Genomic DNA, 72,089 nt, shown 5'->3' with positions numbered 1-72,089 from the left:
GGTTTGTTCACTGCTTTATATGTATGAGAATCACGTGAGCTGCTCGAAGTCAGGTCTTGAATCTGTTATGTGGGTCTACGGTTATTTCCTTGGTCAGTTTCCTACACCTGTCCACTGCATTGAAACCTACTTCCCCTAGCTCAAGAAAGCCTTATAACCTAGAAGGCTTTAAGTTTACCATCTACATCATTACAATTTATTCAGTTGGCAACAAACTCTACGTGATCGTGAGTGGAGACGGAGAAGCTACTGCGACCAGACGGTTTCGATGGCTCTCAAGATACGACCCCTTCCGAGTGGATTCACTGGTTCTGCACTTCCAGCGATTGCCTGGAGTCTGTAAGTGGCGACCCTGCTCCTGACAAACTGAAGCTGCTCATGAACTACGTTTCTCCATCAGTTCATTTTCATATAATATCTGATTGCAGCTTACTCTGAAGTTGTCTAAGCGGATATTTTAAAAGCATGGTGGTGGTTTATGCATTAAGAATTGCGAGTAGATGTATTTTAAAAGCATGGTGGTGGTTTATGCATTAAGAATTGCGAGTAGATTTATTTATATTTTGTTCAGGTAATATACGGGTTCAAGCGTAACCTTCAAGTTTATATTCAAGTAACTCTAACCTTCAAGTATATGTTCAGGTCTAACCTTCAAGTGTATGTAAAGTCTAACCTTCAAGTATATGATGGTGCTGCCGCAGTGGGGTCCTGAGGGCGGCAGAGAGGAAGTGGCTGTTGTCTGGGTGATCTGAACGCCATCAAACTGCACACTGAGTCTACACTGTTGGTAACGGAATACATATATTATGTACTGGTTGTAACAAATAAAATAATAAAATTGCATCTGTCTGACAGTCTATCTGAAACAGTTTAAATGGACAACTGTAAAGGAGATGAAACAAATTAAGCTGAGAATGCTTATGGACCGTAGCGTTATTGCAGTGTCTCACTTGGCAAAGTGCCAGTATAATTTAGGGTGGTTTTGAGGATTGGTGAAACAATGAAAGAGCAATCAGATAGATTTATTTGTTGAAAATGAAAAAGCATACATGTAGATTTAGTTCTGCAGTGATATCAATAATATTTACTGGGGTACAAAGACCGTGGGTGTAGATAAAATTATGGAAATGCGGGTAGGGATCACCTGACAGGCATTTCCGCTTGCGACAGACAGTTAGGCATTGTATGAACACAGTGACAGGCATTTCCGCTTGCGACAGACAGTTAAGCATTGTATGAACACAGTGACAGGCATTTCCGCTTGCGACAGACAGTTAGGCACTGTATGAACACAGTATCTGGGACACGAATAGCGTTTTATGTATGTTATGGTTGTGGATGAAATGGATATGAGTAGTATGTGTATGACTGGAAGGGCTGGAGGGTCCCAGTGTATTACAGATATGAGGAGCCAAGGCAGGAGTGTGTGGGTGGGATGGGCGGTGGTGTGTGATGTGAGTATATCAGGTATTTGGAGAGGTGGCTTCTGCAGGGAAGTCTTCCTTGAATGTCAGGATACTCCAGGTGGGGGTATTTGGTTGCAAGCTTCAATGACGTAAAAGACAGCTGTTTGCGGAGCCGACAACTGACTTCAGAATCTAGGCTACTGCAAGGGACCTGAATGATGAGCAGAGTTAGGCAATACTTGAAATTGAGCCAGGACCTAAGACTGTCCTTGATCCAGCAGCGTTCAGCAGATGGCCTGACAGATGAACTAACTCAGCAGAAGCTTAACCCTGTGATGGAACGGAACATTATTTGTGGTCTTATCAAGAGGTTCTTTGGGATGAGGCTGAGCTGATAATTACTGCCTCAGAAGTTTGGCGATCCCTGGGCTGCTACAGACACAACTAGTTATGAGTGATACTTTGAAGTGAGGCTCGGGCAAGACGATAATCCAAGCCAGACATGGAAGGTTGGAGGACAGATGGTGCCTAGCCCTGTTCCCACGCACTCTGCCTGCACCCGAGTCGCTGCAGATGTCCTTTTGTTTTGTTTTTTTACAGGATGAGGTAGATCCGTCATCCTTGGGGTCAGAGGAATCGAAATGAGGGCTGATTCATGCTGAGTTTGAATCTCCGTGGAAAATAGTTCTGGAACAGCCCCCTGATTTCCTCCTGGTCCATGGATTAGATGGAATTTTTTGCGTCCCTCTTCTGCATCCTCACAGTCAGAAAAAATGTTCCATGTTTTCTGCTCTGTGATTTCTGAATTTTCTAGCTCGGTTTAAAGTTCTCCATTCAGACTGCTAAAAGCCATTTCAGACTAACAAATACAGTAGTCTGATTGGAGCAACACGTGTGGTAGACACATAACTTATAAATAAAAAGTTAATTCAGTGGAGATCACATGACAAAGCACAACGCGTCACAGTGTAATGTAAAGCTGGTGACTGAGAAGTGCAAAGACGCAAGTTCAAAACCGAGCTGTTGCAGGGAATGAAAAGAAACCATGAACCAATGGCAGAAGAGATATTATTCAGGCCTTCAGAGGGAGAGAGAGAGAGGGGGGGGGGAGAATGAGGAATGTGAGAAGCAGAGCTGTTTATAAAGGATTTTAGCCAATTTCTTCACAAGTCTCCATATCAGCTAATTATTATCATGAGTAATTTTCTGCTGTCGTATTTTTCACTTTAATATTCACCCGAATTTAGTTACCGAGAGAAAATAACGGTATAAATACAGAAAATGGGGATAAATAAGCAGTACGACACAGTTTAGCCTCAAGAAAGTCTACGAAAACACCCCAGACTGAGGGCAATATTCTCTAAGCATAACAGGAAACCATGCATCTTTTCCCCTACCAGTTGTTTTTCTGTGTTTGGCAGGGTAATATTCTCGTCTGACGGTGAAACAAAATATGACACAATGACCCAGTTAGAGAGGCGTAGAGAAAATAATAATGACAATATATAGACATAATGTAACTCTGACCATCATCTTGGCAAAGCATATCTAAAATAATAAATTAGTCTACTGCAGAGAGACATGGAGCACATTTTTAAATTTGCAGACATTAGTTACACCATAGGAAGAGGGTGATCACTGGTAAATGATTAACAGAATAAGTCACAGGAGCATGAGTGTTAAAGAGTGAGTCACAGAAGCCTGAGTGTTAAAGAGTGAGTCACAGAAGCCTGAGTGTTTAATAAAGCAAGTCACAGAAGCGTTAGGATGCTGCTGCCGTGTAGTAGTCATACCCGGCTCTGTGTGTCGATGTACTGCCCCCCTCTCTCATATACCCCTCCACCCCATCCCTCCATCTCATCCTCGGCCTCCCCCTCCCTCTTCCCCCCTCCACCTCACTCACATACACTCTCTTCGTCAGTCTTTCACCCTCCATCCTCTCCACATGGCCAAACCACCTCAGTGTGTTCCTCATAACGCCTCCTATCACATCCACATCAACACCACAACGCTCCTTTATATCCTCATTCGTCAGCCTGTCTCTCCATGTGACTCCACAGGCTCCTCTTAAATAACCAATTTCCACTGCTCTCACTCTTCACTTGTGTCCTTCCAACAACGTCCAAGCTTCACTTCCATACGTTAGAGTTGGTATCACAATACTGTCATGTAGTAACTTTTTCACTTCCATGCTCACTTCCCTGTTTCTTATCACTGCTTTCAAAGAACCAGCAACCTTTCTTCCCTGCTGTACCCTTTCAAGCACTTCACCCTCCAAACCTCCATCCTTACTCATCACACTACCCAAGTACTTAAACGTACTCACATTTTCCAATTCCTCACCATCCAACCTCGCTGTACATTCACTAACTTCACCTCTCTCAAAGACCATCACTTTACTCTTCCCTACATTCACCTTTAGATTCCGTTTCTTACACACTCTCTCAAACTCATCCACCAAGCGTTGCAGCTCCCCTTCGTCTTCACTCAACAACACAGTATCATCTGCAAACAACAGTACAGGGAGTTTCCAAACACTATCCTCTCTCACCAGGGCCACTCCAACATCCATTACCCTACCTTGTACCTCTTTTATTACCCCATCCATGTACAGATTGAGCAACTATGGAGACATGACACATCCCTGTTTCAAACCAACTTTCAAAGAGAAAAATTCACTTAGTTCACCATCCACACGCACTGCAGCCTTTGCACCATCGTACATACTCTTCACAGCATTCAACAACTTCCCATCTACTCCATATATTCTTAACACTTTCCACAATCCTTCTCTATCCACCTTGTCATATGCTTTCTCCAAATCCATGAAAGCCGCATACAACTTCTTTTCCTTCTCTAGAAACTTTTCCACTAAAGATCTAAGAATGAATATCTGCTCTACACAACCTCATCCCTTCCTAAAGCCTCCCTGTTCTTCTGCAACTAATTTCTCTGTTCTTTCTCTAACTCTGTCTATAAGTATCCTACCATACACTTTTCCTATTATACTAAGAAGACAAATGCCCCTATGCTTACCACACACTTCTTTTTCCCCTTTTCCTTTGTACAAGGGAATAATTATACCTGACTTCCAATCCTCCGGAACTCTACCTTCCTCCCAGGCCAATCTGCACATCTTCCACATCCATTCTACTACTATCTCTCCCCCATGCTTCAGCATTTCACCACACACTCCATCAATTCCTGGGGCTTTCCCCGATTTAACTTTCTTCTTTGCTTCCACAACTTCTATCCTACTGATTTCTTCCTGTCTTCTTACCTCCCTCCTTCTCCCAGCTATTCCCCAGCCACTTATACTCGCATTACTTCCATCCTCTACGTTCAACAATTCCTTAAAGTGTTCTCTCCGTCTGCTCACTTTTTCTCCCTTCTCCACTAGTGATCTACCATTTTTATCTTTCACTCCCCTGCTAACTTCACTTCCACCCTGTCTTACTCTTTTCACCTCTCTCCAGAACATTTTCTTACAGTCCCTCCACTTTACACTCAAATTCCTTCCAAATTCCTCATCCACTCTCTTACTCTCTCTTACTAATCTTTTCACCTCTCTCTTTCTTTCCACATATAACTCTCTCTTCCGCCTCTCAACTTTTTCCACGGCCCTATTTCTCATCCATTCATTGTATGCTTTCTTCTTTTGTGCCACAGCCTGTTTCACCTCTTCAGTCCACCACACTGTTCCTTGCACCCCCCTCCGTCTTCTCTTCCTTCCACACACCACATCACATGCTGCACATATTTCTTCTGTAAATATCTTACACACACCTTCCACGTCTCCCATCTGCTCCAATTCATATTGCCCAATCGTTCCTCCACTTCTCTCTTATACTCTGCCTTTTTCTCATCCTCTTGTAACCTTCCCACTCTCCTTGCAACTACTCCTTCCTCTCGTCTTTCCCTTCTTCTATTCCTCCATCTTACTTGAATTCTAATTCTGGCCACCACCAAGTAGTGGTCAGAAAGTCCACTCCCCCAACCTCTATAAACTCTTGCATCCTTTACACATCTTAGCATCCTTTCATCCACACACACATAATCAATCATTGCCTTCCTTTCATTCAGTTCACCACCCACCCTTCTCATCACTCGCCATGTATACCTGTGGATCATTTTATGCCTGAAGAGGGTATTGGCTATCACCAACCCCCTCCCAGCACAAATGTCCACTAACGCACTCCCATTCTCATCTATCTCAGCAGGCACATCCCACTCACCAACTATTCCATCCACCTTCACATTCCCAACTTTACCATTCATATCACCAATCAAAAACACTCTCTCATTCCTTCCAGACTTTTCCATGCACACTTCTGTTTGTCCAGAACTCTTCTCTCACTCTAGCACGATCTTGCGTTGGTGCATACACACACACAATCGCCCACATTTCTATTCCAACTTTCAACTTTACCCACACAATCTTTGACCCAACTGATCCATACTGTCTTATGCTTCTCTTCCATCTTTTACTCATAACTATACTTACTCCTTCCTTTGCCCTCTCATTCTCACCTACTCCTGCACATATACCCCATCCATATTCCCATTCTCTCACACTTTCTCCTCCCCATTTTGTTTCAGTTATTCCACATACATCCACTTTCGCACCCTCTAGCACCTGGACAATCTCTCTCTCTTTCACCTCATCATTCGCTCCCCTTACATTCCAAGTTCCAATTACCATGTCCTTTGTCCGGTCCTTGGTCGTCATCGTTTGGTCAGTCCTTGTCCGAGGCTTACTGTTTGTTTTTTTTAGTTAGTTGTTTTCCCGGGAGGGGCACTAACCCTCCGCCAACCCTTTTAGTCGCCTTTTACGACAAGCAGGGATACTGGGGGAGTATTCTTGAAAAAAAAACCCTACCCCCAGGGTTGTTTTGCTCCTCACACCTTAACACAATTACCTTAAGCACCTGATTCTCACAACGCACTCGCCCACACTATAACATTACTCACATCAAGCACTTTATTCTCACAACACACTCTTGTCCACTAAACCGTAAGACACCCACGTCAAGCACTTTATTCTCAATGCACTCTCCCCCACTATAATGTAACACTTTCCTCAAGCACCTCATCTCAACGCACTCTCCCCAGCTATAATGTAGCACTCATTTCAAGCACCTCATCTCACAACGCACTCTTCCTCACAATAATGTGACATACTCATTTCAAGCACCTCATCTCACAACGCACTTTTCCTCACTATAATGTAACATACTTCAAGCACTTCATCCCACAACGCACTCTTCTCACTATAATGTAACATAGTTCAGGCACCTCATCTCACAACGCACTCTTCCTCACTATAATGTGACCCATTCACTACAAGCACCTCATCTCACAAAACACTTCTCCGTCAAATTGTAACACACCTACCTCAAGCACTTTATTCTCACAGCACACTCTTCTTCACTATAATGTAACACACTCACCCCGAGCACCTCATCTCAATGCACTCTCCCCAACTATGACGTAAAACACGTTCTCAAGCAGCTCATTCTCACAATGCACTCTGCCACCAACATAGTGTAACCTTTCATGCCACAAAATATTTATTCTCCTCATTCACGTTACTCTCACAACACTTCAGCCTCACTGTAGAGCCACCTCGCCTAACTTAACATGCTCACTTCAACCCTTCTATCTGATGATGTATTTATATTTATATTTTTGCTGTTTACAGACTTTTTACTCAGCTATGATACTCTTTCCAGTAAGAGAGGTTAGAGTATTACTAAACTAACTCCATAAGAAATAGTTATCCTTCCTGAGTTCGTTTGTGTAGCATCATCTGAATCAAGAGGTTAAGCACATCACTCACAACACAGGCATACGTTCACCATGACCCTCAAAAGATAACTTGGAACGCCAGGGTGAAGTGACAGGATTTCAGTATTTCATCAGGTTCGCGTTCAGTTGTACAAACGACCATAATTATCATCGTCAACAACAGCTATACGCGTAGTTCGTATACCATTAATAAGTTGAGATTTTCTTCCTCTTGCAGCTTATTTCTGTAATTCAAGGGAGAATAAGATAATATTTTGGCAATGCAGCGTTTCCGTCACACTTTTTTCGTAACTACCACCATACTGCGTTCCAATGTTAAGCTTGTTACAGCTCAGCATCCAAGACGGAGAGGGGACAGTTTTAGCTCGATAGTAGACAAAGCATACATCCTTATTCTGGCTTGCGTTCCTGTGACTTACACTGTGCTGCCGCCACCAAGCTCAGCAGAATTGACGCGATAAGACATGGTTGCTTGTGTGTCCACGTATTCATCCTCAAGGCAGCCATTGTTGTTGCTGAAAAAGAAAAAAAAGTGTATGCAATGATACTTAGCATGAAGGCCACAGAGACAATATTTCTGAGTAATAATGCGCTATCCTTTTCTCTGGTTATTGTTTCGTGCATCTTATAATCAATTACACTACTGCACGTAATGTAAATACTTACTCGACTTATGACATTGGTGGATGTTTTAAGGAAAAAGATTTTTTTTTTTTTTTTTCATGAAACTACAGTGCTTGGGAAAGTTAGCACATGACACATAGCTATGCAGAAGCATCGCATCATGTTACACTGACATTTCATTAGCGCTGGTATTTCACAGTGGTAATTATATCTCACCAGCATTAAATTTGAATCCCTTACAGCGATGACGTATAATCTTAGTTTATTCCCACTAACTCCTAACAGTAACATTCAGTTAAGGTGAGACTTATCGAAATGGAAGGGTTAGATAATAGCCTCATCCCTGCCATGGTCGGTGCAACCCAAGTATTCTGATCCAGCTAACGGCACACGATTCACTTCAGCTGAGAGTACCGAGTGAGCCACAGTGTTTTAAAAAAAATGAAGTGGCATCTACCCAAGCTTGAAAATAAATTGTTTTGTGGTAGCAAGAATAAACAATACATAATCGAAGTAGTAGTAGTAGTAGTAGTAGTAACAATAATACGTACTCTAAAACGAAAGACGTCGTCGTTCTTGCACCACTAACTCAGTCCTAACACACTGGTGAACCAAACAATACTGAAAGGAAGTAGTAGTATACGAGTATATTGCCCAGTTATCAGCACCGCCTTTATCAGTCTATCTTAATCTGTTCTATCGTCACCCACTCCCTGAAACTCCCGACTCTGAATGATATCGATTGGTAACGACACGACGGCGCCGAGTGGTTTAGAATCATTAACACATCCGGTTTGGCCCTATGAGAGTAATGACATCTCGTTGCTTTATAAGTTTATAGTCTTGCCTTTTCTATGCTATTTTATTAATCCTAGGAGACATTTGTTGATGGAAGGGCTCAATTTAACCTTCATTAATTCCTACAGACATTACTTTTACCTCTTGTTTCCACAGTTTCCACCAGATGGTTGTATTCAGTTTAGGACACAACTGTGGTAGTGAAAGGGTTAATGAAGGCTATATCCAGCGCCAGCGGTGGAAAAAGTCTGCCATTCTATGCAGTATTGTCTGGAGATTGTAAGAATACATTGTAAATTACGTCACAGGATATCAGGGATAATCATTTCAGTATGATCACGTCTCCTTCGATTATATTCTTGCAATCTTCAGACGATTTTAATAAGCTTGGGGATGACTCTTCCCAATGGTGGAGTCGGATACAACTTTCATTAACTTGTGCAGTGCTAGCGTTCCTTTTTTAATTAAACAAAACTGTCTGGTGGTGAACTGATTGCAACAAAAAATACATCATGGGACTGAATGGGTCAAGGGACCATAGGCAATTTTTTCTCAGCTAGCACCACTACCCTTTTTCCAACAGCATCCCTCCCTCCATATATATATTCTATCTATATACCTAGGCTGCTTCCCCCAAGGATAGGGAGGTAGCCGAGACAGGACGACACCCCCCCCCATTTACTCATCCATTCAAACACATTCATTCGCATCTTAGCCCCAGCAGGGCCCGACAGAAGAGCAGGTTTACCCCTGCCACATCATAACAGACCCATCCCCTTACCTGCACCTGACCTGACTAGCTGATCAGACCAAATGCGGGAGAATATCCCCTCAGGGCTGCGTCATCACTTATTCATTCACAATTTCTCTCCATTTATTTCTGTCATGCACAGCCACTCTTCCTTGTTCAACAGACATCCCTCTCGCACCCAGCGCTCTTTTCACACTGTCCATCCATCCTATTCGTGGTCTTCCTCTCAGCCTTACACCTCTCACATCAGATCTAGTTATCTTTTTCACCAATTGCTCATTATCCATTCTCTCCATATGCCCAAACCATCGCAACACCCTCTGCTCAACTGTACCAGCCATCTTCCGAACAACTCCAGTTCTTCTTCACACTTCATCATTTCGCACTCGATCCATACGAGTCACTCCACAGATTCTCCTCAGACACCTCATCTCCATTACATTCAAACTTTTCCTCTCTGCTACACCCGTATTCCAAGTTTCAGCCCCATATAATGCAGTCGGTACCACAACACCCTCATACAGCCTTCTCTTTACATCCATTCTAAGCGAACGACATCTAAACACTTTTTTCATTCCTCGCAGCACCTTTCCTACTTCATTTATTCTAAACTTCACTTCTGCATCTATTCTTCCATCCACAGCAACATGTGACCCTAGATATTTAAAACACTCTACCTCCTCAAGCAGCTCACCATTCAAAACTATATTCATCTCGCCACCATCTACCAACCTTGTACACTTCATCATTTTACTCTTATTCTCAACTTTCAATTTCCTCCTTTCACACACCCTTCCAAACTCCTCTACCAACTGTCTCAATCTCTCCTCTGAATCAGCCACCAGTGCAATATCATCTGCAAACAGCAGCTGCTTCAGATTCCACTCTCCACCATCAACATTCACCAGACTCAGACCTCCACCTAAAACTCTTGCATTCACCTCCCTTACAACACCATCCATGTAAATATTAAACAACCAAGGCGACATCACACATCCCTGTCGCAGCCCCACTCTCACAGGAAACCAATCACTCACAGCATTTCCCACTCTTACACACGCTCTACTATTTACATAAAAACTTTTCACCCCTTTTAGTAACCTACCATCAAGTCCATACAATCTTAAAACAGTCCACAAAGCCTCCCTATCAATTCTATCATACGCTTTCTCTAAATCCATGAATGCCCAAAACACATCCTTGCCTTTTGCTAAATACTTTTCACACACTTGTCTCACAGTAAACACCTGATCCACGCATCCCCTCCCTTTCCTAAAGCCACACTGCTCATCACCAATCACTCCCTCTGTACCCTCTCTAACTCTCATAATTAACACTCTACCATAAACCTTACCTACAACACTCAACAGACTTATACCCCTAAAGCTAGTGCATTCATACTTATTGCCCCTGCCTTTATACTACGGGACCACACAAGCACTTGCCCAGTCAACTGGCACCATACCTTTCACAAACCACACATTCAACAATCGTACTAACCAGTCAACAATAGTCACTCCACCACCCTTCAGGCATTCCACAGCACACCCATCCATACCTGCAGCTTTCCCTGTTTTCATCTCCTTTACTGCCTTCTCCACTTCCTCCTTCGTGATCAAAGAATCATTCAACTCTCCCAACACATTTATTCCTTGCACCCATCCATCTGCCACAATCTCAGCCACCCTTTCCTCCTCTACATTTAACAATCTTTCAAAATACTCTGCCCATCTCTTCCTTACTGCATCCATCTCAATTAACATCCTTCCATCCTCTGCTTTTACTCGTTCTTCCTTCCCAGACTCTCCCTTTTACACCCTTTTCATCTACTTCCAAAACATTTTCTTATTCTGTTGAAAATTCTCTGTCAGCCGCCTACCCCATCTCTCATCTGCTGCCACTTTAGCATCAGGCACAGCCCTTCTCACCCTAGTTCTCTTTTCCTTATACCTTTCATATGACATCTCATCCTTCCTCTGCAGCCACACTTCATATGCACGTCTCTCCTCAGCCACAGCCATACTTACTTCCTCGCATCACCATTCACTGCCTTTTCTTACACCACCACCCACACGTCTCGCACCACACACCTCTTCTGCATGCCCCACCACAGCACTCTTAAACATCTGCCATTCCTCCTCCACACTGCCATTTTCCTGATCTTTCACTGCGTTCCACTCATCTTTCAATTTCTCCTGATACTCTATCTTTTTCTCTCTTTTATCCAACTCACTCACTTTCAAAACCTCCCTGCCACACCTAACCCTCCTAGCTCTCACCCATCTCTTACCTACTCTTAACTTTCCCTCCACCAGGTAGTGGTCAGACATACTTCCACCCTCCCCTCTCAGAACTCTCATATCCAACAATCTTCCTATTACATTCCTAGACACAACCACATAGTCCATCAAAGCTCTATCAACAACCCTTCCACCCTCCTGTCTCACCCATGTATACTTATAAATATCTTTCTTCTCAAACAGCGTATTTCCAATCACCATCTCTCGCTCAACACACATCCCTATCATTCGTTCCCTGTTTTCATTTCTTCCAGGCACACCGTGCATACCAACTACACCTTCAACTGCTACATTTCCCACCCTAGCATTCAGATCTCCCATCATTACCACATTCACATTCGCTCCAAAACTCTGCAGACACTCATCAACATCATTCTAGAAAGACTCCCTCTCTTCTTCATCCCTTTCACTACCAGGCCCATATGCACTCACAAACACCCACAACTCAGGTTCAAATTTCGCTTTCACCCGCATCAGTCTCGATGACACCACCTTCCATTCAATCACAAACTGCTGTACTTCCGGACTCACTAACAAGGCCACACCTTCTCTTGCCCTTCCTCTATCAACACCTGACAATCTTCCATTCACACTTCCAAACATAGACTCACCCTTCCATTTCATCTTCGTTTCACTCAAAGCTAACACATCCAACTTTCTTCTCACAAACATTCTCCCAATCTCCTCCCTCTTAGTCTCAATCGTACTGCATCCACGCATATTCATAGACTCAATCTTCAGGGTGCAGGGATAACTCCATCCCCCATCCCTTTCTCTGGCCTGTCTCTTTTTAGGAACTAAAAACAGAGGAGGGGGTCCCTAGTCCCCTCACCCCGTCCCTTGTAGTCGCCTTTTACGAAACGCAGGGAATACGGTGGCAGTATTCTTCCTAACACAACCTGGTCGCAGAATAGTAGTACCACCCCATAGTGCGGCCAGATTGTGTCCCCCCCGCCACAGGGGGACACACACACACACACACACACACACACACACACATATATATATATATATATATATATATATATATATATATATATATATATATATATATATATATATATATATATATATATATATATATATATATATATATATATATATATATATATATATATATATATATATATATATATATACAGTATATATATGTATATATATATATATATATATATATATATATATATATATATATATATATATATATATATATATATATTATATATATATATATATATTTATATATATATTTATGAAACCAAAGATATTTTATTGTGCTGGAAGTATTAAATCATGATAGGAAAGAGGATACTTGTGTACTGCGTGTAAGCAAAGACCTGATCGAAGAGTGAAGAGCGGTAGTGGTCCAGTGGTTAGAGGTCGTCTGGCGTAAGTTCGATCCTCGGCTGCCCGGAGAACATTTTTGGTGAATTAAATATGGCCATAACAGACTGTACTTATCCAGCACAAGACTCACTGACATGATATGTAAACACTCCTGGTAATATAAGGCACCTGTAGTGAGTGAACCGTAGCATGTATTTAGTGAGCCCCAGCATGTATTTAAAGTGGACACGGGGTATTAATGCAGAAGTGGTGATATGTGAAGGTATGTGTGATATAGGAAGACTGCTAGACCTAAGGAAACAAACTATTAAGCCCAAACCAAGAGATGAACGCATAGAAAAACAGAAAATAAAAACTCTGGCCGTACTTCATTGACACTTGTTTTTACCTCCATGCCACTGTTTCGTCACGTTATGTAAGGGCAGAGGAGGTGGCAGTGATATTCTTGCATACTAACGCCTTCAGCTCAAGGGCGTCATTATTACAACAACGACTTGTCAAGCGACAGCGTGTGGTATGTTTTGATCGGCGTGTTTGTCGGTCTTTCTGCCTGTCTGTCTGTCTTAAGGAAATTATTTTAACAGTTTAGTGAATTTTAACCAAACGTGGTGTAACAGTTGAGGGACAGCCCATGAGGAACCTTACTGTTTTCAGAGCAATAGCTCGAAAGTGAGGGTCACGTGGCTAGGTCAAGTTTTGACTCAGCAAAATCAGCTTAAGCAGTTTTAACCAAAATTTTTAGTCCTATTTTAAGCAAACTTGGTGCAATGGTTGAGGGTTGGCCGGGGAGTAACCGCATTGTGTTTCAGAACAATAGGTCAAAGGTCGAGGTAACAGGACAAGGTCAACTTATGAGTTCTCACCCTATTTAGCCCAAACTTTCTTGTCAACTTATGATGACATGCAGTTTGGGTTTATCCCAGACAGAGGAACCACTGACCCAGTATTCAATGTCTGACAGCTTCAGGATATACGAGTATAGGAAGGAAAGTGCAGCTGTACTTGCTTGTGCTGATTAGGTAAAGGCATTTGAGAGAGTTCTTAAGGAGGTGGTAACGTGGGAAATGGGCTAGATGAGTGGATGGTTAGAGTGGTTCCGGCGATAGGCCAGGGTGCTCGCACCCAGGTAGAGTGAACGGAGGTTTGAGTGGTGAGTGTTCTGTATATGTTGGCATGCATCAGTTGTCAGTTTTAAGCTCTTTAATTTTTATCATGGTGCTTGAAGCTCTAGCACATGACTTTAGAACTGGACTTACATGGGAGTTGTATGCTGATGACTTGGAGTGGCGGGGGAAAGATCTAGGCCGTGAGGAGTTGGAGTGGAGTAAAATGGTTTGAGAGTAAACGCGGATAAAACAAAAGTGATGATAACTAGGCCTGATGACGTTACCATTAAAGAAGAGGGAGTGTGGCCATGTGTAGTCTGCCACAAGGGTGTGAGAAGTAACTCCATCCTTGTGCAGTGTTTGTGAAGAGTGGGTGCATAAGGTAAGCTGCGAAAATAATGCTAATTTCGTGTGTGTGGTGTGTCGGGGAGAGCAAGATGAGACAGAGAGGCGGAAAAGGTTTGACGTCGCAGGAGAGTCTCCTGAGAGTGTGGAGAAATTTTGATATTTGGAGGACATAATGTATGTCCTGGAGGTAGGGCTGGAACAAGCTCTGTGGCTTGAGTAAGGAGTGGTTGGCAGTAGTTAAGAAACTACTGCCTCTCGTGACATTGAGAGGGCTTTCCCTTCGTGCTAAGGGGTACTTACATGCAACATGTTTTCGTAATGTAATGCTGTAGGGAAGTGAGGCCTGGATAGTAACAAAGAGGGTATTCGTAGGCTTGACCGTAGAGATGATAATGCTTAGCTGGATGTGTAGTGTCCTTAAATGACAGGCCTGGAGGTTAAGGATCGTCAATGAAGAGTCAAGAGGATGGATGGGACTTCAGTGTACGAGCATTAGTGCTGCAATGAAAGAAGGGGCAGACTGAGATTATTTGGGCATAGAAAGAGGATGGAGGATGACACCTGGGTGTGGAGGGTAAGAGGTGTGAACGTTGTGGGTAGGGATGCTAGAGGCAGACCGAAAAAGACCTAGGACGAAGTCACAGGGTGTGACCAAGTGGATAAGGGACTGAACAGAGGGTCGCTAGAGACTGGGCAGCGTGGAGAGCAGCCATTAGGCAACCAAGGCCGAAGCACGCATGCATGGTAAAGCCTTCATAAATGAACTGAAACACTGAAACATATGGGCTAAACTTTAACCTTTCCCTCTGGCCTTCACCTTTGACTTTTTGTTTTCAAAATCTAAGCTCTTTATCCTTACCCTTCCCTAAACTCGTCCACCAAGTTTGGTCTAAACGGAGCAAAACTGTTTATACTGATCTTGCATGTGACCTTCACCTTCGACATATTGTCCTCAACAACAATGGGTTAACCTCTTGACTAACCATTTACCATCCCACCAAGGCCAGTTAAAATTTGGTCCTGCACACACACACACACACACACACACACACACACACACACACACACACACACACACACACACACACGAGACATAAAACTACCCTGCCGTCCTTTCATCCCTCACGTTTGTAATATTAATAACAATACGTAATACAGTATTGGATTGACATGAAGGATGATCCAGTTGTGGGTTGTTTATTAATACCCTTGTAGTCTCTGTATCATGATGTATATTGGCCAGTCAAAGCAACAGTTCAAAATCCGATGATAAGGCTTGAATTAATGGCTGGTGACTACACGAGGATCGGTAATGCAGACATTCAGGTATTGATAATTCCAAATCTTCCTGAAGAACACGATACACAGCAGTTGCCTTAACCCATGCAGTATGATTTTGACTTTCGTAGATCCTTCATCTTACCTCTAGACGATTTTTTACTCACTTAAGACAGACTTTTATCAGTGGTGGGGATAATGAAGGCTCTATCTCTTTTTTTTTTTTTTTTTAAATGCAAGGAAGAAGGAACCAAAGGCCAGGAGCCAGCAAACTGTTCCCGCCAAGAAAAAAAAAAAAAAACACAAGATAACAGGGAGCCAAATTCCAGATCCGTACAATTTCGAGATGCCTGGACACACTGGCACCTCCTTGTCGAATAATATCTTCTAAGCTGAGCGAAATCGTCTGATGGAAGCAATAATAAAGCAAAAAAGGGCGTCACCGTTGTGAAAGGAATAAATCTTTGTCCTGAATTCTACTCCTTGGTGAACAGCGACATGGGGGAAACAAGCTTTGTCCAGGTGTCTGACCGGTCCACCAACCGAACCTTGGATCCTCCAGTTGTGCGACGGAGAAACCAATGCACCACCAGTTATCGATATCGGGGTTGTGTAGCGTCAGGGCAAGCGAGCAAGGACGTGTCAAAAATCCACACACAAAATTACGAACTACAGCTGCTCGTAACAATGATTCGTTTTGCACAGTGACAAGGAGGCTGTAGAATTGTCCCATCTCCCTATTTCTTCTTCCATAAACAAATATTAGTTACGGAAAATTCTCAGAGCCATTTATGTATTTATATAATTATTTACTGACTTACTTGTTTAGTTGGTCAAGAAAGAAGAACAAGGAGGGCAAACTGCAGACGCTTCCCATGCCTTTTGTCCTTCTTACAGTTCAAAAGCCGAGTCACAGGAGAGAACCGACAGTAAGTTTGTATATCTAGATCGTCATTTTGGGGGAAGCCGGTGGTCCATTGGTTAGCACGCCCACCTAGGAACCGAAAGAACCAGAGTTTGATTCTTGGACTGGACAGACTTGAGCAACGTTGTACCCCCTCCCCCTTGTCACTGTTCACCAGGCATTACAGTTGGAGACCTGATTATAAAATCGATAATGGGGGAATATTGTTTATTGCTTAATAATAACTAACCATCTGTCTTAATGACCCTTGTATAGTTAATAGGCATTTATCTAAGTCTTCTTCATGTCTTCTTACCACAAACTTCAGTAGCCCTTTAAGTAAGAACACACGTATATACAGTGGCCATGTCGTCGCCAGAAATTTGTGTTCAGTTCAGGGGAGATTTTTACGCACTGGGGAGGTCAGATATTGTTTTCATTAGCTCCGTCCTTATAAAAGATCTTCATTAAGCTTAGTTAACTAGTCTGGTGGTGACCTGGATAAAACAAAGCAAAAACAATCATCAAACTGAAAGAAGTAACGTGTCCAATACTAAAGCACATTTTAAACTTATTCAGCAATCTCCAAATCATCTTTCTAGGCATAACAGAGACTTTTCCAGTTGAAGGAGTCACTTGTAAGTACATTCCATTAACTTCCACAGGGTGTTCTGATCTTAATAAATTCGTGTGGCAGCAGCAAGATTACAACATTCGATCCAGTGACGCCTTTGAAAGCCTGTCTTTTTCTATCTTCAGAGGATATTATGCACACGAGGGGAAACCTTTGGAACAGGGGGTTTGGCTATAACATTAATCAACTCCTCCACTACTACAGATCCATCCACATTTAAACAAAACTTCTTGCAAAGGGAAGTATCAAATAAGAAAATTCGTCCTCGGGAAGAAAGGATAAATGACTATCGGGAAAGAGCCTTCAGAGAATGTACGAGTATAATTGGTCTAGGGGTTGAAACCTTGCCCTTGCCCTTTGACCTTGACCATTCACCATTCATTGCCTGACCTACAACAGTTCCACCAGATTTAGTCTAAATCAAATCAAAGTGTTCGACTTGACCTTGTTCTGCGTTCTTGACCTTTGGCCTATTATTCTCAAGAACAGCAGGTCAGTCCCTCGGCTGACTCTCGGCCCATCCGCCAAGTTTGGTCTAAATCAGATCCAAACAGTTTGAGCCATAGTGTTGACTCACACACACGCGGAGAGCGAGACAATCCACCTGCCATAATGCCACATATATGGATGTAAAAGTTAGAATTATAATACTGATACGGGTAGAATAAATAAATAAATAATAATAATAATAATGAAAGAAAAATATATAAGTGGCAAATGAGAAATACTGATAACTGTAGAAGAAGGTGTAGAAATAGACCACAGGGCAGTGTTGTTGGTGGGAAGAGACTTATCTATCTATTCTATCTATCTATTGCCAGACGCCTCAATCCCGTTCGGAGTGGCCACAAGCAAATCGCCTCCACGTCGCCGTATCCCCCACCATTTCACTGCCGTGCTCCCAACTCACACCCCTCTACCTCTCCACCCCATCCCTACATCTCATCCTCGGCCTCCCCCTCCCTCTCCCTCCTCCACCTCATTCACATACACTCTCTTCGTCAGTCTTTCACCCTCCATCCTCTCCACATACCCTTAAATAATGATCAGAAGTAAACAATGAAAGAAAAGGCACGAAAAAACACATGCACAACAAAGAAAAACAAATACAAAATATTACTGACGTGCTAGGGATTTTGACTGAACCAAAGTTATATACAAGCCCGTTTATTAATACTGAGAGCTCCAAGGACGAGCCCCAGTGTCTTGATAAATGATGATAGGATACGGCTGGCTTTTCTGTATCGTTGCTGGTTACACGTTGTTAAGTAGGATGCAGTCTCATCACATTTAATAACTACAGGTGTTCCATTAACGACTAGTTCGTTACCTGGACCTGGAAACACTTTAGGGACCTGAATGTAAATCAATTGGTTGCGTGTCTTATTCTAGGGTAATGTTTGGGTGCTCTCCTTCTCAGTCACGCTTGTATGTGTTTGTAATTGTCACTTGCTCACAAAATACTGCTCTCGCATGTTGAGTTATATCCCGACACTTGTTTCTTCAACTGAAAATCACTCCATCACCAATTAATCCTTCCTCTGTCCTCCTCTTCCTTTCCGACTTTATGATAAGCCCTACAACATTTTGGGTGCTTTCCTTCTCAGTCAGTCCATTAACGTAAGTCAGGGAATTTATAGCCCGGGTAAACCTTCGCCCAGCCAGTTTTAATAACACAGCCGATAATAATGATGCTGCAAGAACATGCTGGGACAAGCTTACCCAACATCTAATAAAACAATAGTAACCTGGTCTCCTGTCCATTTTGCATTACATAATGCCTCATTTGTTATTGTAACTGTCGCGTGAGTACCTCTCCCTCCTCTAGGACCATGTTGCCTTGTATTTATTTGGTCTTTAATTATGTCAGTCTTGTATATATGATATTTTCCAACACATTGCCTATTATATCAAGTAGCGAGATGGGACCGTAATTTATTATAATTATGTGATAGATCTTTGCCTGTTTTATGAACTAATATAATCGTAGTAGTTTTAAGTCGTTCAGATTAGTAACCTGCTGGTACTGTAGCATTAAATATATTTTTTTAATGCAAGGAAGAAGGAACCAAAGGCCAGGAGCTCGCAAACCGTTCCTTAAAAAAAAAAAAAAAGTACAAAAGACAGCTAAATTCAAGATCCGTTCATTTCGAGATTCCTGGACACAATGCGTCTGAAAGACTAGAGATCATAGGAAGTAGGAAATACAGACAGAGGGAGACAGTTCCAGAGTTGACCTCTTGCATAAATGAAGGACTGGAAGTAACGGTTATCTCTTGGATTAGAGAGTTGGACAGAAAAGGGATGAGAATTTGTTGCTAGACGGGTGCTACGCACCCGTCGTAGAGGTGGAAGAATGCACGCAGACAGTTCAGAGGAGCAGTGACCACCGAAGTAGCGATAGAAAAGAGATAAAAATGCAACAGTGCGGCGAAGAGACAGAGGTTGAAGGGAGCCAGTAAGAGGAGGAGGGTTAATGAGACGAAAAGCCTTTGACTCCACCTTGTTGAGAAGAGCTTTATGTGGGGAGCCTCCCCACATGTGAGAGTTGTACTCTACACAGGGGCGAATAAAACCCGTGTATAAAGTCAACAACTGTGCAGGGGTAAGGAAAGTACAGAGTCGGTTTACCACACTTAATCTCTTGGAAGCAGATTTTACAAGAGATGTAATATGATCTTTCCAAGATAAGTCCCGAGTAATTGAAACCCCACGCATGCTCAAGGATGATGCAGGATTAAGCTGGATATTATTAGACATCAGTGGGCACTCCTGTGGAAGATTGTGTTGAGTCTTTGATGCATTAAAAACAACAAGATTATTTTTACCCCAGTCAGAGATATGAGCCAAGTCAGACATTGGGTGTGCCATAGCCTCATCCCTTGTTTGTTGAAGTAACTGCTGAGATGGACGTTGCGAGAATCGAGTGGAAAGGTGAAGGGTGGAATCAGCAGCATACGAGTGGATAGGGTTAGATGTACAGCTTAGAAGGTCATTGATGAATAAAAGGAAGAGAGTTGGTGATAGGACAGAGCCCTGAGGACCACCACTGTTGATAGATCTAGGAGAAGAACGATGGCCGTCTACAACAGCCGCTTTAGAACGACCAGAAAGGAAGCTATAGATGAAGACACAGATAGAAGGATAGAAACCGTAAGAGGGCAGTTTGGAAATTAAAGATTTATGCCAGACTCGATCGAAAGCCTTTGAGATGTCACTTTCGCCAAAGTCCCGAAAGGAGGATGACCAGGAGTCTGAACAGTAGGTAAGAATATCGCCCGTGGAGAGTCCCTGACGGAACCCATACTGACGATCAGAAAGAAGGTTGTGATAGGAAAGATGCTTTATGTTCAGCGGTGCCTTTAAGATGTTGGATGGTAAACTGATTAGCATGTTTCTAGTTATGTTATAAAATCTGGGTGCGTTTTCTTTGTAACTCCTTAATAACAGACAATTCTCTCCTGAATTCTACCAATCTCTCTGTCACGAGAGAACTGATAATAAGTTTGTATATTTAAACCACCAATGGATCTTTGGTTAGTATGTCCAGTGAGGAGCTGAAAGAAACGGAGTATGATTCTAAAACTAGTCAGAGTCTTCGGCGTTTTAATTCCTCCATGTGCCTGTTCACCAAGCATTACAGTTGAGGGTTTGTATCTGCCACCGAGATTGGCGGGTCGTGCTGTCAGGGAAGATTGTGATTTAGTAATTGCTGTTTATCTGCCTTAACGACGCTTGTGGAGTCGGTAGGTGTTTATCTAATCTTTCTTCTTATCATGAATTTCATTAAGCCGTTCACTTCAAACACACCTTTTGAGGATGTTCGTGTTATCTCCAGACGGTTTTATTCAGCCCAGGAGAGACTACGAACTGGAAAATTTTGATGTTGCCTTCACTGACTCCACCACAACAAGAGATCTTCATTCGCTGAGTACAATAGCCCGGTGGTGGCCTGATGAAAAAAAATAATAATAATAATAAAAATCATTGGCATTAGAGGGGCATCATGTCAAGGTTATTCTTATTATCCTCAGATGATTTTACTCTGCTAAGGAGAGACCTTTAAATATGGAGGATTGAGTTATAGTTTCCATTAGTCTCTCCACTACTAGGGTGTTCTAAACTCCTCTGATAGGAGCAAGATTAATGTTTAACAGTGGTAGCTGAGTGGTCACCGTTGCTGACTGCGAAATTGCTAGTCTGATAGCGTCATGGTTCGCATCCTGGTGCGGGCAGGGCATCACTCGACTCAGGTTAAATCCTGTATTAATAAAAACTTCTAGAAGTACTCTTAAAATTACTACTAAAAGTGGTTGTAGCTGAGAGTAGCTTCTAAAAGTTCCTCCTAGGAGGACTCGTAGTAGTAATTTCGCTCCTACCATAAAGTGTTACCAACACAAGGAATCTCTGCTTAATATATTTTAAAAATTACCATTGCAAAGCCTTAGAGTATCAGTAAGTAGTTTAAAAAATGAATAAAACTAGTTTTTATATATAGAAACAGCATCTATTTGATCATATATTATGATTCTTTACGAATGTCGATAACATGGATAAAATGTAAACACATCGTGTGGTCAGCTGATCGTGCCTGCTACCATCGGGGCATCGTGTGCACATGGCACAGTGACCGTCAACAATGGCACAATTTCAAGATTCCACGGCTGCAGATAAGTTCAGGAGAAAGAGAAACTGGACGGAGGGAGTGTACGAGGGACCTTCACAAACCTCTTAATGTGTGGAGCAGTTAGAGCATAGAGTGTTTCCGTTATCACATTGCTCACTGATGGCTGTGATGGTCCAAAGTCATCACAAGTACACTGCTGCATTTTTCCAGTTGCAAGGTACCTAAATAGTATCAACACTTTCATCTCGGATGTGACAGGATGGTTTCGATGTGTGGGCCTTTCCAGTACATCTCTTACTAAATCAGTAATAAGCAGAATGCCCTCACGATCGAAACGGTACCTTCTTACAAGTTCTTGATCATCATATTCCATGAATGCATCCTTCCGAGCTCGAAAATTTCTGCGTGGTGGGTGGTGTCGGTCAGCCATGGTCTATGTTGTCTTGTCTCTTGGTGTTTGAGGGACGCAGCTACTGTGTTTACTGTCACTAAAACCCATACTAACTCCTAAAAGTCCTTGTGGAGGACTTTTATTTTTTAGCGATTTTACGAGTAAACTTAGGAGCTGAAAGTAACTTTTAGGAGTACTTCTAGAAGTTAGGAGCCAAATTTCACTTTGAGAGGAACTTTTTACTCCTAGGAGTTTTTATTAATACGGGCACAGAGTAACACTGAGGGGAGGTAACTGTGGTAACCTGGATGATGCAGTGGCCTTGTATCCCTGAATATTGGGTGAAAAAATCGCCACAGGCCTAAGTTACGAAGATTAGCACCGCGGCTAAACGCCCGATGGCGTCTGCCCCCGCCTTTACCTTTACCTTTAGTCTTAAAAAAGTGCAAAGCCCGCGAACTGTAATTGGTCTTGGAACTGAACCACTGATCTTGCTCTTTGACCTTGACCTTTGACTTGTCAAAATCGAATCGCTTCATCCATGTCTGATCCTCAACAGTTTCACCAGGTTTAGTGTAAATCGGATCAAAGAGGTCAAACATGGCCATCTCTGTGAATTTAATTGGACTTTCATTTGTTTTTTCCTCAAAACCGGTAGGCCAGTCCAGGGCTGACTCACAACATTCTCTTCAAATCTGATCAAACTATGATCCAAAATGTTTCAACTGTAATGCTCTCTCTCTCTCTCTCTCTCTCTCTCTCTCTCTCTCTCTCTCTCTCTCATACACACACACATACAGAGAGAGAGAGAGAGAGAGAGAGAGAGAGAGAGAGAGAGAATATACCTGCTGTACCCCATGCACGCTCGGGTCACTGCCGACATTAGCAATAAAACAGGAATACGGGCCAAATGGAGAACACACACACACACACACACACACACACACACACACACACACACACACCGATAAGTGGATCGACATTTGATCTTATCCTGTGACCTTTGCCTTTCACTGATTTTTCGCAGAATTCAGTGCATTCATCCTCACTCTACCCGTAGCCCTTTCACCAAGTTTATTCTAGGTCAGGTCAGCAGTCTTCAAGTTGGCCTTACGAAATAATCTTAATAGTTGACTTTGCCCTGTGACCATATCCTTTGACTGATTATTCTCAAAGTCAGATTCCTTTGCTCTTGCTTAACCCTGAACCATTCCACCTGGTTTGGTATAAACAGGAGAAAACTCTTTAAGTTGACCTTGCCATGCCACCTTCCACTTGACCTGTTGTCTTCAAATGCCTACCTTATCCCCTTGACTGACCCTCAACTCTTCCAGCAAGTTTGCTCAAGAGCAGAATCAAAACTGTTTCAGTGATTTAGCTCACACAGACTCACGCAAGCCAAATTTTGACTTTCATCACTGACTTTGAAGTTTGATTTATTATTTTCAAAACTCAATTCATTCATCCTTTCCTTACCTTTAATATCTCTTTCACCATGTTTATCTATATCAACTCAGCGGTTTAGTTGACTGTGCCGTGTGTCCTTCACTTTTGACCTGTTCACGCAGACCCTTGCTGAACCTCAACTCTCACGAAATTGGTGAAAATCACACAAAAATTGCTCGAATTTCACAGCTAACACACGCCAGCATGCAGCGTGCCGATCAAAATATAACACCCGCTCACTTGGTGCTCGCGGGTGTGAAAAAAAAAAAAAAAAAAAAAAAAAAGTGGCCAATTCGAAATGATGGTAGGTTTCAGAAACAAGCTTATAAAATGATTACAGAAGCGTTTTGTTGGTGAGATAAAAAGCACCTTAAGTAGAACAGCTTCCAAACACACGAGTTTGTGACCAGGAAAACCATGCCAGAGTTGTATGAGCTGGTAAGTCAGACAGCTTTTTCTTTAACCCTCTCATAATCGGAGCAGCCCTGGTATTTTATTCAACTAACACCAGGCCATTTTATTCAGCTGAGAGTGAGACGCATGGGAACCTGAGATTTTTCATTCCTTTTCCTTTAATCATGTCATGGTCGGGACAACTCTAGACTCCTATTCCAGCTACTGACAGACGACTTGACTGAGCTACGTTAGTCCTAGAGTTAATCAGGAGAGCAGAGGGAAATGTAGTTGGTGCAATGAATGTCTTGATATAAAACAGAGGACTGGGTGTGGAGGCTGCAAGAGGATGGCATGAAAGTGTGTTAGTACCCACATTAACGTATCAGTGTCAGACTTTGTAATGGTATGAATGCACGAAGTAGAAAGTAAAGGCAGTGGAAGTGGGACTATGCATGACAGAATGAGAAAGTAATAGTAGTGGATCTGGGACTATTGGGGAATGTGTGTGGAATGCATAGAAAGAAGGGGATGAGATATAACGCGATTCGCTAAAGATGTGGAGTAAGGAGCCTGTTGATAATAATGTAGAGGAGCGAGCTTAAATAGTATAGTCGCATGAAGAGAAGTTGTTGTCGTTGTTGTTGTCGCACCAGGCTCATCTGAAAAGTGAACCCAGTGACTGCAGGCTTAAGTTGTCACAGCCCAGTCCACCATCCTCCTTCCAGGGGATGGGGAGTTAGTTGAGGGGCTTGTGTATAACCGTGTAGTTGATACCTAGTTATATCAGTGCCACCACATGAAGGCGTCCCTCTCCAGAACCAAGAAATGAGAAGAATAGGGTCTATGTGAGTGAGTTCGGAGGTGTTTGGAAATATGGTAAGCCACGAAGAAGCTGGATAGATAAGATAAATGTGTGAGAAAACAAGATATGAAGGTCAGTGAAGGTAGAGTTTACAGGGATTTTGCTGGATGAAGTATTTACGGAGGAGTACAGTCGGCTTCGGGGACCATGTTACCCTTTGCCATCCCGCTCTCACTCATGTGGCAGCGGCGTACTAGTCGTGTGGGTGGGAGGCAGACAGCAGAGATTTTTCGTATTAAGTATTGTGATACAGTACATCGACATATTAACATGCAGTCGAATGATCCACCGGGGATATAATATAATGTGGAATCTCTGTAAGGTGATGTGGTGTTACCCACAGTAAGGGAGGGGAGAGGGGGGGAGGGAGAAAAGTCAGGAGAACAGGAATGCCGAAGTGAGAATGAAGCGGCAAAACAACTTGTGAACTGCAAGGTTACGAACACCTCACAGTTTACGATTACTAAGGCCTTGTGAGTTTTTAGGGCCTGGATGTCCCCATAACCTCCTACTCTTCTCCCCCTAGAGGCATGTAAGACAATGACGGAAGGGAGCTAGGACAGTATCACTATTACCCATTATAACCCAGTGGAAACGTGGGACAGCTTCATTCCCCTTCCCTTCCTCCCTTCGTCTCCCATTCACGGTGCTTCGATGCTTCACCACCTCCTCCTTTCACCTTCCCATTCTCCTGACACTCCCCCTCCCTTTTCTCCCTTCCCTTACCTCACCCCCTCCATCATCCTACCTCTTTCACCTCGCCACCACTTTCTTCATCAGAGGCAGCATTATAAGTAACACCACATACCCTCATACAGATTCCCTATTATATCCTCTGTATTTCATTCAATCGCATCTTAATATGTCGATTTGCTGTATCACACTATACGATAAATCTCTGCTGTCTGCCTCCTACCCACACGAGTATATAGTGCGTCGTTGCCACTGCCTCTCCCCTTACCGACCCGGCACCGATCACGGCCATGGAGCTGGACACCATCACCACCGTTGCCGAGATCCACGCCTTGCCGTCTGCAGCCGAGGGGGTGAGGGCTGCCGTCCCCATCTCGCCCAACCACCGCGACGTCGAGGGCCCTTCCCCCCCCGTTTTTCCACCTGCTGCTGAGGGAGTGGATCTCACAACTTCCACCACCGATCCGCCGCCTGCAAGCCTCTCACCTGCCCTTCTGCTGCCATCCTCTGCCGAGTCAGACGATGCTCGTGAGCTCCTCGCCGCCAGGTTCGAACGTGGCTTAACTCTAGCCCTCAGCCGGGTCCTTCAAGACTCACCTTTAGGCGTTCCACCTCGCCTTAGGGACTCGGGGGAGCTAGAGTTGTACGAGGATATCGATCACAACTCCGAGTATACCGACGTCTCCGACTCTGATGAGCAGCCTTGAGGTGCTTTTTTGCCCAGCCGTTCTTCACCACCGACCATCGCACCTTCCCCTGCCCCTGCCGCCTTCCCCTCGTCCTTCAGTCTGCTGTTCCCGCTCCCCCTCGTCTTTCAGCCTGCTGTTCCCGCTTTGCTCTGAATCGAGAGCTTAATTCCGACTTTTCCCTGACGGGCTCTCTGTTTGCCCGTGCCCCTACATGTGCGGGGCGAATATCAACAAACAAACAAACGTGAGCGAGAGCGGGGTGGCAGGGGGTAACACGACTCCTGGAGCAGATTGTATATGGCAAGAGTTTGACACACCTCTCATTTAACTCCTTTGTCAAGAGAATTACTCTGTCTGGCAGAGGTGTGTGTGTGTGTGTGTGTGTGTGTGTGTGTGTGTGTGTGTGTGTAATTCACCGGGTCGGTCAGGATCACTTGATGGTCGTGATCGTCAGCTTTTACCCTCCCGGAAGGGAGCTGAGAGCTCATATAGTCCGATCTAAGGGCAAGGCTGTGACCTTCACACACGCACACACCCGTCCCCTTGCTCAAGGGGGACAGTAACCACCCACTTCGTCAGTGAAACTTTTCGCAACCTGAGCGAGGCGCGAACTCCCGTCTACCAGATGGCAAGCGAGAACGTTACCACTGCACCAGAGAGCGGTGCGTGTGTGTGTGTGTGTGTGTGCGTGTGTATGTGTGTGTGTGTGTGTGTGTCTGTGTGTGTGTGTGTGTGTATGTATGTGTGTGTGTGTGTATGTATGTGTGTGTGTGTGTATGTGTGTGTGTGTGTGTGTATGTATGTGTCTGTGTGTGTGTGTGTGTGTATGTGTGTGTGTGTGTGTGTGTGTGTAATTCACCGGGTCGGTCAGGATCACGCGATGGTTTGTGATCATCGGCATTTTACCCTCCCGGAAGAGAGCTGAGAGCTCATATAGTCCGATCTAAGGGCAAAGCCTTGACCTTCACACACGCACACACCCATCCTCTTGCTCAAGGAGGACAGTGACCACCCGCTTTGTCAGTGAAACTTTTTCGCATCCCGAGCAAGGCGCGAACCCCCGTCTTAGCAGATGCTAGGCGAGAGCGTTACCACTGCACCAGCGAGCGGTGTGTATGTGTGTGTGTGTGTGTGTGTGTGTGTGTGTGTGTGTGTGTGTGTGTGTATGTGTGTGTGTGTGTATGTGTGTGTGTGTGTGTGTGTGTGTGTGTATGTGTGTGTGTATGTGTGTGTGTGTGTGTGTATGTGTGTGTGTGTGTGTGTGTGTGTGTGTGTGTGTGTGTGTGTGTGTGTGTGTGTGTGTGTGTGTATGTATGTGTGTGTGTGTGTGTGTATGTATGTGTGTGTGTGTGTGTGTGTGTATGTATGTGTGTGTGTATGTATGTGTGTGTGTGTGTGTGTGTGTGTGTGTGTGTATGTGTGTGTGTGTGTGTATGTATGTGTGTGTGTGTGTATGTGTGTGTGTGTGTGTGTGTATGTGTGTGTGTGTGTGTGTGTGTGTGTGTATGTATGTGTGTGTGTGTATGTGTGTATGTGTGTGTGTGTGTGTGTGTGTGTGTGTGTGTGTGTGTGTGAAAATCTCGAAGATACATGAACAGCTTGAGCAGATTTTTACGCTTGTGAGATGGCGCCACGATTGCCAGGGCTTGAATGACGTGTGAATGCTCTTCATGGCTCTCCTACTTTTGTATTTTCATTGTTTCTGTTCGTACCTACCAAAACCTTGGGCGGGAAAAGAGGTCGAGATGATGATGATGATATGATGGCACAACCACGACGGCGTCCTTTTCACTCTAGTCATGCAGTCTACAGATGAAATTATCCAAGGTTTACATATGGTCTTTATTACCCCTTCACCTGGATGGATGTAGCCTTCGTTAACTCCTTCACTTAAATGCCCTATTAATGTAAAAAAAAAAACTGATCAGTAGCAGCAGGATAAACTGAAACTTGTATCCATAGGCTGGAAGGGTTAAATCAGAACTTCTGTTCCTTTTTTTTTTCCCCTCCGTCACTCCCCTGTAAGTCAGACAATTTGTGTGGTCTGTGTATCTGTGTATATGCTGGAAGTCAGATATTGTTATCCCCTTCTGGTCTAATCAAGGTTAAAGTACAAGTGAATACAAATGACGTCTCTCGGCTAAAAGGATCATCATCATCATCATCATCATCAGGAGCAGCAGCAGCAGCAGCCATTCCTTTTCTTCCCCATCAGGATCGAGGGGGTCCAGGGCTAGGGTACTCGGTCCCAACACTGAAGGTCAAGGTGACCAAGCTCACTCGACCCTGAGTGGCGCCACGTGAGCAATAAACCCCAACCATTTCTCAAGTGGAAACTATTACAGGCTCCATCCAGCTGGAGCACTGTAACCCACCAGACCACCAGTCGTCATCTGGTTATATGGTTGCCACTCAGAGTAGCAAATGGTTTCCTGGGTTACATGAAACCCATTGGTTGTCACTCAGTGTACAGTAAAGTCACCTGTAGACAGCACAACAACGAGTGAGTCGATGATGGGCGCCCCTCCTGCTACATTAATAATCTATCTATCTATATACCAAGGCTGCTTCCCCCAAAGAAGAAGGCGGTGGCCGACACAGAACAACACACTCCCAATTTACTCATCCACGCACACGCATTTGTTCGTATCTTAGACCCAGTGGGAGAAGGGACAGATCCTCACCGCACCACACCGCACGAGGGTCAACTGCACGGTGCAATCAGCGACATCCGCAGCAGGACCCGACAGCAGAGCTGGTTTACCCCTGCCACATCATAATGGACCCATCCCCTTACCCGCACCTGACTTGATCCAAAGCTGATCAGACCAAATGCGGGAGGACATCCCCTCAGGGCCGCGTCACCATTAATTCATTCACAATTTCTTTCCAATCATTCCTATCACGCACAGCCACTCTTCCTTGCTCATCAGACATCCCTCTTGCATCTAACACTCTCTTCACACTGTCCATCCATCCTATTCGGGTTCTTCCTCTCAGCCTTACACCTGTCACATCCGATTCAGTTATCTTTTTCACCAGTCGCACTTCATCCGTTTTTCCCATATGCCCAAACCATCGCAACACTCTCTGCTCAACTCGATCAGCCATCTCCCGCATAACTCCAGCTCTCCTTAGCACTTCATCATTTCTCACTCGATCCATACGCGCCACTCCACACATACTCCTCACACTTCTCATCTGCATTACATTCACACTTTCCACTCCACACATACTCCTCAGAGATCTCATCTCCAGTACATTCAAACTTTTCCTCTCTGCTACACCCATATTCCATGTTTCAGCCCCATATAACGCAGTCGGTAGCATTACACCCTCATACAGCCTTCTCTTTACATCCATTCTAAGCGAACGACATCTAAACACTTTTTTCATTCCTCCCAGCACCTTTCCTACTTCATTTATTTTTAACTTCACTTCTACATCTATTCTTCCATCCACAGCAACGTGTGACCCTAAATACTTAAAACACTCTACCTCCTCAAGCAACTCACCATTCAAAACTAAATTCATCCACCTACCAACTGCCAACCTTGTACACTTCATCACTATACTCTTATTCTCATTTGCTCCCAATTTCCTCCTTGCACACACTCTTTGAAACTCCTTTACCAACTGTCTCAATCTCTTCTCCGAATCCGCCACCAGTGCAGAATCATATGCAACAGCAGCTGATTCAGATTCCACTGTCTACCATCAGCATTCACCAGACTCAAACCTCCACCTAACAGTCTTGCATTTACCTCCCTTACAACACCATTCATATTAAACAACCAGGGTGACATCACACATCCCCGCCACAGCCCCACTCTCACAGGAAACCAATCACTCACAGTATTTCCTACTCTTACACATGCTTTGCTAGTTACATAAAACCTTTCCACTCCTTTTAACAGCCTACCATCAGGTCCATACAGTCTCAGAACAGTCCATAAAGCCTCCCTATCAATTCTACCATACACTTTCTCTAAATCCATGATCACCCAAAACACATCCTTACCTTTCGCTAAATACTTTTCACACACCTGTCTCACAGCAAACACCTGATCCACGCATTCCCTTTCTCTCCTAAAGCCACACTGCTCATCACCAATCACTCCCTCTGTACCCTTTCTCTCTTAATAAACACTCTGCCATATACCTTACAACACTTAACAGACTTATACCCCTAAAGCTAGTACATTCATTCTTATTACCCTTACCTTTATACAGTGGAACCACAGAAGCACTTGTCCAGTCAATCGGCACCATACCACTCACAAAACACACATTCAGCAGCCTTTCTAACCACTCAATAATAGTCGCTCCACCACCTTTCAGGCATTTCACGTCACACCCATCCATACCTGCAGCTTTCCCTGTTTTCATCTCCTTTACTGCCTCCTGCACTTCCTCCATCGTGATCTAAGAATCATCAGAGACAGCATTATTCATTGTAAGTGGCACCACATACCCTCACAGTGATTCCATTCTGTATTATATCCTCCGTGGAACATTCAACCGCGTCTTGATATGTCGATTTACTGTATTAGACAATATATAAAAAGAAAAATCTGCTGTCTGCGTCCTACCCATGCGAGCAGTACGTCGTTGCCACATCAGTAAGAGCGGGGTGGCAGGGGGTAACACGACTCCTGGAGCAGACAGTACATGGTAAGGGTTTGACACATCTCTCCTGTAACTCAATTGTCAAAGGAATACTCTGTCTGGCAAGTGTGTGTGTGTGTGAGTGTGTGTGTGTGTGTGTGTGTGTGTGTGTGTGTGTGTGTGTGTGTGTGTAACTAACCTCAAAAATACACAAACAGTTTGAGCAGATTGTTATGCTTGTGAGATGGCGCCAGGATTGCGAGGGCTTGAATGATGTGTGAATGATAGTGTGGCCATTTCACGGGGCATGGTCTTGATGGCTCTTCTACTAGTGTATTTCCTTTGTATGTGTTCATACCTCACCAAAGCCATAGGTGGCAAAAGAGGTCAAGATGATGATGATTACACAACCTCGAAGGCGTCCTTTTCACTCTAGTCATACAGCCTCCAGGCGAAAGTGGCCGAGGTTTACATACGGTCTTTATTAACCGCTTCACCTGGATGGATATAGCCTTCGTTAACTCCTTCACATAAATGCCCTATAAATGTGAATAACACTGGTCAGCAGCAGCGGGATAAACTGAAAATTGTCCATTGGCTGGAAGGGTTCAATCAGAATTTCTTTTCCTTTTTCTTCCTACGTCACTCCCCTGTAAGTCAGACAGTTTGTGTGGTCTGCGTGTCTGTGTGTATGCTGTAAGCCAAATACTGTTAACCCTTTCTGGCCAAATCAAGATTAGAGTACAGGTTAATACAAATGACGTCTTTCAGCTGAAAGGATCATGATCATCATCATCATCATCATCATCAGCAGCAGCAGCAGCAGCAGCAGCAAAAGCAATGGCAGCAGCAGCAGCAGCAGCAGCAGCCATTCCTTTTCTTCCCCATCAGGAGCTTAGGAGCTCCAGGTTAGGGTATTCGGTCCCAACACTGAAGGTCAGGGTGACCAAGCTCACTCGACCCTGTTTGGCGTCACGTGAGCAATAAACCCCATCCATTCCTCAGACGGAAACCATTACAGGCGCCATCCAGCTGCAGCATTTTAACCCACCAGACCACCAGTCGTCATTTGGTTATATGGTTACAACTCAGAGTAGTAAATGGTTTCCTGGGTTACAGAAACCCAGTTGGTTGTCAGTCAGTGTACAGTAGTCACCTGTAGGCAGCACAACATCGAGTGAGTCGATGATGGGCGTCCCTCCTGTTGCAGTAATAATAATAATAATAATTATTATTATTATTATTATTATAACTAGAACTCTGAAACTGTCCTGCAGACAGTCACTAGACTCCACCTAGCTATTCTTTCTTACAATGACCTTGACCCCATTAGGGAGATTTGGATTTTTTCTCTCTCAGCAATGGCCCACACCAGGACACATAACCTGGGCCATTCAGATGCCTTGCGCAGGTCGTGTTGAAATCTTCAGTAGGCACGACCAATTCATCTCGTTCACAACACATTACTGATATGACTCATTCTGACATGTCCTTTCACTGTGGGTAAAGGATCTGGATTTTTTTTTTTTTTCTATCAACAATGGCCCGTGCCATGACACACAACCTGGGCCCTTCAGATTCCTCGCATGGTCTCCTGTTCTTCTGGAATCGTTATGAGACTCTGAGGCAGGAATAATAATACCAGCGAAAACAATAGTCTCCACCTATGTAATATGTGGAGACTAGTAATAATAATAATAATAATAATGATGATGGTAACTAATAATATTATTATTTTTTAATTAACAAGGAGAAACAGACAGTGCAACACCCACGCCCACGAACTAATCTAAGGGCTAAAAATTTAACTTTGCCCTGTGATCATCACTTTCGATCAAATGCTTCAAAATTGAATTGTTTCATTTCTGTCTTACACTGAACCCTTGCACCACTTTTGGTCCAAATCACGTCAAAAATTCTACCTGAACCTCTTCCTGTGGCCTGGAATTCTGACCTTTCCCTTTTATCTTGATCTTTGACTGACTGCTCTTAAAATCGCATGTCTTCATCATGCCGACCTTTAAACCCTTCCTTGAAATTTGTGAAGACGACTGAAGCTGTTAACTTGACTTAGTCACTTGGCCTGGTCCTTTAACCTATTGTTCTCTAAAGCAGTTGGTCAGCTCCGTCGCTGATCCTTAAGCCTTCCATCAAGTTTGAGCCACATCAAATTAAACCTGTTTTTTTGTTATTTTGTTCACACAGACACTCTGGTTGAAATCTGACTTTGTTGTGTGACCTTGATCTTTGATCATTCTCAAAATCGAACACTTTTTTTTTTTTTTCATTAGCCTCAACTCTTGCACCCAGTTTGGTCTGAAACGGTCAAAAACCTTAAGTTGATCTTACTAGGTTAAATTTTGACCTAGCCATGCGACCTTGACCTTTGATATGTTTCAAAAAACAGTAGGTCAACCCCTTGACTATTTCTCTCTCATTATGCTAAATTTGGCTAAAGTCAGTTTAAAACTGTACGGGTTATCACTCACACACACGTGAGCAAGCATGGCCGCGTTGAGCAAGAAATAGGTGTATAATGATAACACAATGAATAAATCAGTATGCAGCAATGACTGCCAACTGTACATTTACCCTGACAGTATATAATAAATTTGTGCCACAGGTAAACAACTACCATCCCGAGGTGGTGTGGTCTGACGGGGCTGGTGACGCAGCAGATTGGTACTGGAACTCCACCGTGTTCCTGGCGTGGCTGTTCAACGAGTCCCCTGTCAAGGACACGGTGGTGGTCAATGACAGGTGGGGGCCTTGGCACAAGCTGTCATCATGGGTCCTTCTACACCTGTAAGGATCGCTATAATCCAGGTGAGACTAACTAGGGTGAACAATGGGTAATCTTATGGAATTTCTGCATCTGTATAAACACTTATGCTGATGGCAATGATTGATGATGGTCAGTAGTAGGTGTGATCAATAACGGATAACCATAATCCCTTCTACATGTGTATAGACCAATATACAGTAAAAGTTCTTTAATCCGGAATACAGTAGCCCATGGACCTTCCGGATTATCAGATTTTCCAGACTATAAGACAGGTACCTGAAAATGATCAAAACACACCCAAAAAAAATTACACCCGGGACCTCCTGAATGTCGGCATGGGTGCGGAATTGGATAGTTCGGTGCACCACTTTCAGCTATTTTTCTGTATTTTTCATTCTTTCCCGATTGCCCTCAATTTTTTACCTAAAAAAGCTAAAAATGACCCTGGGCTGAAAATTCCAAACCATCGGATTTTCCAAACCATCGGATGCCGGATTATCGGAGTTCAGTGTAATCTGAGTGCAAATGACAGATGTTGGTGCATGATGGGGGTGACACTATCGTTATGGATCCTTCCACACCTGTAAGGACTGCTGTAATCCAGGTGAGAATGATATCTGATGGATAATTATAAATGGTACCAATTGTAGGTGTAGGTCAGTTATAGATTTTTTTTTTTTTTTTGTCCGACTCTGGGCATAGGCTTCACAGCATGCTTTCAAGGCCCAGTAGCCCTCCTACGTACCGCACACCTCTACATGTCACCACTTCGGCGCTAACACCCACCATCCATACTGAATACATGCTAGCGCTGTCTCATACAGGACTGGTGTATTGGTATTAGCGGGGGTATTTTTACGACATGTCGGCGGGTCTTCTGGTAGATCAGTAAAGCCTGATTATTATGAAATTCAAATCCTTAAACTGTTCCCTGCCCCAGTGGGATTTGAACCCGGGTCCGTTAGGACTACAAGCCACCTCTATACCGACTGAACCACCGGTGATCAATGATAGATGAGAACTTGACATTATATGTCGCCATTGCTCTTTCTTCACCTGTACAAAATGTCATAATTCAGGTGAGAAACTGGTGAGGGTACATTATAGGCGGTCACTGATAGGTGGGGGTGCTATAATCCAAGTGAGAATAACAGATGGTGCTCAGTGATAGGTGGAATGCCTCGTGCTGTAGCTTATTATTTTGGATCTATATGCACCTGTAAAGAACGCTATAATCCAGGTGAGAATGATGGGCGATATATGTTAGCCAATAATAGGTCACATGGGCGCTTCCTCATCTGTAAAGGCCATTGTATTCCTGGCGAGAATAGGTGGGGTCGCAATATAGCTAACCATCTCTGATCCCCCTACACCGGCAAGGAGCACTGTACTCTCAATCCCGGCAGGAAAACAGTAGTGGTCAGTGGGTGGTGGTTCTGATGTTTTCAAAAACTGTGCTTCCATGCTGACACCCATCCTAGGCTGACTCCTTTGCCCTTGTTAAGTGGCTTTTTTCCATCTGGCTGGAAGCTTACCCTCACTTAGTCGGTACTGAAGAAGGGTGACCAGACTCGGTCTTCTCTCTCCCAGTTGATTTAATTTGTTGTGCTTCTTAAGCCTTTCAGCCGACCATCAACTGTAAGATTTGAAATACATTTCTTCTTATAATCTTTCTGGCTGCCAATACTGATTCCATCAGGGACGCTACACTGGTGATCTTACATTCCGCACAATTCCCTCTCACTTTCTTTCTAGGATTTCAGTTCAATACTTGCTATTCTTCTTATCGTCGGGCATATGTTTTTAATTTCCAAACTGCCCCCCTACATTTCCTATCTCCTTTCCTGTGTTTTCGTCTTATTTTTCCTTTCCAGTCGCTCCATAGCTGTTAAAGGTGGTCACTGTTCTTCCTTTTGAGCTATGAGCCATGATATTCACGGTTCTATCACCAGCTTTGTTACTCCTATTGATTTACTGAGCTTAGCATGTTATGTTGACAGTTCCATCCTTCTTTTGAGTATCCGTATCAATCCGTATAAAGTTTCCTGCAGGACCAGACCTTGTCCTAAGAGGAAGAGTGATAGCTGGAATTTCTCCCAGCATATGCTGCTCTGAAAGGGTGTTTGTTGCTTAGTCGTCACGATTCAAAAGCTGCCTGAAGGCAGTGAATTAGTGCTGATCTCTTCCTCTGACCAAACTGCAGGCTCAGGAAGGGAACGCCGAGAAGATTGTTTTATGTGTACACAGCCGAGAATTCCTTAACGCAGCGTAACGTCATGATAGTTGAGCAGAAACTCACTTGCCTTTCTATGGAATGAAAGGGAGACAGAACTACTAGACTCCCAGAGCGTAACACAGCTCCCTCCCAGTAAAGTATCCAGTAGTTGTACAGGGTCTCTAAGAATGACCTGAATTCCTAATGGTATAACTACTGGTCTACATCTCACATTACCCAGGTACTATCTGGAAGGAATTTCTGTAGTAATGACAGTGCCAGTGACAGCTGAAGTATTGCATTGGCTGTTTTGTGTGTGTGTGTGTGTGTGTGTGTGTGTGTGTGTGTGTGTGTGTGTGTGTGTTAGAGTCTGTTTATGTCATCAACAATACCCACAAGGGTGACAACGACCAAATGAATGGACATGCAGCGAGAATGAAATTTAACACTTTCGCTGCTACAAATCTTATAAAATTTAATCTGATTGACGTCTGACAATTAAAGACAACAAAAGCAAATTTACCATAGTTAGACTCGAACCCTGAATATGGGTACTTGAGATCAGGAGGCTGTTGTTTAACCCCGGTATGTGTGGTCAGCCACGGGTAAGCAACTGCTTCTGTGGTACCATCCAGTACAAACATACACCGTGTAGGGAAATGGCACCATCTTGTGGCAGACTGTACCTCATTCGGGTCTGACCAAGGTCCTTCTCCATGACCAGGTACAAGGAAATATGAGGAGACATGGCTTCCAGGTGGGCACAGCAGCTGCTTTGCTCCACCCAGGGTTCACAGCACCACAACATACAGTATCGTCAGGAGATAAACACTGCAACCAATGACCCACCATTCTAGTGATGTATTTCCTGTGTGTGTTGCAGGAGTGTTACAGCCACACAAGTGGGAGAACTGCATGACGCTGGACAAACGGTCGTGGGGGTATCGACGCAACGCACCGGTCACTGACTACCTCACTATAAATGTAGTCATCTCAGAGCTGGCATCGACCATTAGCTGTGGAGGTAAACATGCGTAGTCTCAATGTAAATGTAATATTTTAGTTATGTGAGCATATGCTGAGTGACAAGCCAAAGGACTTCAACTTTTCCCAGAAATCACCTGTTATGCCAGGTGGTAATCATATAACTAATCCATGGGGTCGAAGAGAAAAAATTTTGTCCCTGTATTTCCTGCATTCTTAAATGGCGATATGGGAAAGGGTAATATGAATGAGGGATCCCACACCATCTGTTCTTCCCCTGGCAGGCATCCAGAAAGCCTTGAATCTGGGTCTTGTACAGGTGAGAGTGGGTGTTGCATTCTCTGAGTGTTTCTTCTTCTTTTTATACAGATATTTATTGCAGGTAATATTCTGATCAACGCTGGTCCCACACACGACGGCCGTATTCCCGCCATCATGGAGGAGCGGCTGAGACAACTTGGGTGGTGGCTGGGGGTGAACGGCCAGGCGGTGTATGAGTCGAAGCCGTGGACGCACCAGAATGATTCCCTCACGCCAGGTGTATGGTACGTGCACCACATGTTTGGACTGCCATGAGCGAAATTTCACTGTCTCTTCCCGGCTAGCTGATTCAATGTAAGGTGTTACAGGCAGAATTTTATGTAACAATAATCAGAAACACGCAGCAAAAGAGTATGAGAAAGACGGATGCTTTCTGTCGTTTAGGGAGGAATGAGAAATGTGGAAGGACACAATGCTGGAAGAGGATTATCGGTGAACTTTTGCTTATGAGTGTACTCTGTCAGCAATATATGCACTATCTGTATTTCTTCTAGAATCGTATCTCATAATTTATAAAGGCCCCAACATCCTTGCATGCGTCGGCTTTGGTCACATGTCCATGCTGCTCGATCTCTGGCAGCCTCCCTATTCAGTCCCTTATCCCTGAGGTCAAACTCTATGACCCTGCCCCAGGACTTTTTCGGCCTGCCCCTCACAGCCCCACCCCTGACGCTCACACTTCTCACCTTTCACACCCATTTGTCATCCTCCATCCTCACAACATGCCCTAGCCATCTCAGTCTACCCCTCCTCACCACGACACCAATACACTCCGGCCCCATCCTTCCTCTCAATTCTTCATTAGCAGTCCTAGCCCCCTATGCCTTGCATTCATGGACGCACTACACATCCATCTAATCACTGTCATTTATACGAGTATATGTTTGAGCTTAAGAATATCCTCTTCCTTTACTGCCCAGGTCTCTCTACCATACAGCATTACACTCCTAACACATGTCGAAACAAAGATACTTTAAGACGGAGGCAGAGCTCTCTCAGTGTCAGGAGAGGCAACAGCTCGCTAATCTTTCTCCAAATACTTCTTACAAGCCACAGAGCTAGCTCCAGCCCCGCCTCCTACATGTAACATGTCTCTCAAATAACAAAATTCCTCCACATGCTCAAAAGACTCACCAGTAACATCAGTCCTCTCACGCCTTACAAACTGTACATGCTCTCCCCGACACACTGCACACAAGAAATCAGCATTCTCTCACAGTCTGCCTTTAATATCACTACCTTATGCACCCGCTTATCACAAACACTGCACAAGTTGAGGTTACTTTCCACACCCTTATGGCAAACCGTACTTAACCACTCTCTCTCTGTGCTCTGACAGTACCGCCACCAGCCTTAGATATGATCACTTTTGTTTTATCCACATTTACTTTCAAACCCTTGTGCCCCATTCCGACTCTCCATTTCCACCTCCCTTTCATTTTCTGCAATCAACACGAAGTCATGAGCATAGGCGTCCTCCCATGGAAGTCCATTTCTGAAGTCACGAGAGAGAGCTTCAAGCACCATGGCATACAATAAGGGTCTCAGGACTAACCCCTGATGCACGCCAACATTCACGGAAAACCCACTATTCAAATCTCCATTCACTCTCAACGGGGTGCGAGCACCAACCTACATAGCCATAACCACTCATACCAGCCACTCCTAGATCTCAGGCTTTCTCATTGCCCACTTCATCACCTCCCTAGGAACTCTGTCAAAGGCCTTCTCCAGATCAACAGAATCAAAGTACAGCTCTGTATTCATTCCTATATATAAGAAAAGAAACAGTGATTACCAACTCATAACGTGTGAGTCTCCAATATCCATAGGCCCTTGATTTATCCCCATTTCATGTCCACACAATATAAAACACAGTGATAAAACTAAGGCCTATTGTGTGAGTGTTTACTCCTAAATCTGTGTGAGCAGGGGCAGGGACTTGCAGTGACGCTCTGGCCCTATAGTATACATAAGTGAAAGTCTGCCGTGTCCATCTACTCTCAACTATCTTCACTTGTAGGTACACGCTGGAAATCTCCTCTGGATATTGCTTTGTAAACTCATTCTGCTACTAAAGGGCAGTATTCTGACTGCCTTAGAGATTCGAAGCACCTTATTCATGATTTATTTTACATATTACACCTCAGTATCCCTTCGTAGCTCTATCATGCAGACAAACAACGTCAATATAAAAAAATCTGTAAACACACAAGACAATATCAAGGTGTAGGAGACGCCACGAAATCAATGCCAGGGACAGTACACAGCTATAGTGGGTGTTTTCACCCGACGGAACTGGGCCACTACCACAACTGTAATAATTGTTTCATGATATTCAGTGAGCCGAAGTCGTGAGATAGGAATGAGTTTCCTTGGTCACTTCTCAAATCCACTTTCCAGTCCAGCTAAAAGTGACCATTAGCATAACTAAACTGAAAGGGTTTAGGAATATTTGTCATGTTAAGAGAGAGAGAGAGAGAGAGAGAGAGAGAGAGAGTAAACAGGTGAATTGCAGTGTCTATCTACTCTTGTCTCTTCCACTGCAGGTACACTCAGAAGGAAGGCACTGTGTACGGTATAGTGCTGACGTGGCCTCCAGGTGATGTGCTGGTGCTGGGATCTGTTCTACCCACACCAGCCACACACATCTCAATGCTGGGATATCAGGGTGCACTACAGGTATTTGCTAGCCTCTCTCTCTCTCTCTCTCTCTCTCTCTCTCTCTGTTCTTACCTAATTGTATCTTTACAGGAATGAGTCAAGCTCGTACTGTCCCGTGTCTTAAACCATATTTATCGTCTATCTATCTATCTATCTATATACCTAGGCTGCTTCCCCCAAGGAAAGGGAGGTAGCCGAGACAGGATGACTCACTCTCCATTTACTCATCCATTCAAACACATTCATTCGCATCTTAGCCCCAAAGGGGAGAACGGACAGATCCTCACCGCACCACACCGCACAAGGGTCAACTGGGCAATGCAATCAGTGACATCCGCAGCAGGGCCCGACAGCAGAACTGGTTTACCCCTGCCACATCATAACAGACCCATCCCCTTACCCGCACCTGACCTGACTAGCTGATCAGACATATCCTTACATATCCTTAAATTTGTGAATTGTTTTGGCACACACTATTTCATTCGGTAGTGCATTCCAATGATCAATTGCTCTGTTTGGGAAACTGAATTTCCTTACGTCTTTATCACCTCTCTTATGCAGTTTTTTGCAGTGTCCTCTTGCTGATGCTTCTGTGGTAGGTCTCCATATTATAATTGCAAATCATACTAGATAGATAGATAAATAGATAGATAGAGAGACAGATAGAAGCAGGAAGTCAAATGATGAGAAGGTGTTGTGTTTGCGAGAAGCGAGCAGCGCTAAACGCTTACACGGAGGAAAGCTGACGACAGCGGCCAGTAAGGAGATGATTCAGTTAGCTGTCAGCAGTCCTCTCGTGAGAAAGTTCTGTTGCCATGAGGAAGATACGTGACACACACACCCTACTACACCAGATGTGAGGAAAGAGAGTTTAGAAGGAGACAAGCGACCCTATAGAGAGGTCGAGACGGAGATTAGCTTTAGAACAGAGAGAGAGAGAGAGATAGCGAGACAGGGAGGTAGCTACCCAGGACTTATACTATTATACCTGTTTAATATTTCCAAGACAAATAAAAATAGTCCCATACTATTCTTTACCTCTCCCGTCACTACATGACATCTGGTGGGGAAACTACTACAAGATATAAAAGCCGCTCGACCACAAGTCTAAAATATACTTCTCTACAAGTAACTACAAAGTCTTTATGACATTTGGTAGCAGCGAACGTATACGAACCTCGTCTACGAATCAACATTAAATTCCTACAAAATATCAAGATTGACAACAACCAACAATATCAGCTCCTGCCCCCTCCGTCTCCCAGATCATTACGCTGATGCAGAGGTCAAGAGATCACTCGACGCCTTGCAAGTAGCTTAACGACAAACCAGCAAATCTGCGGACATCGTCTCCGAATTAAAAGCAAATTTCTACAAAAGCAACCGAGACTACAAGGTTAGCTTCAGTTCTACAAAGTCTACAGCCATCTACAATCAACTACAGCCATCTACAATCAACTACAATTAACAACTCTACGTCGTCTGTATAATCTTCTACACGCACCTACAAGTAGCGGCAGTCTTCATCCCACAACGAATAAATCACTAGAGAAAAGGACAGAGAAAACTTCCACATAGAATAAAGGGAACAAACAAACGAAGAGTGAGACACGATTTACAACTCATCTTACTCACCCGTCTTCACTCAAGTTACTCATCGCTACTCATTCACTCACCACAGCTACCAGTGTGGGAAGTTGAGGTCATCATGCGTGCTTGCTGAACAGACGCCACGTCAGTCAACACACCACCTGCACCACCACTCACACCATTTCCCACCACGGTAAAAATTAGTAAGTTACATAGTTACTTCATTTATACAATACACAGTGATAGACAATAAGCTTCTGCACAAACATATAAAACGTGCTGTATAGTTACAGTTTAAATACACATACTTACTTCAGTTATCTCCATAACTCAAACACTAAATAATCACCAACAATAAATATTCTACACTGTATATATTCATTCATTTATTATAACATTTATTTACTACCAACGAGTGTTACCATTTATACCTACGTAAAATACGTGTTTCATACATACAACTATACATTAATTATATCTACAAAGTGATAAAGAAAATATACAATCACAGTTACTCAGTGAGCAATTAAAAGAACTGTATTAAACATTTATTAATTAAAGCTACCTAGTGGACACAGACAAATTAAGTTACAAGGTAACCTAGAGAAAAAAAAAAAAAAATGGCCAACACAAATGCCGTTAGCAAGAGTGAACATCTTCAACACAATCGTGAAGACAATGATTTCCACACAGTGCTGACACACATATTACTCACGAGAGGTACAGGTGAACAAGTCAGTGTGTATAGTTAATACTGTATATATGTATATATATTTTTTTATATAAAATAACAAAATATGGGACTATATAATATTTTATAGTATCTGTGCAATATAAACTAAACTTTGAAAAAGTATCCCAAGAAAATTAGCCAGTAATTATGTAACCATGAACAACATGGAAACAAGCGTACACAAGCAAAGAGAAACAAACTATGGAAAATCAATACATACAAAAAAAAAAAAAAAAGAAAGAAAGACAGAAAAGTAAAACAGAAAAAAGAGAAATAGAGTAAGATCACATAACAAACAAATGAAAATAAGTGTAAGTGTTACTACATAAGCCAAAATACCACATAAACTACAAACAAAAAAAGCAAATTGTTGTCTCCACATACAAGTGGCACGACACATCATCACTATCATCGACTGCAGCATATGTTAGGACTGCAGTTATTACAATTGTTACTCCATATTATAATTATGTAACGACAAACGATTGCATTATGTTACACTTTGCCAATTATGTAACAGTTGCATTAACAAGATGTAACTTTTATGTAACTTTAACTACAATTATGTACCTACAAACGATATGTAACAATTATGTAACGACAAACGATTGCATTATGTTACACTTTGCCAATTATGTAACGGTTGCATTAACAAGATGTAACTTTTATGTAACTTTAACTACAATTATGTACCTACAAACGATATGTAACAATTATGTAACGACAAACGATTGCATTATGTTACACTTTGCCAATTATGTAACAGTTGCATTAACAAGATGTAACTTTTATGTAACTTTAACAACAATTATGTACCTACAAACGATATGTAACAATTATGTTGCATTAACAAGATGTAACTTTTATGTAACTACAATTATAAGGCCAACACAATTATGCATTAACACAATATTTGGTAACAATTCATAAAATGTTACAATTATGTAGTACCACAATGTTAGTACAATATTATAAGTCATACAATTATAGCACAATTCTATATTACCAGTATCATCATACAAGTTAGGTGAAATATTAGACATTACTAAAGTGATAACTCAAATATGTAATGTATAACCTAGCAGTATTACCATTGCACAATTATATGCGTAATATTACTGAATAATCACTATTTACTATGAATAATATATGTATACAATATTCATACAATTATGTTACTTTACAATATTATGTATTTCACTTAATTAGCTTATAAGTTCATTATAATGTGTATGTAGCATGTATTAATATATTATAACTATTAAATGTCGATGGTACGCCATTTTTGCGCGGCAGAGCAATGTGGTAGGTCTCCATATTATAATTGCAAATCATACTAGATAGATAGATAAATAGATAGATAGAGAGACAGATAGAAGCAGGAAGTCAAATGATGAGAAGGTGTTGTGTTTGCGAGAAGCGAGCAGCGCTAAACGCTTACACGGAGGAAAGCTGACGACAGCGGCCAGTAAGGAGATGATTCAGTTAGCTGTCAGCAGTCCTCTCGTGAGAAAGTTCTGTTGCCATGAGGAAGATACGTGACACACACACCCTACTACACCAGATGTGAGGAAAGAGAGTTTAGAAGGAGACAAGCGACCCTATAGAGAGGTCGAGACGGAGATTAGCTTTAGAACAGAGAGAGAGAGAGAGATAGCGAGACAGGGAGGTAGCTACCCAGGACTTATACTATTATACCTGTTTAATATTTCCAAGACAAATAAAAATAGTCCCATACTATTCTTTACCTCTCCCGTCACTACATGACATCTGGTGGGGAAACTACTACAAGATATAAAAGCCGCTCGACCACAAGTCTAAAATATACTTCTCTACAAGTAACTACAAAGTCTTTACGACACTTCCCCATATGTAAAGTAATCATTTATGTCTATTTTCTCCTTCCCTGATATGCATTTATATAGCATTATCATGTCACCTCTTTTCCTTCTCTCCTGTAGTTTTGGTAGATTCAGTTTATTTGGTCTTTCTTCGTAGCTTAGATCCCTTAAGCTGGGTATCCATCTTGTAGCGGCCCTTTGAACTTTTTCAATCTTGTCTATGTGTTTTTTGAGATGACTCCAGACTACTGATGCTTACTTCAGGGTTGGTCTAATGAATGATGTTATTATCCTTCTTAGCATGTCTTCATTTATGTATGTGAATGCTATTCTTATATTTGCAAGCAGTGTATACATGTTCCGTATCTTCTCGCTGATGTGGTCAGTTGGAGATAGTCTGTTATTGATAATCACACCTAGTTCCTTCTCTCTTTCTGATGTGTATAGGGTTTTATTTCCTAACGTATAATCCCAATCAGGTCTTTTTCCACTTTTACCAAACTTGATTACATGACACTTGTCCACATTGAATTCCATTTGCCATGTATTACTCCATTCATGAAGTTTATTTAATTCTTCTTCTAGCTCTTTACAAGGGTCTGTGTTAGTAATTCTCCTTTGTATTTTTGCATCATCTGCAAACATATTTAGATAGCTTTCATTTCCAGTGTTACTGTTTATATCATTTATATACACTAAAAACATTGATTGGTGCCAACACTGAACCCTGTGGTACTCCACTAGTCACTTCTTTCCATGATGAGTAGTTTCCCCTTAGTACTGTTCTCATTTCTCTTTTTATGAGAAAATCCTGCATCCAAGAAAACAGTTTGCCTCGAATTCCTCCTTGATGATACAGTTTCCATAAAAGTCTTTGGTGTGGTACTGTGTCAAATGCTTTCTTGAAATCTAAATAGATACTGTCCACCCATCCTTCTCTTTCCTGTATTGTGTCTGTTACTCTGTCATAGTAGTTCAACAGATTAGTAACACATGATTTTCCTTTTCTGAAACCAAACTGTCTTTCTGTTATCTTATTGTGTTCTTCTAGATGATTTACCCAAGCTTTTCTTATAAGCTTTTCTAATACCTTGCTTACAACATTGGTTAGTGATACTGGTCGGTAGTTGAGTGGATTTTGTCTATTCCCTTTCTTAAATAAGGGAACGATGTTTGCTTTCTTCCAAATATCAGGTAGTTTACCTTGACTCAAGGATTTCTTGAAAATTAAAAATAATGGTTTACTTAACTCCTTTGCACATTCTCGTAGTACCCAACATGAAATTTCATCAGGACCACTTGCTTTTCCTCTGTCTAATTTACTTAACTCCTCCTGTATTACTTTTTCTGATATTTGTATATCTGGTAGTATGTGTGGACATGCATGTTCCACATAGTCCCTCTCAAAAATTTTTTCTTCTGTAAAAACTAATTGGAAATTCTTATTTAGCGCTTCACAAATATCTTTCTCTTGTGTATAGGTGATTCCCTCGTCCGTAATGGATTGTATTATATTTTTCACTTTGGTTCTGCTTCTGATGTAGCTGTATAATAGCTTTGGTTGATCACTACTTTTATTTATGATATCCTCCTCAAACTGTTTTTGGGCTTCCCTCCTTATTCTTGTATAATCGTTTCTTGCCTGTTTGTAATTATTATATGCCCTTTCACTATTGTGTCTTCTGTATCTATTTCACAACAAATCTCTTCTTTCTTTTGATTTTTTACATTCTGTATTGAACCATTTCTGTATTTCTTATCTGCTTCTTTGTGCTGTGGGATGTACTTCTGGACTCCTATTTCATAAAATTCACAGAATTTTTTATATACAGCATTTAAATCTTGTCCTCTAAGCTCATATTCCCAATCATCTTCTAAGAAATACTTCTTTAGGTCTTGATAATTTCCCTTTTTATAGTTTAGGCTCTTTTTCTAACTTTCATTGCTGTTAACTATGTCATATGCTATCCTGATGTAATTTAGTACTGCATGAGCGCTTTTCCCGAGTGGAGGGTGATATTTTAAATTGTCAATATCATTTTCTTGCCTAGTAAATATGAGATCTAGCATTGAAGGTACATCGAGTCCTCTTTTTCTGGTGGTTTCCCTCACATGTTGCGTTAGGAAAAACTCTTGCACGAGATCCATTAGCTTTTGGTCCCAACAGTTTTCTTGGCTAATTATATCTAGAGTGTGTGTGTGTGTGTGTGTGTGTGTGTGTGTGTGTGTGTGTGTGTGTGTGTGTGTGTAAGTATGATTACACAAATACATCAGTCCCTCTCTGTCGCTGCTCATAATCTTGCCCTCTGTCTTTATCATTGCTTACATTATTATTACTATCTTCGTTTGCATCTTTCTTCGTGTCTTTCTGTGTATCTCTTAGGGCGAGTCCACACGTGTGCTCCTATATATGTTGGCAACACAGCTGGCAACATGTTCGGGAATATGTTTGCAGCAGTATTTGGACATATGTATGCAAACATGTTTCAGTACAGCTTCGAACACTGGCAGCAGAAGCAATGGGATCATTGTGTCCATACGAGGCAGCTGAAACTTCAACATGATGTTGCCAACATAATCAGGACGCTGCTGTTCCCAACATGTTTGCAGCGTGTTCATTATTGTGTTGCTTACATGTTGCCAACACTTGTTTGAGCACACCTGTGGACGCGCCCTTACCAAACGCCAAGAATTGCACTGATAAGACCAACATATGAGCTTAATATAGGTAGCTTATGGGAACGTAATGATCGAGTTCCTGAAGATCAAATATAAATTCACACGATCGGGTTGTCTGGCCAGGTATATTCCGTGGGATGTTTTGGGCGTTTTTCGAAGTCAGAATGTTTGTTTTACGCTGTTTGCACAAGTCTGAATTTCCTGATTAAAAAAGAAAGAGAAATGACCCCTGTCCCACGTTCCTCTTGTCCTTAAGGAATTTTAAGATAAATTTTGAGAAAGCCTGTAAATATAGCCCATACAAAATTCCGTTCGTAGAAAAATGTGGTGGATATTTTCTTGCCGATCGGGATTAGGGATAGGAGGCTGTTTCAATTCCCCCGAACCCATATTGTTTCTGTGTTACCAGTTAGTGTCTTTAGCCTTTCTGCGTCTACGGCCATGATAATTTCGTTTTTCTTTATTTTCTGCTTTAAAATGAAGAACTGGGTGGAGATCTTTTTAGCTGCGAGTTGTCCATATTGTGTTGATGATATTACTCTCAGGCAGAGACATCCTCATGCAAATATTCGGCACCAAACCTTGAATGCTGTAGCTGTGCATAGTGAAGGCGGGTCACACACACACACACACACACACACACACACACACACACACATGTCCACAGACACATGCACACATATGTACAGTTATTTATTTAATTATTTATTTATTTATTTATTGTATATACATTCATACAGTCCAGTAAAAGATTATTTTTTTTCCTTGGGAGATATTTGTATAGGGCAGTATTGATGTTGTACACAGTGTTGTGTATACTACACGAGCGGCATACAACATACATACATACAGGAGAAGGAACACGTGAATAAAAATATTGTTTAATGTTTATCTGTACTGATTAATGGTATATTTCATTTATAAATTGTTATTCTTAAATTAGTTCTTGAAGATTGACTACAGCTTCTTAAATATTTCTGTTTTGGCAATTACTGATATTTGTCATGAAAAGTGTGTGTGTGTGTGTGTGTGTGTGTGTGTGTGTGTGTGTGTGTGTGTTTAAGACTGACTAAACACATTTCGCCAGTTATCTGGATTTTCAAAATCTTGCACTGTAACGATAGAAGGCTGTAAATTTTTATCCATTTATTCAAATTATATATTCAAAATTAGCTGCAAAACGCAAAATTGCATTGATGTGATTGGCTGTAGTGGATGGAAAGATAATTCTACAGCGGAGACTTCAAATCTGTGGCACCGCATCAGCCTTCCTAAGAGATCATATTAATCACAATGAAGGTTCATAATTATGTAAACATCCACTTAAGAAAATTCGCAGGCAGAAACAATAAATTTAACATAATGCCCTTCTGTAAGTACAAAAGGATGATTCCCCATTGAGAAAGACCAGAGAAAGGTGCTTCATAAACAAATTCACACCACAACTGAACACAGACCTATGAATCACTGACACCAGTTTGAACCTGAAGTTTCAAACATATCAACCCTTTCCAAACTACCATACATAAATATGGAATTTCGAATCCGAAGCTTCAAGACTCTCATTTCACAAGGGAACTAACCACTACAAAACGACTCTTGGTGATACTAAAGCCAGTGGGCAGAGGCTATACAGCAGTCACAGGACTTTGATGAATGGTTGTGGAGAGTGCAGTCGTGTTTTCGTTGCTCTCTCCTCTAGCGATCTAGGGCTGCCTCACCGGCAATAGTTTTGTAAATAGGGGAATAAAAGTTAGGTTAGCTAGATCTCATTTTCCTCCCTGGCCTTAGTAGATATAGTAAGTGTCTATATCTGTTTCCTGAGATTGCCTTTGCTTACTCACCTCTGGAGTGTACCCCCCACTGATCGCTCTGGGGTGTGAGTGACACAGGCGCGTCCTCCCGAGAGTGGTTTGAGAGGGTAATCTCAGACTAGGTGGGTCTTCCCCAGGTGCTCTGTCCCTTGCTCGTTTCTCTCTTTCTTCCCACTTCCCCCGCGAGGGGGAAGTGGTACCTATGGAGGACGCCCCTACTGCCTCCCCCCCCTTCAGGGGGGGAGGTGGTCCTGACGATATTAGGCATGACAGGACTGACCACCCCCAGACTGACGGACGCCAGACTCGAGCTCCACTTGACATCCCTGTAGCTAATGCGACCTACGTTATCATTCATGCGCTAGGTTCCACTCCCCTGTCCAGTCTCAATCCCTTCCTTATCAAGAAGGTGATTGACCACTGTGCGGGAGAAGTCGAACAAGTTAAAAAACTTGCTAATGGAGATCTCCTGGTCAAAACTGTAAACTCGGCACAAGTAAAGGATTTGTTGAAACTGCGCAAATTCCACTGTTACGATGTCGAAGCCAAAATCCCAGTCTCCATGAATTCTTGCAAGGGTGTTGTCACTTGCAGGGATCTCATGGTGATGAGCGAGGACGAGATCGTAAGTGAATTGGCGCAGCAAGATGTCATTGAGGCTAAATTCATAACTCGCTACTCGGAAGGCATAAGGACGAAGACAGCAACTATCATCTTGACATTTGCCAAATCTTCTCTTCCTAGTGATATCAAAGTTGGTTATGAAATTATTCACGTTCGACCATACATCCCTAACCCTTTGCGTTGCCTGAAATGCCAGCTGTATGGGCATGGTACAAAGACTTGTCGGGCTTCCCAGCCAGTGTGCGGCAAGTGTGCAAGCCAGGGTCATGATGCGGAAAGTTGCACATCAGAGACAGTACGTTGCTTTCACTGCAAGGGTACTCACTCCACTTCCTCTAGGGATTGTCCCAAGTGGAAGGAGGAGAAGGAAGTCTGCACAGTGAAGGCAACTGAGGGTATTTCCTACTACGAAGCTAGGAAAAGGTTAAGGAGTTGCATGCAACTCCCACGCCGAATAGGTCCTATGCTTCGGCGGTAATGTCCCGTCCTGTGATGTGCTCTGTCGAGACGCAGACTGACCCTGTCTTTCTCCCTCCTGCCGCTCGCAGTACATCTCCATCTCGACCTCCTGTCCGTTCCAACTCTCTCACTGACATCCCTAAGGCATCAACTTACTCTCAGGCTGCTGCTGCCTCTCCATCAGTACGGCCTAAAACGAAGCCTGACAAGCCTACTAAAAATAACATGACCACCCTCACGAAACAGTCACGTCCTCATGTCCTTCCGGTTCCTACTCCAGCGAGGGAGAGAAAGGTTAGCTCTTCCTCGGGGGAGGCTGGGAACCTAGTTATTGATGATAATATGGAGGTTTCCATCAACAAGCACCGGGATAGGTCCCCTGGTAGTCGCTCGCCTACTGGCGGGCGACAAAAAAAGACAAAGCACACTGGCCCCCAACGAAAATCTTAAACCGTTGCTTTCACTGTATTACAGTGGAATTGTAGAGGTATTGGGAATAAGTTACAAGATATAGCAATCTTGCTTTCTATACACAGGCCAGACGTTATTTGTTTACAAGAGACGCGCCTGGAGGATCATCCTGATCCTCCACAGTTCAAACACTACCACTCGTACAGAAGATATGAAGGTCACGGAGTTGCCATTTACACACACAAATCACACCCACAAACGGAAGTGATTCTAAATTCTACTCTGGAAGCTGTCGCGTGCAGAGTAAAATTTAATAATACGTATCTGTCTATTTGCTCTCTGTACTGTCCTCCACATGGCCCCATTGATAGTGATGCTTTAAATTCACTAGTGGAACATCTGCCTGGAAATAAGTTAGTGTTGGGCGATTTTAACGCCCATCACTATCAATGGGGTAGCTTGAGGATTGATGGTCGTGGGGAGCAAGTAGCCGACCTAATACTACAGTCCAACCTCTGTCTTCTGAACGATGGTAGAGCGACTCGTGTAGATGATCGTACTGGTAACTTTTCGGCCATTGACTTATCTTTGGCCTCCCTGGTATACATCAAGATCTCTCATGGGACCCTTACGACGACTCCTTGGGAAGTGATCATTTACCCATCTGTCTTTCTTATACATGCGACATCATTTCGGACCCTCCACCTCCAAAATTTAACTATAAGAAAGCAGATTGGGGATCCTTCTCAAGGATCGCCAATTTAGATATATCTGGGGAGACCATAGATGTTAAGGTCGAAAATATAACCCAATCCATATTACACGCAGCTGAGGCTGCTATTCCCAAGACTTCTACAGTTCATGCGAAGCATAGAGCACATTGGTGGACGCCGGGTTGCCGACAAGCATTAAGAAAACGCAATAGGAGATACAGGATTTTTGATAGTCAGCCCACTGAGAAAAATTTTATTGCATACAAACAGGCACGGGCTGAGGCAAGGAGAATAATAAGAAGGGCCAAACGTGACTCCTGGCGGTCCTTTGTGTCCACGGTGACTCGTACAACACCATTACGTAAAGTCTGGTCCACCATAAGAATATTAAATAATAAAGGCCCATATTTCCCCATTACCACCTTGCAAGTAAATAATAACATCTATGACGAGCCCGTGGACGTTGCTAACATCCTCGCCAGGAGTTTTTCTCATGTGAGTAGCTCAGCTAATTATGACCCGCGTTTCCAACATCATAAACGCATGGCTGAGCTACAGATATTAGACTTTGCCACAGAAGACGTAAACTCCCCGTACAACCAAGAGTTTACGCTAGATGAACTGCTCCTTGCCCTTAAATCCTGTAAAGACACCAGCCCTGGACCAGACACCATCACGTACGGTATGATCCAGCATCTTAATCAGGACAACCTGATTAAGATGTTAGCATTGTACAATGAGATTTGGGCGTCTCGAATGTTCCCAAACTCATGGCACTTTGCGCACGTCATACCGATACCCAAAGAGGCTGGTCGTCTTATGAATCCCACTTCATTTCGTCCTATTGTGTTGACTTCTTGTCTATGTAAGGTCATCGAACGTATGGTTAACAATAGGCTTCTTTTTGTTTTAGAGTCGAAGAATTTGTTAAATGATCAACAATGTGGCTTCTGTAAATACAGAAGTTCACTAGATCATTTAATGAATTTGGAGCATTGTATTGCAGAGGCATTTGCCAATAAAGAATTCATGATAGGGGTGTTCTTGGACATCCATAAAGCCTATGACATGACATGGCGACACGGTATACTAATGAAGCTCTATGCTTATGGTTTAAGAGGAAATTTACCTGTTTTTATTTCAAATTTCTTAAGGGACAGAACTTTCTCTGTCAAATTGCCCCGTAACGTAACATCGGATATATTTATCCAGGAAAACGGGGTGCCACAGGGAAGTGTGCTTAGTCCTACTTTATTTAGTATTATGATCAATGATATTCTGTCATCAGCTCCCATCCCGAGGAATCTTAAATACTCGCTCTACGCTGACGATTGTGCAATATGGCACTCTTCCCGTAATGCACAATTTTCGGCTGGGCGGATTCAAGCAGCCCTTGACTCCGTCCACCAATGGGCCTTGCAGTGGGGATTTAAGTTTTCCGTACGTAAGTGTGCCGCTATAGTTTTCACTAATCGTAACGTACCTAATTTGTGCTTAACTTTGGATAATCAGGCGGTACCATTTCAAAATTCTGTAAAATTTTTAGGAATACATTTTGATTGTAGAATGAATTTTAAACTTCACGTTAATACTTTGCTTGCTCGTTGTGATAAACCGTTAAATGTCCTCAAGTACCTAGCGGGTACTACCTGGGGTGCTGACAGAAAATCTTTATTAATGGTGTATAAGTCCCTTATTCGATCGAAGCTAGACTATGGCGCACAGGTGTATGGCTCGGCATCCGATGCCACTCTGAAAGGATTGGATGTGTTACAGAATAAATGTTTGCGAATGTGTCTTGGAGCCGTCTGGTGTACCCGTGTGACTCGTATGGAAGTGGAGGCGAATGTGCCTCCCCTCCGTATTCGCCGTGACCACCTGGCCTTGTCCTACGGTATAAGGACGCTAAGGAAAAGTAATATCGGCAATGTGGCCTGTACCCCCCTGCGTCAATACCACCACCTTCTGCGGGGGGTGCGTCGGCCACTTGCCGCTCGCCTCCACTTACTGACTCAGGAGCTTGATGTGGACCCCAGTGACTGTGACAAGTTGGTGCTTAAAAATATAGCGCCTTGGGAGCCACCCGGCTTTACAGTCGATGTTACATGGCTCCCAGCACCAAAGGTCAATGCGCCGGAGGCGGAGGTCCACCACTTGTTTCGTAACATCATTGTTCGTCACTTGGGGTCCCATCAATTGTACACCGACGGCTCCAAGTCGAGTGAATGTGTGGGTGCAAGTGTGTGGTCGACTGAATGTGCCCTCAGGTATCGGTTGCCAACTCATACATCTGTGTTTACTTCAGAACTTTTTGCTATTGACAAAGCCATAGACTATGCTCTCAATTCTAGGCATGGCTCATTTGTCATATTTTCAGATTCAAAATCAGCCCTTCAGGCAATTGCATCTTGCACTACGGACTCTCACGAGATCCAGGGCCGCATCGTTAATAAGTTGCATTCATGCAACAAGTCATTCACGCTGATCTGGGTGCCTGGTCATTGTCGTATCTACGGCAATGAGCAGGCTGACTTACTTGCAAAGTCGGCTGTAGAGCTCGAGGAGACTTGGGACGTTCCTCGTGATCTACGGTCGAGTCTATCTCTCGGAAAGAAATCAATAAATCTTCTGTGGCAAGGTCAGTGGACCAGACTAAATATTCCAACTTGTAAGCCGTACCTGGGCGACTGGGACACTGCCAACCGTCCCAGTCGCCTAGAAGAAAAAGTGTTGGCACGGTTACGGCTTAATGCCACCATTTTAACCCACATAAAACCATATATGGAAAGACGCTTCCCACCGCACTGTGACATCTGTAATGCGGTGTTATCTATTAGTCATATCATCCTGCGCTGTCGGCGATTTATTCGTGAACGTGCTTCACTTATAAATTACTGCGGCGCAGTAGACGTCCCCTTCACCCTTTCCACCATCCTGGGTGATGGGGACATTGTTATGACTGATAAATTGATGGCTTTCTTGAGAGAGACCGGACTGATCAGAGTGATGTGACTTTTTTACTAAGTGGTTATGGTTTTTTATGAACAGTAAATATGTATATATTGTAATATTAATTAGGGTTGACAGTTGACATATTTTAAATAGTTCCTCCTCCCACCGATCTATTTCTAATATAGATGTCCCCTACATTAAGCCAAGTTCCTCGCCTGACAGTCACCAGCTGATGAGTGCAAGTGTGCAATATAGGAAGGTATTGGGCACTTGCAGTCGATGGTGGTCTGCTGGGCGAGGTTCTTCACTTTTTGTACAAATTATGTAAATACATTATATTATCTTGCTTAAGTTATTCTAATTAGGGACGACAGCTGACGTATATGGAAATGTTCCTGACTCGTCTGGTTCCCTTTCATATACTGATGTCCCCTATATTAGGTTGTGCCTCGACTGACAGTCACCAGGTGATGAGTGCAGGTATGTCATGTAGAAAGGCATTACATATCTGCAGTCGATGGTGTTCTGTTAGTCGAGGTATTTTTACCATTAGTGTAGGTCTGGCTATTTGTCTCTGTAGGATTTAGTATAGGTTAGCGATTTGTCTGTTAGGTGATTAGTTTTAGGGTCTTTAGATTAGTTTGTCTTTATAATATAAGATATAAAAAATATAAAACCAAGAAAAAAATAAAAAAATATAAAAATACAAAAAAAAAAATAAATAAATAAGATTAAAATTATTATATATATATATGTACGTTTGCATGAAAGTGTGTCTGTATGTATGCACGGAAGTGTGTGTGTGTGTGTGTGTGTGTATGTATGTATATATATATGTTTGTATATATGTGTATATATGTTTAAATGTATATATATATATATATATATATATATATATATATATATATATATATATATATATATGGCCTTAATAACCAGGGGCTTCGGCCCCAATGGTTGATAAAAAAAAAAAAAAAAAAAAAAAAACAGTCACAGCCTCAGGGAGAAGCCTTCTCCTTGCCAGTGTAAAACTTTTGTCTTGAAAACATCCAGATAATTGGACAAATGCATTCAGTCAATTTTCAAGTAAATACAAAAAAACTTTTTGCTCTGTCTATCTATTGCCAGACGCCATAATCCCGCAAGGGGTGGCCATTTGACTCTGAGTTGTTTTACTGGAAGGGGCACTAATCCTCCACCAACCCACTTGTTGACATGTAGGGAGCACGTGTGGTTTGGTTTTATGGTTACCACCCAGCGTTGTAAATGGTTTCTTGGCTTACAGGAAGCCATTTGACTCGTCACTCAATGTAAAGCCACCTGTAAAAGAAAGAAAAGCAATAAGAAGTTACAGGAAAGATGGGAGAAATAGGAAGAGAGGAGGGCAGGCACAGAAAAAGAATGATAAAGGCTAAGGAAGAAGTAGGCAGCACTACATCGTGAGTGGATGATGGTCGCCACCACCTACCACTACTTTTTGTTTCATATCAATAATTACCAAAATTCAAGTATTACATATCATTAATTACCAAAATACAAGTATTACATATTATTAATTACCAAAATACAAGTATTACATATCATTAATTACCAAAATACAAGTATTACATATTATTAATTACCAAAATACAAGTATTACATATTATTAATTACCAAAATACAAGTATTACATATTATTAATTACCAAAATAGAAGTATTTTAGAACCTTTAGTTAGTCTTCTGATAGTTGAAATAGATTAATAGTTTTCCAAACACATGCCATTAACGGCTAAAACAATAAATATTTTAAAATCTTTTGTAAACATGCTCTTTATATTCTGCATGTTTTTTGCTTTTCATGTATTATTTAACACTGAATACTCATTCTTTATGACGCTGAAAATTGCGCAGAAATGGGTATGAAAATCACAAAGATGTTTACAATGTACCTTATTTTTGATTACTGGCTCTGGTTGCCAGTTAGGTTATTACCTCCGCCAAGGAGGTTAGGTTTTTGCCAGTGTTGGTTTGTTTGTCTGTCTGCCACCAGGATTACTCAAAAAGTTATCAACAGATTTGGCTGTTTTTTTTTCTTTTCTTTTTTTCTTGAGGGGTAAGGTATGGCCCAAGCAACAGTCCGTAATATTTTGGTGGTGATCTAGATCATCAGCCGGATCCAGGAATTTTTTGTGTGTTTGTCCACACGATATCTCCAAAAGTTCTATATGAATTTCGATAAAATTTTGTGGAAGGGTGGGCCATGAGCCAAGAAAGAATTAGTTGAATTTTGTGGCGGATCCGGAACCGGATCGGGATCCTGCAATGGGATTGGCAGAGGTATGCGCTGAGTGCTGTCTAGTTTTATTTGTAGCAGTTACAGGTCGTAAGCAGTGGCAAGGCATTTCCTTTTCCTTGACTGTTTCTAATTTTTTAATACACTATTTTTTTTTTTAACAGAAAATGAACTAATGAAGGAAAACAAGTTACATAAAAAATAAAAATCCATCCACCAAATTACAGGTGACCCGTTCTATGAACGATCGGTAACAGTTGGACTTAAACTGCCGTTGGTGGAAGTTTGGGGGGGGGGGAGGAATAATCTGGGGAAGCGAGTTCCAAAAAGAAGCAGTTCAGAGAATAAAGAAATTCTGATAGGCAGAAGTTCTGCAGTATGGCAGTGTGACAGTCCAGTCATGAGCGCTACCAGATGCCCAAGCAGCGCGGGGTAAGGATGCAACTTTGTCTGGGCATATGTCATAAAAGTATCTGTAAAATAATGAATGGGAGGCAACATTCTGTCTTACATGTAAAAGAGGTAATTCATTTGTAATTGCAAGATTATTTATTATTCTTATAGCTTTGTTCTTAATTTTATCCGTTTGTTTTAGTGCAACCTGTCCACATTCACTCCACAGGGATGAGCAATACTCCAGCTGAGAGCACAAAAGACTAGTAAATTACAGTCAACTGCCTGTCAGTCAAGAAGTTACGGACACCCTACAATTTAATTCAAGTTTCTTTGAGGTGGTTTTTACAGGTGATCAGATGTGAGAGGTGTAGCTGACATTATTGTTAAGCGAAACACAGAGAATTTCAATACTTTAAGAGATGGGAATATTCACTGCATTGAAGGTAATATAGGAAGCAGGAAGTACCTATCTGTTATGTATTTTGGATATGTTTGGTTTTTCTAGGATTAAATGAGACAATGTTATTTTGTCCTCAGTCAGTGATTATAGATAAGTCTTGATTTGTGGAGACTGCTGTGCTGAGTTAGAAGTTAGAGATGTCAGAGTTTGTGAATGAGCGGTAAATTGTAAACGAACTGTGAAGCGTTGAGTTATCTGTATGAGTGAATGAGATTGTGGGTGACAGACAAGAAATCATTAATACTCGTATAGATGAAGAAGAGGGTTGAAGCCAGGACTGATCTTTGTGGCACACCGGCATTAACTGAATGGAAATTGGAATATATATCAACTACCTTTACTCTGATCTTTCTGTTGCTAAGATATGAGGCTATCAGATGAAAACAATGATGATAGGCCGTAGCAAGGGAGTTTGGATAACAGGGAACGGTGCTACACTTCCAGAAGCTTTCGAGATATCAAGGGCTACTGCATGAGTTTCTCCATGCTGGTCAGTTGGCCGATGGACTGAATGAGTAATGAGACTGAGTATATCAACAGTGGATCTTTCTCGGCGAAAATCATACTGTTTGTCGCTAATTAAGTTATTGGATTCAAGATGTTTTATAGTGTCCCTATTAATGACAATCTCTACTACTTTACTAAGAGAAAATGTGATAACTATGGGTCTGTAATCAGAGGAACTTCCTTTCTTTGGATCTGGGTGGATTCCAGTAAACAGTGAATTAAAAGTACGTAAACATTGCCGGAATAATTTAGCTAGAACAGGAGCAAGTTCTGGCGAATACTTTAAAACTATTGAGGAAATTCCATCTGGACCTGGAGCTACGTTGGTTGACAGAATATTCAGGATAGTGTTTAAGTATCTAGTATGTATCTTTAGTGGAGCAATTTAGGGAAAGTCAAGTTCTAGTGCACGAACGTTCTGACAGATTTCCTCTAAAATAGAGTTTTGGCAAACGTACAGGCAAGAATGTTGGCTTTTCCATAAGAGTCATTTACTCGTACAGTGTTTACTTCTGAAGATTTTAGTGGAGGAATGGGTGACAGACTTCTGAAAGTTACTATTGAGGGAACTGAGAGTTGTCCAAAATAGTCTGTCATTAAGATTACTTAATAGCTTGGGCGCTTGGTTGTGAAGAACGTTTGATTTAGCAAGGTTTATGACTGCTTGTGTGTGGCTTCGAGCAGTTTTGAAGTAATCAAGGGATTAGGTGTGTGTGTTTTTTTTTACTTTAAGTAACAGTTATATGATAAAATCTTTTGGACCGTTGCTCTGCCACAATTGCAGTCGAGTCATTTGGGGAGTCCGATCTTTTAGTAAATTGTTGACAGGGCAGGATGAATTCCACACCAACTTGTGTTCAGTCTTTTAAATGGGACTGCGCAGAACTGATGTCAGTGGAGAAGAAGGACTGCCATGGAATAGCAAGTAGATTATTTATAAGTTTGCACTACCAAAATGCCATCTTGCCACCCTGACTGGTTCAGAACGGGGAGGTTCGGGGCACATGACGAATGATGTTTTAATAAGATTGTGGTAGGAGGACCCAAGTAGTGACAGTACCTTATCCTGTATCGATCTAGGATATTATTTTGTGAGGAACAGATCCATGAGATGGGCACTACGATCAGCATTATCTGGTATTCTGGTTGGTTGTTTTACCAGTTGCGTGAGATTTAACGATTCTGCAAACAGATCGTATTCTTGACTAGTACCGTCAGTTCTGGCATCATGAAATGACTGTTCTGCATTATGGACATTAAAATCACCCAGCACTGTAACTTCAGTAGTAGGGGTGATGTAGAAACCTTCTCTCTAGGCCAGCCGATGATGTGTCTGTTGCATGCACCTCAGTCAGGACAGTGAGCATAAAATCGCCCACATAATAAGAGAAATTCTGCCACCAGGTAACAGATGAAAGAAGTGTCAATAGTTTTTACATTTGAAAGGTTACCCGTGAAAGAATTTCATTGTGTCAGATGCCTAATGTCAGACTGATCTACTCATCCCACTAAGAAAGTTAAACACTCAGCAGCATGATAATATATTTTTAAGTCGGCAGAGTGTTCTCTTATACTAAATAGAGCAAAATTAACCAGAAGCACTCGGAGAGTAGGCTAGCTCACCCACGCCCTGCAGTTTTTCAAAGGGTCGAACATTTGACTTTGCCTTGAGGTCTGGTCTTTGGACCGGTTGTTCTAAAGAATTTATTTCCTTCATCTTTGCCAGAACTTCATCCTTGCCAATAGGAGTGGTCCAGATCAGATCAAAACTCTTCAGCCTGGCCTTCCCCAGTGACCGTGACCTCAATCAAAGTTCCAAGTCCTCGGCTGACCCTTTGTGCTTCTGTTACGTTGTGTCCCCCTCGGTGCTTCTGTTACGTTGTGTCACCCTCGGTGCTTCTGTTACGTTGTGTCCCCCTCGATGCTTCTGTTACGTTGTGTCCCCCTCGGTGCTTCTGTTACGTTGTGTCCCCCTCGGTGCTTCTGTTGCGTTGTGTCCCCCTCGGTGCTTCTGTTACGTTGTGTCACCCTCGGTGCTTCTGTTACGTTGTGTCACCCTCGGTGCTTCTGTTACGTTGTGTCACCCTCGGTGCTTCTGTTACGTTGTGTCGCCCTCGGTGCTTCTGTTGCGTTGTGTCCCCCTCGGTGCTTCTGTTACGTTGTGTTCCCCTCGGTGCTTCTGTTACGTTGTGTCCCCCTCGGTGCTTCTGTTACGTTGTGTCCCCCTCGGTGCTTCTGTTACGTTGTGTCCCCCTCGGTGCTTCTGTTACGTTGTGTCCCCCTCGGTGCTTCTGTTACGTTGTGTCCCCCTCGGTGCTTCTGTTACGTTGTGTCCCCCTCGGTGCTTCTGTTACGTTGTGTCACCCTCGGTGCTTCTGTTACGTTGTCACCCTCGGTGCTTCTGTTACGTTGTGTCACCCTCGGTGCTTCTGTTACGTTGTGTCACCCTCGGTGCTTCTGTTACGTTGTGTTCCCCTCGGTGCTTCTGTTACGTTGTGTCACCCTCGGTGCTTCTGTTACGTTGTCACCCTCGGTGCTTCTGTTACGTTGTGTCACCCTCGGTGCTTCTGTTACGTTGTCACCCTCGGTGCTTCTGTTACGTCGTGTCACCCTCGGTGCTTCTGTTACGTTGTGTCACCCTCGGTGCTTCTGTTACGTTGTGTTCCCCTCGGTGCTTCTGTTACGTTGTGTCACCCTCGGTGCTTCTGTTACGTTGTCACCCTCGGTGCTTCTGTTACGTTGTGTCACCCTCGGTGCTTCTGTTACGTTGTGTCACCCTCGGTGCTTCTGTTACGTTGTGTCACCCTCGGTGCTTCTGTTACGTTGTGTAAACTAAACCAAAACTACTCGAGTTATATCGTCAAACAACAGACATTAACCTATGACATTGATTTTTGTCTGATTTTGACAAATCGAGCCACTTCATTTTAGCCATACTCTCAACACTATCATCAAATTAGGTCTAAATCTGTTCAAAGGCTTTCAAGTTGACCTTTCCGTCAGACTTTGACCTTTGTCCTGTTTTTCTTAAAAAAATACAAGCAAATAAACAAATCTGAAATCAATTCCCGGGAAAGTCTTCAACTCTTCCAAGTTTGATCTCAATCGTTTAAAAGCTTTTTTAGTATTTTGTTGCCACATTAACACACACACACACACACACACACACACACACACACACACACACACACACACACACACACACACACACACACACACACACACACACACACACACACACACACACACACACACACACACACACACACACACACACACACACACACACACACACACACACACACACACACACACACACACACACACACACACACACACTGAAAACAATACATCAACGCCTCATTCTAAGCAGGTTGAAAATGTCTGTCGTGGCAGCTGACAGCCCAGCACCAACCCGTCTAACCTCTTGCTTTTCATGATAACAGTTCAGGTCAATCTGTATAATAATTTGTCAGGCAGGAACAAGATTAAACTAGAAAATAAAATAAAGACCAACCCATACCATCTCATTTTTCCATCTGCAGTTCAAGCCAGTGAAAAGTGGACTTCAAGTGGCGTTTCCAAGCATGTCAGAGGTGGATGGAAAGTGGGCATGGGTGCTGTCGATGCAAGGGGTCCAGCCAGTCACCAATCGCATCATTCCCGACGAGGAGTAGCCGAGTGGACCCACGCTGCATGGCTGGAAATTATTGTCTTCCTCTATTAAACTCTTGAATCCAATTGCAGTTTTTCCTTGCTATTTTTTTGCTCCCATAGACTATTTTTTTAATCTTTTTTCTAGGAAGCTATATTCAACAAATGTGGTCTATAAAATCTAACCTTTCCAGTCTGAAGTTTGTATGAAATGGGAAGAATGAAATGCAAGGAGTCCATTCAACCACCAGCCACATCACTCCTGAGGCAGAGTCCACTAACGTAACATGGATGGGAAGATTCTGTGTTCATTTCTACTACTGTTTCTTGAGAGGTTGGAAAGATGATTGTAGAATTCTGGTGTGTGTGTGTGTGGGGGGGGGAGGCAGAGTTATCGTAGCTCGTGTTTCTCGTAAATCGTGGAGTTGTGGTTGAGGCGTTGTAGGAGATGTCAGTTTAGGCCTTCTCTGTTCCGTTATCCTCTTCGTATTTTAAGTGGTGTGGTGAAATAGGCACACTGGGGTCGATGGAGTTCAGTGTGAGACAGTTACTTGAATAAATGTTTAAGAGCTTGGCGTGACCCGTGTATGGTTAGTAGCAGTTTGTGCTGGCTGCGGCCCTCCTGTTTACTCTCACTCTCCTACTCCCTATTGTTCTCTGGCAATCTCGTTGTCTCTCCTTCTCTCCTGGCCATCTCTGGTTCTCTAACTGGCTCTCTCTCCTGCTCTGTCTTGTGATCTCTCTGGTTCTCTCTCTTGTTCTCTCTGGTGCTCTCTCCTTCTCTCTGGTGCTCTAACCTTCCGACATGTGATATCGGACTTATATCCTCCTCTGGCTTCCGGCTAAAGAGTGTGGGCGTACGTGTGCGAACGTATGTGTGTGTGTGTGTGTGTGTGTGTGCCCGTCATGTTTCCGGCACATGATCAGAGGTGTTTGGCATTGTTGATTAGTCTAGGCAAGGGGATGTTTAGTTGTCTCTTCCTGGAGAACTTCAGACATAACTACCTGTTTATATATTGTTATCTATAGCTATATAGTTACATACCGTACTTACATATAGTATTGTGCCATACCATATTTTGCCTACATTGCTGGGCGGCTATGTGCCTGTGGATGATGGGTCTGCTCGGCATGACAGACCAAGTTTACTGAACAACAACAAACTAAGTGGTAGGTGGTGGCGATCATCATCCACTCATTTGATGTTGTACTGCCGATTCCTTCTATGTGGAGACTATACACTATGTGAAAACATAATGGTTTTCCTGTAACCAAAGAAACCATTTACAATGCCGGTTGGTAACATATAAGCCAATAACGGGGTGCTGGGCAGCCTAATACCGTGCCACTGTTACCTGGGTGGACAGACAAATGCTGCGTCCATCCAAGAGCCAAACCTCCACACTCTTGCCCGCGCCTCGCCACTGCAATGACCCGTCCACAGCAAGGCAGCAATGGTTCACTGCACTGGCCGTCCCTGAAGGGGTAGCTACTTGTCTACGGTGGATGGATCTACTTGAACAGATCTACTACTGCTACTTGAGTGTTATCTCATTACTGAAACCAAAGCATTAACGGCGGTCAACATGATTTATATATGTTATTTCTCCACTAAATCTTTCATAAGAGTAATTCATCATACTGTAAATAAGTATTATAATTTTCCCAATATGATGCTTAAATTTTAATCTCGAACCCCAGCTGTGACTTAAACACGATATTTTTTTATTATTAGTTTCAGCCAGCCGAGTTTTTCCTGTTTCCCTTCACTCTACTGTGATGTTTCTCAATATTGGCGTGATTGTCAAATGTTTGTTTGTGTGGGCTTCTAGATAATTTCAATATAATCAGTACCCTTAAAATTAAAACTTTCTATAACACGTTACTGGACGAATGACTGTATACAGATCCATTGTTGCTGGTTGTTATCCAAAGGGTGACACAAACGGCAATCCAAATCCTGTGGTAATGAATGGTTGTCATATTTTTGTGTATGAATCTTGATTGTGTTTTCTAGGCAAGTAAATGAAGAGAACTATGAATGATTTTCAGTTTACTTTTTAAGTGTATGTAATTCGTGTCAAACCATCGCTGGAGCAGTAATTGCGTGTCGGAAACTCCTCCTCCCTCACGTGGCATTTTAGTATTGTGAACCACTCAGCACCAACAGTTCTATTTCTAACGTGTTTCTTGGGTCAGGATAAAAGTTTATGATTGAAAATAATGCCTATTGTTATATTTTAATTATAAGTTGTTTCCGTCTAATTCATTTATTATTATATGAGATATTGGTAAATTACGACCTGGCAACACTCTACAGACCGAGGTGTTGGCCGTCTACAAGATACCGCCTTATGCCAGCAGTGTATAGAGGCTGGTACTGTTTGACGTAGTGCCACCTGATAACACCTAATCCCACACATTCCAGATTTCCAACGTCACCTCACCTTGTCACCCTACCACCACCTTGCAGTCTGCGGCACACTAATCCTACTATAGTATGACCATTTAGTTTTAATTTCATTCTCTCCCCCCCCCAAAAAAAAAAAAGACGCAAATAACACCATAGTGCCAACAACGGTGGTCAAGAAACTTATCACTTCATGTGCATGAAAGATAGGTATAATTGTTTCTGTGTGTGTGTGTGTGTGTGTGTGTGTGTGTGTGTGTGTGTGTGTGTGTGTTCTTACCTAATTGTTCTTACCTAATTGTATCTTTACAGGAATGAGTCAAGCTCGTATTGTCCCGTGTCTTAGACAATATTTATCGTACATATCCTTAAATTTGTGAATTGTTTTGGCACACACTATTTCATTCGGTAGTGCATTCCATTGATCAATTGCTCTGTTTGGGAAACTGAATTTCCTTACGTCTTTATCACCTCTCTTCTTATGCAGTTTTTTGCAGTGTCCTCTTGCTGATGCTTCTCCATATGTTAAGTAATCATTTATGTCTATTTTCTCCTTTCCTGATATGCACTTATATAGCATTATCATGTCACCTCTTTTCCTTCTCTCCTGTAGTGTTGGTAGATTCAGTTTATTTAGTCTTTCTTCGTAGCTTAGGTCCCTTAAGCTTGGTATCCATCTTGTAGCGGCCCTTTGAACTTTTTCAATCTTGTCTATATGCGTTTTGAGATGAGGACTCCAGACTACTGATGCATATTCCAGGGTTGGTCTAATGAATGATGTTATTATCCTTCTTAGCATGTCTTCATTTATGTATGTGAATGCTATTCTCATATTTGCAAGCAGTGTATACATGTTCCGTACCTTCTCGCTGATGTGGTCAGCCGGAGATAGTCTGTTATTGATAATCACACCTAGGGCTTTCTCTCTTTCTGATGTGTATAGGGTTTTATTTCCTAACTTATAATCCCAATCAGGTCTTTTTCCACTTTTACCAAACTTGATTACATGACACTTGTCCACATTGAATTCCATTTGCCATGTACTACTCCATTCATGAAGTTTATTTAATTCTTCTTGTAGCTCCCTACAAGAGTCTGTGCTAGTAATTCTCCTTTGTATTTTTGCATCATCTGCAAACATATTCAGATAGCTCTCATTTCCAGTGTTACTGTTTATATCATTTATGTACACTAGAAACATGATTGGTGCCAGCACCGAACCCTGTGGTACTCCACTAGTCACTTCTTTCCATGATGAGTAGTTTCCTCTTAGTACTGTCCTCATTTCTCTTTTTATGAAAAAGTCTTGCATCCAACAAAACAGTTTGCCTCGAATTCCTCCTTGATGGTACAGCTTCCATAAAAGTCTTTGGTGTGGTACTGTGTCAAAAGCTTTCTTGAAATCTAAATAGATACTGTCCACCCATCCTTCCCTTTCCTGTATTGTGTTTGTTACTCTGTCATAGTAGCTCAACAGATTAGTAACACATGATTTTCCTTTTCTGAAACCAAACTGTCTTTCTGTTATCATACTGTGTTCTTCTAGATGATTTACCCAAGCTTTTCTTATAAGTTTTTCTAATACCTTGCTTACAACACTGGTCAGTGATACTGGTCGGTAGTTGAGAGGATTTTGTCTATTTCCTTTCTTGAATAAGGGGACTATATTTGCTTTTTTCCAAATATCAGGTAGTTTCCTTTGACTCAAGGATTTCTTGAAAATTAAAAATAATGGTTTACATAACTCCTTTGCACATTCTCGTAACACCCAACATGAAATTTCATCACGACCATTTGCTTTTCCTCTGTCTAATCTACTTAACTCCTCTTGTATTACTTTTTCTGCTATTTGTATATCTGGTAGTATGTGTGGACATGCGTGTTCTACATATTCCCTCTCAAAATTTTTTTCTTCTGTAAAAACTAATTGGAAATTCTTATTTAGTGCTTCACAAATATCTTTCTCTTGTGTATAAGTGATTCCCTCGTCCGTGATGGATTGTATTATATCTTTTACTTTGGTTTTGCTTCTGATATAGCTGTAAAACAGCTTCGGTTGATCACTACTTTTATTTATTATATCCTCCTCAAACTGTTTTCGGGCTTCCCTCCTTATTCTTGTATAGTCGTTTCTTGCCTGTTTGTAATTATTATACGCCCTTTCACTATTGTGTCTTCTGTATCTATTCCACAACAAATCTCTTCTTTCTTTTGATTTTTTACATTCTGTATTGAACCATTTCTGTATTTTCTTATCTGCTTCTTTGTGCCTTGGGATGTACTTCTGGACTCCTATTTCATAAAATTCACAAAATTTTTTATATACAGCATTTAAATCTTGTCCTCTAAGCTCATTTTCCCAATCAACTTCTAAGAAATACTTCTTTAGGTCTTGATAATTTCCCTTTTTATAGTTTAGGCTCTTTTTGTAACTGTCATTGCTGTTTACTATGTCATATGCTATCCTGAAGTTATAATTTAGTTCATTTTCTTGCCTAGTAAATATTAGATCTAGCACTGAAGGTACATCAAGTCCTCTTTTTCTAGTGGTTTCCCTCACATGTTGCGTTAAGAAAAACTCTTGTACGAGATCCAAGAGCTTTTGGTCCCAACAGCTTTCTTGGCTATTTATATCTAGAGTATTCCAATTTATATTTGTATTGAAATCCCCAGTTAGTATAATTCTTTCCGATTTCTCTTCCATTTTATGTAGCAAGGATCTTATACTCTGAATTGTACTCTCTGCCAGGTCTTCATATTCGTCTCTTTCCCATGTGTTTGATCTGGGTGGCATATACAAATTGGCTACAATTACTTTACCTTCAGATGTGTCGATCTCTACTGCAATCAGTTCTACTTGTAATGGTATATCTAGGTTTATTTCCTTGACTTTTAGATTTTTCTTAGTTAATATTATAATTCCTCCTCCTTTTTTTAAATTTCTGTCTCTTCTCCATATATTGTATTCCTCTAAGTTTAGTATGTCATTGGATATCCTTGGTGTTAATTTTGTCTCAGTTAGGCATATTATTTGTGGTTCATTTTCTCTGACATAATCATTCATCTCTAGTAATTTAGATACCATTCCATCCACATTTGAGTACATCAACTTTATCATCTTGTTTATATACTTGTCATAACATGGTTCTACTACCTTCCTCCTTTTTCTTCCATCCTGTTTGTGTATCACTTTCGTACCTGCAATCCTATTACTTTGTAAAAAAATTTCTTCTTGTCCTCTTCTGATCTTCCCTCATTTTTTGTTTTTGCTTCCTCCCTTTTCTCTTTCAGTAATTCCAGTTCCTCTTGTGTCAGACATCTTTTTATCCATACATTTTTGAACTCCTCTTTTTCCATAAGATTCTTTGCATTTTTTAGTATCTCTTCCGCAGTGTTTACACTCTGGAAAGTCACCTTTAGAGGTCTTGTCTTGCTTTTCTCGTATTTCCCTAACCTTTTGTGTTCTTCTATGTCTTTACTACAGATTTCCTCTGATACTTCTTTCAGTAAGCTCATTACATTTGCCATCTCCTTTTTGTCTCTAGTGATTTTGTTTTTAATTTCTTCCTCTTCTATACCAGTGATTACTATTGATTTATTTATTTCTACTGAATCTCTGACTAACTTTGATTGTTTTGGATTATTCTTTTCACTTCCTTTTTAATGTTTTTTTCCTCCACCCTTGTTTCTAAGTCTTTCTTTACTTTCACCATTTCAGCATACGTGATTTCTACATCATTTTTGTAGCTTTGCACAGCTTCATTCACCTGTGTTATCTTCTCCTCAATATCACTGCTCTGGTCCATAAGACTGCTTGCTTGTCTAATTGTCTCTGTGTCATTTTTTAACTCTTCCATAACACTCTCGTGATTAACTACTGTACTTCCCATTTCACTCACTTTCTTCCTAAGGGTATTCAATTCCACTGTTAGTTCACTGATGGTTGTGTCTTTCTTATTGGCCTCCCTTCCCAGTTTTTCTATTTCTTCCTTTTGCAAGTGCATCTGCTTCTTTATTTCATCAATTTCATTTTTGAAAGCCATTTCTAGTTTGTGTACACGTTCAACCAGTCTATTGTGAGTCTCCACTTCAACCAGTTCTTGGTAGAAATCATCATTTTGCTTTTTACTTTTATCCCTTTTCTTTTCCAAATTTGTTTTACTGAAGTATGTATCCATTTTGTAATACTAAATGAACAGAGTGTGTATTTACAAGTATGCACGCTTTCCCCGTGTTGCTGTAGTATAAACAAACCCAGCTGACTCAACGCATCGTGGTTCTTTGTTGTTTGAACCAGTCTTATTTAAACTTATTATTTCTTTTCCTTTTAATAATGAAAAATCATTTAGTCTAACCTGGTACAGAGCTTGACTCATTCAAAGATACTTATTTAGGTAATGCCTCTGGCCGTGTTGAGCTGGTATGGAGCGCCGGTACAGACGTCCACCTCCGACGATGCTGTGTGTGCTAATTCATTTATTATTATATGAGAGTATGTGTGTGTGTGTGTGTGTGTGTGTGTGTGTGTGTGTGTGTGTGTGTGCTCGATTAGACTGAAAAGTGGTGGTGCAGCAAGCAGTTGTGGCCTCTGACTACTGGAAAAGAGGGTGTTAGGGTGTTATCAGGTGTTGTTAGGTGTGCCAGTACCGGTCCTTCATGCACCAATACACTGCTGTCACTAATAGCTAAATCAGTCGCGATATGTGAAGATTGCTGTATGTGTTTTTCAATACCATAATTAAAATACTTGTCCTTAACATCCATAATCCATGATATTCAGTGGCAGTAAAATTGCACCAGAAGCGCATGAATGTTTATTAGGATTACCACAGAATAATCCCGACGAAAAATTTGGTGATGAAATACATAAGGACTGGCAATAAGTTAAAATACGTTGATAAGGTTACACAAATATATCGTATACATTGAATTTACTGTTCAGTTTAAAGATATGGACTGCAGTGAATAGAAACATTCTTAACTGTTATGTAAATGGTACAGTACGGTACACCCGGTTAGAAATATAACTGGCAGACGCATTCGTAACTGCTAAATCTTGACTTTCACTGGTGTCTTACAGAGACAAAAGGGTGAAGCCAGACCTCCCAAACATGACACGTAAAAGACTGCACAACATGTCCAGGGACATCTTATTTACCCGGCGGGAGACAACTGTATGCAAGTGGATGTTTGTCGCATAGTCGTCATGACTCGGACGCTGCCAGAATGTCATGAATTGGCAATGGCCGCTGCCTCTTGCTAAGTCTATTGAGAAGACTGTTTTACGTGTACACAACTGACAATTCCTTATTCAGTGTAGTCATGGCATTGGGTAACACACAAAGGAAACTCTTACCTTTCCCCAAATGATTTTAGGAGAGACGGAGAACAAGACTTAAGAGTGTAACACAACTCTCTCCCAGTAAAGTATCCAGTAGTAATACGGAGTCTTTAAGAATAATCTGAATTCCTGATGGTATACCTAGGGGCCTACATATCACAATGGAGTAACCAAAGAAAAAAACTAGAAAGCACTCAGAGAGCGCATACCTCCGCCAATGCCATTGCCATTTAAAAAATCTGGATCCTGATGCGGATCTGTGGAGATATTGTGTGGAATACGTAGGATCCGGATCTGCCCGAAATATTAACCAATTATTCCTTGACCCATGGCCCACTCTTCCCAAAAGTTTTATTGAAATTCACTGAGAATTTCTGGAGACAGATCCGGATTCGGATTCGCCCCAAAATGTAATCAGTTCTTTCTTGGCCCATGGCCCACCCTTTCACCAAATTTCATTGATATTCTTTGAGAACGTTTGGACTTATCTTCTGGACAAACAGACAGACAGACAAACATAGGTGAATATATAGCCTCCTGCAAATTCGTTGGCAGAGGTAATTACTAACTGAAGTAAACCCATTAAATTTCCTATATATTTCAAGAAAATCAAATGGTTATCATTAACACAACCCAACTCTACTCCTTCCCCTGTCGTCGGGAATTAACTACCGGTATGTCTTATTATTTACACGTCACAGTGGAAGGATGTAGGCGAGGCAAACGGACAGGTGTCGGGTATGGATGAGGAGGAATGATGGGAGGACGTAGAGTATGATAGTACCAGTGCTGAGGTCGGTCTAAATTCTAAATTCTAAATGTTACCTTGGGCGAGGAGTATGATGTAGAAACTGGCTGATATTGCCAGACTTGGTGAAGTTGATCTGGATTTCTAGTCCAAAGAAATCACACAACGGGATGTTAAAGATGCATCGTTTATGAATGAAACTGAACTGATATTAAATAGTACTAGTGTGCATTGTCATCTAGACTGTTGTTCAGTTCCGTGGAACAATTACCAGCATACAAATTTTTACATAGTGATGCCACAGTTTGTATGCCTGTGTGTTTATGTATGTGCATCTGTTTGTGCATGTGTGCGTGCGTGTCCTCATGTGTGTAAGGCGTTGAACAGAGGGAATGATGAGAAAAACATGACTTGGTGTATGGATACAGGACACCATTATCAAGGCTTTTCCTGCCCATCCCAGTGTATACTGTGATAATCCTCCACTGCTCTAAATGCCACTTGGAACTTGGCGATGTCGTATAATTCCGATAGCCACGTAACAAATACTTTTTCTGAAGGACTTATGTTCTCGTGATTCAGTTCTGTAGAATCTTTTGTAGGGAAATTGTTGCAATAAAAGAGAAATCAATTTATATTTCAATAGGCCAATGTGCTTTGTGGATTAACTGTAGAGCACTGGAATAGGACGGTACCTAATGATCACGTGTTCATTTCCTGTACGAGTAACGGGAGGCTGATCTGTATGTTACCAGAAGCGTTAGTCAGTCACCTCTTGATTGTTCGACGCTGCTGTAGCCTACACTAAATTTCAACTCAAAGAAGGGAATTTTATTGAACTTTTTTGTTTTCAAACTCTATTTTGCCTTATGTGGTGAAATATGTTACACTATTATCTGCATCTTAATCCATCATGTACAATAAGAAACACGAGATTATATCAGTCTTGTTGTCGTTGTTGGTGGAAATAACTTTTGAATAATCCTTCACTACCCTAAAACCATTCGTCACAGAGCACCATTATTCACAGAGTAGACTATACCTTCATGACAGTCTCGCCCACCACCACTACCCCATATCACCCCACGAATTATTTTTCCCACATCCATTTCTTTAAGCCCTCCCACACCCATTGATTCGTCGAGGATGTAATTATTTGACCATCAGTGCACTCAGACCACTGCTTCAACAACATCCACGTTGGAAGATCCAATATTGGCTTCAGTCTCACTGCCTACCTCTTTGCAGGTGCCATTCTCTTGCTCAACACTCCCTTTTCTTTACTCCTATTGACTCTTCCACGTCGCGATGCAGGTCATGTGGTAGACAAGGGCACTGTTACTTATTGCATCCAGTGCAAACACTGTCAAAAAAGGTACCTTGATTGAAATGACGATAATTACACTGAAAGGCACTTGATGTAAAGTTTCATTCTATCAGCTAAAATATCACTGCAGGCAAGTGTCACTTTCCTGTAGTATCGTAGCCCAGCAAGGACCATGAATCAACACCAGCAATTGTCTGTATATCAGGTTTTTTTTTGTTTTCTCTCTCTCTCTCTCTCTCTGTATATATATTTCAGAGAGTGTGTGTGTGTGTGCGCGCGCTAAGATGTGTGTGTGTGTGTGTGTGTGTGTGTGTGTGTGTGTGTGTGTGTGTGTGTGTGTGTGTGTGTGTGTAAGCAAAGTTTATGTTGTGTTGGATTAACTAATTCAATTGTTAAGTGGTAAAATAAATAGTGACTATGTTTTACCACATATACATTCTCTTAAGTTTTCCTGGGTGTACTAAGTATTTGGTGTGGGCCAGTACTTCGTTTGTCCTATCCAACTGGTGTACGAGTATTTACTATCCTTAAGCACCAAACCGCCAGCCTCCCTGCCTCCCACCGTCTGCATCGTCCTAAAGTTCCCCTAACTGCTCTTTCTCCCTCACCACTGCTGGCTTGAAACGTGAGTCGACCAACTCAGGGTTGACATTCACTGAGATGAGACTGAAAGCGCTGACTGTAACTGGTGGAGCGTCCTTGATGAACACGAGAAAGACATCTGGTGTCAGGACAGAACAGGGAAGATCGCCACTGCTGATACCTTGAAGGAACAGTTGCTTCTACAACAAAACCTGCGGAACAACCTGAGAGCAAACTTGAGAGAAAGTCGTAGGAAAAGGAAAAGAAGCTGTAGGAGAGCAGACTTAAAATTAAAGATTGTGCCAGACCCAGTCGAAGGCCTTTCATTGTACAGAGCAGTAACTTTACTTGAAATCCCAAGAAGAGGATGACAAGCAATTGATATGAAAGGATTCCCACTAAAGCGTCCCCGATGAAATTCATAGTGGTGACGAGAAGGTTATGAGATTATTTTTCTTCAAACTCTTCCCGTTGAGGATAGAAACAATTGTACTAGGGTTTATTTTTACGTATTTACTGTAGATAATTTTGTACTGTCCCTAACCACGATGTGCTGCATATGCATTTGCTACGCGACTTGTGGCGTGCTG

The 72,089-nt window shown here is 42.2% G+C and overlaps 1 pseudogene; it reads left to right on the top strand.

The window, feature by feature from the left end:
- Positions 1–16,264: 16,264 nt before the first annotated feature.
- On the top strand, positions 16,265–61,114 carry LOC145394373 (alpha-L-fucosidase-like; annotated as a pseudogene).
- The last annotated feature ends 10,975 nt before the right edge of the window (positions 61,115–72,089 follow it).

Source organism: Coenobita brevimanus, chromosome 27 (genome assembly GCF_032717465.1).
Source record: "Coenobita brevimanus isolate Jiangsu-jjx chromosome 27, ASM3271746v2, whole genome shotgun sequence".
In the NCBI taxonomy this organism is placed as follows: Eukaryota; Metazoa; Arthropoda; class Malacostraca; order Decapoda; family Coenobitidae; genus Coenobita; species Coenobita brevimanus.
The sequence above is the reverse complement of the archived record's forward strand: the minus strand, read 5'-3'. Positions and strand labels throughout refer to the sequence as shown.